Genomic DNA, 53,260 nt, shown 5'->3' with positions numbered 1-53,260 from the left:
TGACCCCCCACCCCTGTATATGTCATACAGGGGGTGGGGGGTCACATGGGGTTCTGATTGATTTATTTTTTCAATTTTATTCTGTAAATTCTTTAATTTGGAAAGTACTCTGTGCTACATAAGTAAAATTAATATTATTATTACAGCACTTCATTTCACCCGGTGTGCAAGACATGACACACCTGCCAATTAAGTGGTGATTGGTGGAGTAAGTAGGCCTTCCTGTTCAGGGTTGCAAAGGAAATGCAAGGGTGTTTGAGGACTGGGTTGGCAATGCCCAACCATACAGTTTCAAAAATTTGTTTTTTTACTTTAAACACTATAGTGGTCTTTAAAATAGTATTACGTCTTTTAAAGCCCAACAGCTCTACTTCTGAAGTAGCTCACTCTTAAGATGGAGAATGGAAAGACAGATTTTGATCTACCCTTAGAAAATGTTTTACTTCAGTGCACTTTTAGCATGCCTTATAAACTAAAAATAAGTGAAGGCACTTATTTTACTTTATTTTGTTGTACCAGCAAAAGGTACAAGACTTGTTTTAGACCTGTTCAGCACTTTATACTTTTTCAAAGGTTGGTAAAAATAATATACTTACATGAAATCGGCTTAAATTATATGTTTATGTACTTCGTGTACTTGTAAGTACATTTTTAGTTTCCCAGAGTTAAAGAATATTAATGGTTCATGAAGATATGAGACAGAGAAAATAAAATGAGAGGGGAGCGATAGAGAGGAAACGCTTTCAATACTAGATTAGATTATAACACACTAAACCTATCACTAAAGACAATAAAACAATTTATTACACAGTTTCAGATAAATAACACATAACCTACTATTTTACAAATTCACCTTGTATTTAAATTCATGACATTTTTAAGTTGCCCATCTTTTTCCTTGTGGTAATCCTCAATTTAAATAATTTGGCCCTTTCAAAATCTTCAGATTCTGCACAACTGGACACGTCTCAGGCAGAGATGTGTGAGACATGTCCACTAGATGAAGTCTGATGCCAATCATATCTTAAGTCATAGGCATTTTGAATAAGGGCTGCATAAATATCCAACTTTTTCCTCAACTGTTGGAGCATGCATTTAAGACACTATGTTCAAGAACTGTTCCAATAATTTGTTCTTTGGTGGTATGCAACACCCAGTAGTCCCATGGAGTTGAATGACAAGTATTGCAGCATTTCCTTCCAGCACAGGAACGTGTACGTACATCAGTCAGATAAATCTACTATCAAAAGGCCCAGTCAGCTATGGCCATGTGGCAGGTTTGTATGTAACGTCTTTCCAGCCTCTCAGACCTTGACAGCTCCCCCTGGCATCCTCTGGTTCCTGGAGAACATGCTAAACCTAAGGTACAGTACACAGTCAGAAAAATAAAAAAGCCACAATTAAAACCAATTAAAGAGTCAAGTCGCAAACAACATCACACAGGATTAATATTGGTAGGATCTTTTATGGCAAGAATGTCACTGAATAAATATACTCAGCTAAAAAGTATACTCCATTATTGAAGGTACCAATGTCAAATTGGCCAACGCATAGTGCAGTTGTGCTATTTCTGTACTAGATATCAAAGAATTATTGAGCAAGTTGGATGTTGAAAGTTATTTGTCAGGAAATGAGCCCATGCAAGATCTTCGTGAGGCCAAACACTGTTTATATTTTGGTTAGATGTATAAAATGTAACAATAAGAACGGGAGACTTCATGCAAGTTCACAGGGATCTGAAATTTCATACATTATCCAGATAGCATTATAACCTTTCCTTATGACTACTGGAAAATAAAAGCTATCATTCGTCAAGATTTTGTATTTTGTTGACTGTGGCAACAGCACATATGTGAAAGTAAACTTTGCTAACAAAATGACAGACTAAAAAATTATACAGAACATTTTTTTAGAATTTGCACATGTGAACAATATATAGTATGAAACAAAAAGGCAAAAAATGAGAATGACAGGCAAAGAGAGAAGAACTTCAATTCACAGTCATACAAAGGAAATAAGTCTTCTGATTGGCAGCAATGTGGGGTCGTCTCGAATCAAACCAGCTGCCACCATCGGCATTATGGCAGTGAAAATCCTGCAGATGAACATGGAAATTGAAGGGGGTGAGAAGGGGAAGAGAGAAACAGTGAACACAGAACAGGAGGGAGATTAGCGGGTCAAGTTAGAGAATTAGGGTAAGCACAGAAATGCAAGGAACAGGTACCAGTTGTATTGATGTAAAAATCTTGTCATATGTGGTCCTCAGGGAGCCAAAATATGTCAGTTTCATTTCAACAACTTATCATCATCAAACGTTACTGAGGAGAAATAAGGTATGTAGTCTTATCAAGTTACTAATTCTATCGAACACCTCAAATCAGGCATCATGAAAACAAACAATGCTGTAATTTGTAATTGTTGCAATATTACTAACTATATGGTCAGCAAAGACTCCATCAATGAAAACTAGTGACTTTTCACAGATGTCATAGCTTTCACTGTTTCCGGTAATGTTTTTCAACGAGCCCATGAGACGAAAAAGCAGGTTAATTTTCTTAAGTCTTTATACTGCAGAGCTATACCTGCTAACGTAGACCTTGTAAAATAAGGGAACTACGAAAACACAACAGAACCACACACACACACACACACACACACACGGTCAAAGACCTTACAGTGATGTGTATGCACACTCGACTCAACTAAGTCACTAAGGGCAAAAGAAAACATGATGCCCCCAGTGAATAATTTAATACCTCTGGGGTATGGATGAAAAATAAATGAAAAAGTCTTGCAGGAAAACAAGAAATTCAGAGTGGTGGAAAATGTTGTTCATTAATCTGGGAGGCAAATTTACAGAACAATTATAGTGGAATAGGCTGTGTTAAAGTGGAGTGGTTATAAAAGTTGTTGATTCATATTTGACCTGTTAGCAGGGCGGCCCCTTGGCCCAGACCAGAGCACTTTGATTGTATTGGACTTTGATTACATTGCACCAATTGTTATATATCATTTTTATAAAGGGATTTCCAGACTTATAAAATCCAAGTAAATGAAGGTAACTCATTACATTATTATCTGATGGGCTTTATGGAATGGTGAAACACTCTCAGTCCAGCTGGTCTAACTTTTGTCCTCTTTCAACTTTTTGTCTTGACGCATGCTCAATAATCCAGGTAAGAAAATCAAAGAAAGTTGAATCAGTTCATCTGGATACAACGTTTATTGACAGATATGTTTCATCACTCAACTAAGTGACCTCCTCAGTCTAAACTGACTGCAGGTATCCCCAGCCTTATAAGCAATACAGTTGCATAACGATCGAAAACAATGACCAGTTTCATATGTAAACATTGGTGTGACCATTAACTAGAGTTTCAATGGTCATGTGTACTATTCACAGCAGATTTGGGAATGTTTGCAATCGCAGCATTGTAAGATGGTGACAGCAATAGGACCACCCTTAACACTGACCAAGTGTCTGCTCCTGAAGCTGTGTCTTCAGTCCACGTACTTCACATACAGGGGGCAGTACTATAGACAGATGCATGGGTGTGATATGGGTTCCCCAGTCTCAGCTGTAGTGGCCAACTTGTATATGAAGGAAGTGGAAAAGAGGGCTCTGATGTCCTATCCAGGGACACCACCTAGCCATTGGTTCAGATTTGTGGATGACACCTGGGTTAAAATTAAATCTCAGGACGTACCACATTTCACAGACCACATTAACTCTGTGGACAACCACATCAAGTTCACTAGGGAGGATGTAAAAAATGACAGGCTAGCCTTCTTAGACAGTGACATTACAATTGGTGATGGGGGACATTTGATTGTTGATGTTTACCATAAACCAGCAGTTACTGATCAGTACTTAAGGCTTGACTCTCATCATCCACTGGAGCACAAACTAGGAGTCATCAGGCTGCTGTACCATCGAGCTGACAACATCCCTACTGACATAGCGGCCAGGGAAGGGGAGAAATCCCACATTAAACGGGCCCTGGTTAAGTGTGTTTATCCTAACTGGGCATTTGTCAAAGCCAGGAAGATGCCCAAACAGTGCACCAGCCGATCAAAGAGAGAAGGACAACAGCTGCCTAAGCGTAAACCAGGGGTGGTTCCATGTGTGGCACATTTTCCAAACATCGTGTCTCAGTTGCTTTCAAACCCCAAAACACTCGAGGGACTTCTGGGTGACGGATGGAGTAGACGCGTGATCCTCAAGCTCCCGATACACTTTACACACTTCATTTCAAAACCTCATTTCTGCACTCAGCAACGTGAAATTCGTCAATTCCTTTGGTGACACCCATTTCTTGCTAAAAAAACAAAAACAAAAAAACAAACAAACAACCCCCAAACTTTCAAATGACATCGAGAACGACCAAAAAGAAAGACGACACCCCCGTCATCACCGAGAACATGGCTACCCTAACTAAGCTACTTGAGGAAAATAAAACAGCCCTCTCCACGGAATTTAAATCGACCATGGCACCACCCGAAGTGAAATTAGACTTTGTCCAGGCAACGGTCACAGACCACGGACATCGTTTGGTTTCGCTCGAGGCTAACGCAAACCAACTTAGTGACCAAATGGAAGCGATGGAGGCTAAATACACAGCTACGGAGGAGCGCTTCAACAAGCTAAAGGCTAAAACCATCGACCGCGAGTCGCGCAGCCGCCGCAACAACATACTGTAACGTACACGCATAAGTAGACACGTTAGCTCTTGGCTAACGGGTCGGACCCTTTAGTCGACTGGTTAATGTTGTCGCTTGCGGAGTGGGAGATACGGGTTCGCGGACTGCCCCCCGAATTCGCTACATTGGTGTCAGAAGTGGGATGGTGAGACCGTAAGGTCTATCGGAAGCGCGTGCGCCCAGAGGCGTGAGGGAGCTGATATGCTGAAGCGCGGGGACGCGCTTCCCGAAGGAGGGAGGTAGTGTAACGTGCATGGATAAGTAGACACATTGGCCGCTAGCTGACGGGTCGGACCCTTTAGTCGACTGGTTAACGTTGTCGCTTGCGGCGTGGTAGACTCGGGTTCGCGACCCGGCTGTGGTGACGGTCTCCCAGACTACCCCTCCGAATTAGCTACATTATTTTTATATGCAGATGACCTTCTGCTATGTTTCAGACCCAACAACCTCTCTACCAGCAGCACTCTCTCTGCTTAAACGGTTTGGATCATTATTGAGATACAAGACAAACATGCACAAAAGTGAACAACGACTTACCATTTCAAATTGAAGAGAGACAAATCACTTACCTGGGAGTAGTAGTCACACAGAAATTCAAAAATCTTTTTAAAGAAAATTTCATGACTCTACTAAATCAGGTTAAAACATAATTATTGCAGTGGTCCTCTCTTATATTGCCCCTTGCCGGGCGAATAAACTCTATAAAAATGAATATACTACCAAAATTTACATATTTATTTCAGTGTGTACCAATGTTCATCCCAAAATCACTTTTTGTTTCACTAGATTTGGTTATTTCTTCATATATATGGCAAAATAAAACGCCATGAATAAGCAGGATCTTACTTCAGAGGTTCAAAAGGGACAAGGGCATGGGGCTCCCTGATTTCCGTCACTATTCCTGGGCTGCTAACATTCATTGTCTTGCTTTCTGGACCCACTTTTATCTTCAGCCCAGATTGGACATTTCTGGAGTTGGGATCATGCCCGGATATTTCGCTTCCAGCACTCCTTGGCTCACCGCTCAACTACTCCCTAACAAAATCAACAGACAACCTGGTTGTATGTCATAGCCTTAAAGTGTGGGCCCAGTTCAGGAAGTCCTTTGGCTACAGAGATTTCTCTCTCCTGAGCCCTATTGCTTCTAATCATCTTTTCATTCCATCTCGACATGACTCAACTTTCCAGGATTGGCAGAGGAAAGGCATCAGATGGTTTAAAGACATGTTCAAAGATAGCCATTTTATCTCTTTCAGTCAACTGTCTGAGAAATACAACTTACTCAAAACACATTTCTTTCAATATTTACAGGTCAGACATTATGTGCATTATCTTACCTTGCTTCCCTGCAGAACCTGACACTAACCCAGCTGACACGTTTGTTTCCTTTAACCCACTATCCAGGGGTGCATTGTCAGCATTATATAGAAACATCTCCCTGCTGACATGTCCACCTCTTGGGAACACGATGTGGGACATATATCTGATGACCAATGGGATTCCATCCTCACATCAATACACAAATATTCTTTCTGTGCAAGACACTACCTAGTGCAATTTAAGGTGGTCCATAGGGCCCACATGTCCAAGGTTAAATGATCTAGCATCTACCCTGATATCTCCCCCACTTGCGACAAATGCAAAAACAGTGACTCTACCTTGATCCATATGTACTGGCTGTGCCCTCACTTACAAAAATTCTGGAAAGATATCTTTCATACCCTATCTAAAATTTAAAAACAAAAACTAGACCCAGACCCTCTTGACACGATCACTGGCCAACAGGTGACATTTCTCTTATCGGCTTGCAGTCAGCCAGTATGAGTGGCACCTGCGTACTGGTTGGCCTGTGATTGGGTGCACCTGTCATGGTCTGTGATCTGGGCTCTCCCATCTTGATTGGTGCTTTGGTTTGCCTGCGCCCAGTCTCCTTGATTGGCCTGTGATTAGGTGCACCTGTGCTGGGGACTATTTGACCAGGTGCTTTGCAGATATACGTTGTCGAGTCTTGGGAGAAGTTTCGCGTCAGTCTGTGGAAGCCCGTGTCTCCTGAACCCTCTTCTGCCTCCTCTCTGTGAGAGTGTTTCACTTGCCTCCTCTGTGTGAGAGAGTGTTTCCTTAGTTTAGTATTTTATGTCTATTATTGTTTACATTTTTGCCTGCTCTGTTTGGCAGTGATTTTTTGGTTATTGTGTGTTTGCTGAAGTCCAGTAAAGCGACTTAGTACTTACCAACTGCCTCTTCTCTGCACTTGGGTCCAAACACACTGCGTTTACACCTCTTATTGCTCTGTTTGGCATTACTGATGGAGATGACTCTCATCTGACATCTGCAGAGGGCCACATGGTGGCCTTTGCTTTGCTCTTGGCCAGACGCGCAATTTTGTTCAAATGGAAGAATGCTGCCCCGCTTAGTCAGTGGCTTCAAGACATAAATGTCCTGTCTCAACTTAGCAATGCTGTGATTCTCAGTCAGTGGCTCAGAGGAAAATTTTTTATAGATCTGTGAACCCTTTTTAACAAATTTTCGTAACACCCTAACAATATATGCACAATATTCATTTTAACTTGGCCCTGACATGAAAAACAATACCTGACTCCATGGAAATAGCTACATTATTTACTTCTTTTCTCCTAGTGCCTTAGAATTATTCCAGATAATCAGGGGGACGGGGGTGGGAGGGAAGGAGGGCTGTTTCACTATATCACTGTTACCACTGTTACTGCCACAGGGTTTTGTTTGTTTTTGCTTGTTCTGTACATTGATGTGTAGCATTGTGAAATATATGTGCCCAACCCTGTTCATTTTTGGTAAAAATATTTTGAAAAGAAAAGAAACCCTAAAACACACTGCGCCAGAAATTGGTCCACCCCAAGGATCGGGTCCCCCAGCAAAAACATAGCAATATAGTGTATGCTGTTAAGTGCCAGGAAGATTGCCGGAACTTGTACATTAGGGAAACCAAACAGATGCTGGCCAAGAGAATGGCACAACACAGGAGAGCTAACACATCAGGCCAGGACTCCGCAGTCTACACCCATCTACAGGCCAGTGGCCACTCTTTCAAGGATGAGGATGTGCACATCCTTGATAGGGAGGAACGCTGGTATGAATGGGGAGTCAAAGAGGCCATCTATGTGAAGAGGGAACAACCATCCCTGAACCGAGAGGAGGAGCCTAAGCGTACATCTGTCACCATCTTACAATGCTGTGATCTCAAAGATTCCCAAATCCTCTGTGAAAGTAAAGATGACCACTGAAACTCTAGTTAATGGTCACATCCATATTTGCATATGAAACTGGTCTTTGGTTTCAGTCGTTATACAACTGTATTGTTTATAAGGGTGGGGATACCTACAGTCAGTTTTGACTGAAGAGGTCACTTAGATGAATGATTAAACGTATTTGTCAATAAACGTTGTATCCAGATGAACAGATTCAACCTTCTTTGTCTTTCAACTATTGTACCTTTGAACTCAGTTTGAAAGCTATTTAGCCTTAAAAACCAATTATGAGGATTCTGCAATGATATCCAAAGGAGTTGAATCAAGTGCAGCTGGACTTGGTATATATCTGTGAAGACGTTTTGCCCCTCATCCAAGAGGCTTCCTCAGTTCGTGCCTTTCTGACTAGACAAAGCTAGTCTGACTGGCTGGTGATGAGACTCAGAATTTATCCTCTTTGGAGTCGTTGTCAGAGCTATAGATGTCCATGGCTCTTTGCGTCCCGATGTTTACCAAAGCCCATCGCTAACAAAGCCATAGATATGAGTGGCTCTTTTGTGTACCGATGTTTGGCCGCGCCCATCGTTATCGGAGCTATTGATACCATGACTATTGCTAACCATGACCTGGATGAATGAGAACATTCACAGACATGCAATGAAAATGGGCAGTCCCTCTTGTCCCCACTCACACCTAAAACCAGCTTCAAGTTGCTTCAAACAACAGATGTACTTTTATAAAGGTATATCAAAAATACGTCTACTTTAATGATGATAATAGTAGTAAACTCTTTTTGTAGCTCTGTTCATTAAGTTTAAAAGGGCTTCACAAAACTACTATTACGCCACAATACATCTGGTGAGGTACATCACTGATCAAACATGTCATCTTAATTGGACTTGTCGTGAGGGAGACATTGTGCGTGACAGAAAAATAAACCAAAGAACAATTGATAAAGCACCACCCCTCTTACAAACACATATGCACACACACGAACACACACACACACACACACACACACACACACACACACACACACACACACACACACACTCCTCTCTTGGGACAACCAGTGTAATTCAAAGGATGGCTGAAAGCATTGTGAAGTTGTGTTACTCTAAACAACATTTTAGTGGTGTCTGGGATATCAGACATGATAGATAGACTAAAAATTGATGTCTTGATGCATGCTCAATAATCCAGGTAAGGAAATCCCAGAAAGTTGAATCAGTTCACCTGGACACAATGTTTAGTGGGAGAAACATTTCATCACTCATCTAAGTGACTTCGTCAGTCTCAGCTTACTACAGGTACCCCCATCCTGATAAACCTTATATCCCCAACCTAATAACAACCGAAACCGGCACACTTGCGTCACAACCAAAAACAGCTATTGGTTTGATATGCAAATTGCCGTGACCATTAATTAGAGTTACAATGGCCATGTGTACTATTCCCAGAGGATTGACTGGGCATTTGTCAAAGCCAGGAAGACGCCCAAACAATGCACCAGCTGATCGAAGAGAGAAGGAGGACAACAGCTGCCTAAGCGTAAACCAGTGGTGATTCCATATGTGGCGGAGTGTCAGAAAAGTTCAAACGTGTATTTTCCAAACACCGCATCTCAGTTGCTTTCAAACCCCCAAACACACTTCGGCAGAAGTTGGTCCACCCCAAGGATCAGGTCACCTGGCACAAACAGAGCAATATAGTGTCCGCGGTTAAGTGCCAGGAGGATTGCCGTGACTTGTACATCAGGGAAAGCAAACAGACGCTGGCCAAAAGGATGGCATAACATAGAAGAGTTAACAAGTCAGGCCAAGAAGTCTACATCCATCTACAGGCCAGTGGCCACTCTTTCAAGGATGAGGATGTGCACATCCTTGATTGGGAGGAATGTTGTTTGAACAAGGAGTCAAAGAGGCCATCTATGTTAAGAGGGAACGACCATCCCTGAACTGAGGGGGGGGGGGGGCGCTAAGAGAACATCTGTCACCATCTTGCAATGCTGTGATTGCAACCATTCCCAAATCCTCAGTGAATAATACATATAGCCATTGAAACTCTAGTTAATGCTCACGGCAATTTGAAACTGATCATTGGTTTCGGTTGTGACACAACTGTGCCGGTTTTGGTCGTTATGCCACTGTATTGTTTACTGTATTGTCAGTTGAGACTGAAGAGGTCACTTAGATGAGTGATAAAACGTTTCTCCCACTAAACGTTGTGTTCAAATGAAATGATTCAACTCTGGGACTAAAAATGGATGTTGTTGCCGCCCTTTTAGTACCGACTGGCATAATTACAAAGACTTCAGAATACAGCAGTGAGATGTAGCCGTCATAGAAATTTCACTGAAATCCAATAAACCGTCTGAGATGAACAGACCAACAAACAGTCCAATGGACCAAGACCAATGTGTAGTTCCGCAATGATAAGACTTGCTTAGAAATATAGATTAATAAGTGAAAGGGTGCTAAAAGGGTGGCAAGGAAGAATGACTAAAAAAAAATTAAAAAAATAAGGGCAATAACCTGGATAAACAGCACTGCTGATGGCTATAGTAGACAGGGTGACACTGGCTAATATTGCATTGTAAAGGTGTTACCCTGGTGGTTAAAGTAGCCTGTTTAAGGGGAAGTGTTGTGTCAGGTGCTGTCAGTTTCATTACTCACAAGCGTCTGATTCCTGACTCAGGCTGATCAGCAGTAGCGGCACGTGGCGGAGAGACTGGAACAAGAGCATCTGAGCTATCCTCGTCCTCCAGATCCTCACTGAGGGATATGCAAAGTGGAATGAGCAACATGTAGCTAGGTCAAGTCAGGTCAGGTAATTTATATGACATGTTTAAAAACAACCAACGCTGATCAAAATGCTGTGCAGTTTAAAAAAAAAGACTAAAGGCTGCTCAAAAGTTTGGGGGCTGCAACTGCAAAAACACTAGATGCTTAGGAGCCTCGGTGTGGACCGAGGGACATGAAGGAGCGAGAGGGCCCCATTCTTTCAAAAAGATACTAGATGCACTATTTCTGAATCTAGACCAACTGAAAATGTTGTCAGACATAATTTAGAATCAGGCCGATTATACACATTTTTGAAAAAGGAGATAGATATATCATTGTTTTGTAGGCTCAAGTCATTTCCTCATGTGAGTGTGTTGAAACCCAGTAGATTCAGCAACGTGGTACATTTCTCAATACTGAAGTGACTTTTAGTCTGTATGATTCTAAATGAGACCCAAAAACATTTCAACGGGGTATAGATAAAAAAACAAAAAAACAAACCCAAACCTCTCCCTTAAAACAAACAGAATTAATTCTGAGGCACAATGAGACTGAGGGGAGGGAGCTGAGTGGAGTGACATGGTCCCTGCAGGTTCCTGCTGGTGTTGCAGGATGACTGGCAACAAAAGGCTTGAAGATTGGAATGAGAGAAAGATGATGTTTTGACTCTAGAAATAATAATAAGGCTGGGCAAGAGTTCAATATGATCATTCATTGTCTCTCAATGCAATTGTTTCGGGGTGCAATTTGGATATTGTTATATTGTCATATACAGAGTTTTGTTTTATACATTAATACATTGATGATAACCAGACTCTATCACCTAAAATTTCACACAAAGTGAAATCTGAAATATTTAAGGGAGTATTATTTGAAAACTAGTTTTGGTTTGATATTGTAGTTTAAAGTACCAAACAGTTCATGTGATGAATTTCAAAATGGATTGATTCTTAAACTTTTTTTTTTTTGCATATGTATGAGGATGTCATGATGTCTATTAATACGGTGTAAAATTCCTTATGATTATCTTGATGATAATACTTTTCATATTTATTGCCCAGGAAAATGTGTTTTCAATTTTTTTTCTCTCATGGCTATATCTACTTGATTGTGGAATGTAAGAGCTGAACCAATGTGTTTGTCAAGGTTTTGGACATGGGACTTAAGGGAGTCCGGATGGCCGAGGAAGACTTCACACTTGTTCATGGTGAAGGTTAAGAAAGTGAATTAACACAGAGATGGGGAGAGAGACTGACTCAGATAGAATTTGATCTTTGTTCAATTATTACTGGTGTGTGTTCAAACCATTATTGGGTTTCAGTGGTAGACAGATGGGTATCACCAACTAGAAAATGAAAGGAAATATTGTAACTCTGAATAATACTGCCAAGGGAAGCCAATATATGAAAAAAGGTGGAAAAAAATCCTCAAATTGAACCATGAAGGACTCCACAAGAAATGAAATGGAATGAAATGACATAAATGTTCCTGATTCCTGAAGAGAAGTCACAAAGACATCAGACTTTGAGTTTGATAGTGGAAGAGAAAAGTCGAACACAACCGTCTGATCAGAGAAGCTGACATGGTCTATAGCAACAATATTAATCTGCAAGATTTTTATTTTGTATTATGTATCCATTTAATATCTATTTTATACACCCCATTTCTTTTCTTTCTTCTGGCCTGTAGGTGTTTCAACTGCTGTACTCTTCAATAGTTGTCTGATATGTCATATAGTCATAATACTGTGGTGTTGTTTTTCTTTTTTTTAATCAACACATACTTTATTTTTTATTTCTATTTTAATTTTTTGGCTTTCCCCCCCCTTTTCGCCCCAATTGTATCCAATTACCCCATTCTTCTGAGCCGTCCCGGTCGCTGCTCCACCCCCACTGCCGATCTGGGGAGGGCTGCAGACTTCCATATGCCTCCTTCGATACATGTGGAGTTACCAGCCGCTTCTTTTCACCTGACAGTGAGGCGTTTCACCAGGGGGACGTAGCACATGGGAGGATCACAGTATTCCCCCCCCCCCCAACAGGTGCCTCGACTGACCAGAGGAGGCGCTAATAGCGACCAGGACACATACCCACATCTGGCTTCCCACCCGCAGACACAGCCAATTGTGTCTGTAGGGACGCCCGACCAAGCTGGAGGTAACATGGGGATTCGATCTGGTGAGCCCCTCAAAATGTGTTTTGATTGCCAAGTAAGTTTCACGGGGATCCCCGTGTTGGTAGGCAATGGAATAGACCGCTACGCTACCCGGACGCCCTGTGTTGTTGTTTTTTCGCCATTTTAGTATTGGAAAAGACAAAAACTAGCTTCTTTGTCCTAGTGGGGGTTATATTCAATTCTACTTTGCAATGAAAATATGTATTAAAAAAATCTGCAAGCTAGAGCAAAATTCAAGACCAAGTGTGGTATTCTGGTGATAACCTGAGTGAAAGTGAAAGGTTCAGAAAGAAGAGTCGTGGAGACATGTAGAAAATCTGCAAGCAGCCAAGTCCATTCAAAACAAGCTGTTAAACTTCTACGCAAATCATCAGGGTGTGAAAACATCTTTTTAGGCCTACTATAGCTTGAACTATGTTCAGTACCATTTTCTTTAAAATTCTTATTTTAATCGTCTGTGCATTCATCCTTTTACTTATTCATTTATTGGCCATGAATTAACTGATCGGTGATGTGCCATGTTACTCCGCTCTGATGCTCTCTGAATGAAGCTGATTGTCATCACCAAATATCAGTTTCACATGTAGCACCCCACCTTTTGTAATATGCTAACTCCTCCAGTAGCATGAAGACCTGTGCCTTGAGTTCATTCCGCTCCTGCAGGACGTCTCGCAGTTCCTGGAGAGTAAAGCGAGGTCTGTCTGACTCTTCCTCTGGTTCTTCTTCACTTACCGCCCCCTGGAGTCAAAATGAATACCACTATTCTTGTAATTATATGTTTTCTTGTTGAACAGTGCTGGCTTTGTGGCATAGACAATGATGAAATAACCCCCAACTCTTCCATTGAAAGTAAACTGATTAGCATTTAGTGTGCATACATATTCTAAATATGATCATTAGGATGATAATTAGGAAAAAAGGTGACGTACTGGCCCAGCAAATTCTCTAACCAATATCTTCTCATGTAAATTCAAAGTATCCAGTATGTGAAACTTTAAACTTTGTAAGGGAACCAACTTCAGGAGGTGCCAGAATGGCCAAGAGATAATGCCCTCTATTTTCTGTAAACAGCCAGCTTGCGGGCTTTGGTTATGACCACGGTAAGCCTGTGTATAGGAAAAAATGTAAGCAGGTGTTACCAACAAAAGTGCTGGCTTTTCTTCGTCTTCACTGCAATCTTCATTGCTCTCTTTCCTGTTTGTTGAACTTGCGAGTAGTGGAAGATTTTTCTCTGACTCAAAGCAATTAGGCAAGAAGCCAGAGTCTCCTCCACATTCCTCCCAAACTGAATTTTGCTTGATGGAGTCAGCTGCTGCTTCTACCAGGGACTGCATTGGGACACATTAGAGCCAGTTCAGGCACTACAACAGCTATGTTTCCAGGTGCAAATGTTTTAAAAAAAGAAAAGGAAAAAAAAAGAAAGAAAGAAAAGAAAAAAGAAGGCCTCCATGACCTACATAAATAAGCCAACCTCCTACAGAACTCCGTGCCATATCAAATCTCCAACGTTATTCTTGGTCTATAAATATAATGCTGTTTAAACAGGTGAACTTTTTTCTACTTACTATTGCCTTTGCAGATTTAGGTGTTGAAATCCCAGACATGGTGGGAAAGGACTCATCTTTCTCTGCAAACTCTCTCTCTTGCTCCCACCCATGGTGCTCCTTTCGTAGCCGAGTCACCTCCAGTTGCAAAGCCCTGAGCTCTTGTTGACGCGCCTGAGCCGCAGCTTCCAGCTCAGCCCTCAGTTGGATCAAGGCTTTACCCTGGGCCTCCATTGTCCCGATCCTGTGGCGAAGGTCCTGGTTGATCCTCATCAGTCGATGCTGTTGCATCTGGAGCTGGAGGGGAGAGAGTACATCCTGATGTCTCTTAACAGATTCAGGGATCTGTCTTTAATGGGCTAATCTATTTCTCTGGTGTGAGTCCTCACCGCTTCCACATCTTCATTCCTCAGTGACAGTTCATGGTCTTTAGCCCGTATCTCATCCCTCTGTTTATCTACCATGTCCTTCAGTTTTTTCATCACCTGTTGCTCTTTCTCAGACATCCCTGTAGGTATTATATACAAGACATTCGAAATGATGACATACACAGAGACTGACAACCTAACAAGTGGCAACACAACACTGCGCTATATAAGATGAATATGTGTTCTCACTCAGAGAATTGCAGTGTAATGCATAAGGTCGCCAGACTGTCCACCAGCTATTACGGTATCTGTTTCATCACAAGCGTAATATGCTGAATACATGTATTAGTTGTATTTTGATATTTCTAGAGTTATTTATGTATGGTTTTGTCATGAAAGTAAATATAGCTGTAGCCAAAGTAAGTGTCACACAAGGTTGTATTTTTGCGGTTCAAAAATAGTCAGTCCACCAGACCCCTATTCCTGTCTTCATGCCATCCCTTCTTTGTGTCAGCATGCAACCATGCAGCATATTTTGTCACATGCCAGTACATAGCTAAAACAAACTGAACGTACAGTAGTCAAATGATTAATGCAACACAAAGCTACAAAATTCATAGTCTACAAGAAAACAAAAATCAGACTGGCTTGGGATCATACATAAAAATGTATGATCCGGACTGCAGGTGGTTCTTTATAAAGCGAACACCATTCTGCTACTGTGATATTAAAAAAGGTGACACAATCAGCACTAATTTAATATTCAAAGCACTCACTAGATATTGCACAGTGAGGTTAGCATTGAGGAAAAAATAAGTGTGTATGCTGTGTAATTGTAAAAGGGAAGTCCTTACCCAAAGCCATACTAACCATGCAATCTGAGACTGTATATTTATGGCTTACAGCTTCTATCAACAGCTGATTTGTGGCAGTGTGAAATAGTAAGAATGTAATTACATTTAATATCATGCTATTAATATCACTATCTTTACCTCCCTGGATAGTAAATGTAACAACAAACCACTCGATCTGTATCAGGAACACAAAAAGAAGATGGCCTCTTGACGCACTTGTCAAACATAGTGGCAGCGACCTCCTCTCACTTTTATGATAGTAGTAAAGAATCTGACACAAAATAAATATTATTTAATAGATTTCATGAAAAATAAAAGGGTAAAAGAGTATTGATTCATATCAAATAGAATCTGATCCCACTTAATATAATATTTATGGATATTTAATATTATTGTATATTTCCCTTCATGTGCAAGCACAACCCAATCACTATTCCCATCCTATGTCAAACATTTCATGTCGGCAACCATTTTGCATGAGAATGCATAACTTTTTTTTTTTGTTTTTTTTTTAAACAGTGCATATTTTGTTTTGGCTCAGTCTTTGAATTCATATCGTGTTGCGAAGTTTGTCGTGACATGTTCCTTGTAGCATGCAGTATCCTAAGCTTTAGGGGCTTTTTGTTTTTTTTCCTTGGGTTTTTTTTTTTATCAGTTGTGTAATACAGCGCACTGTGTCCTGTGCACCAACCCTCATGTTTCTGCAGCTCCTCCCCTGTAATGGGCGAGTCTTGGAGGGAGAGCCTCACTAGGAGCCTCTGGTTCTCTGCCTGCAGCTGAGCGATCTGTGAGAGCAGATCCTGGGCCTCGCCCCTCCAGGCATCCTCCACCAACTCAAGCTCCTAAGGATCGGAATGGTACAAGGACAAATCAATATAAAAAGAAAATAAATGCGAGAAATGTACACGAATTTCGTTTGTTATGGTTATTAGCTATGTACGAAAGTAAACAATAGCAGTCTACTAAATGTCACCGAATCACCCAGAGACACTGGAAAGTCGCCACCCTCAAGTGTTGTCATCCGTGTCAAAAAGAAAGTGCATGTGCACGTGTCAGAAACGCTCCCGGTTCCAGTTACTCCAGCCCTACGCCTCCTGTCTAGCTAGCCCTGTTCTGACAACACTATCCCACTCCTGAGTCCTGTTCAGTTTCCCTCGGTTATCAATTTGTCCAAAGGCTATTGTTGATTTTTCAATCATGTTTCTGTGTATTTAAGTTCGGCTGTTTAATTTGTTGGTTGTCAGAGCATACCATCACGTGTGATCCTGATACCCTCATATCTCCTACAATTAAACCTTGTTTCACCTGCTACCGCGCCTGTCTACATTTGGTCCTCAGTTCCAGCAGCCGCCTGCGACAACATGCCAGTGCATATGTATATTGGTACCCTGTCTTTCCATTTATGTTATAGTAGACTGTTTTTGTTGTTTATTCTAGCTTTGTGTCTGTCTGCTGCTGCCTACCTTGGCCAGGGCACTCTTGCAAGACAGTTTTAATCTCAATGAGTTTCTTCCATGGTTAAGTAATATTTTTCTAAAAATCATTTGTTTTGGAAGGCGAGTGTTCATGTATGTATCCTATTTCCCTATCCTATCCAGTTTACATAGATAATTAAAATGCTACGATCGTGTAATCCACTACAAAGTGCAGGAGAAAAAGAGTACAGTCAGTCACATGGTGCTGTTGGGTCAAATTTTGTATCCCCAAAAGAATTTGTTTGTATGCATGCAACGTTATCACGGGAACGCGACACCGCGGACATATGGGAAACGATCTTTTTTCTCCCCACTTATTTTAGATTATCAACAACGGCTTTTACATAAGAGGTGAAATTTGCAATTAACCCATTATGCTAATTTTATCCGATAATCTAGAAAGTTTTTTTTTAAATTTCCTTGCGTGAAACGGAAAACGTAACGACGACCGCTTTAAGTGAATGCACGCGCGCTCCCGCGATGTCAAATATTTATGGGATACGCATTATTCTGTGGATGCAAAAGTTGGTGTCACCGTGAGCTGTCGGGACAAACGCACATTAAGTTTAAGATTGTGTGCTGGTTCAACAACAGACCTGTTGGTGTATCTTTTCCTTTTCGTATCTGTCGTTTCGTTCGCGCCGCAGTCTGTCCAGCTCCCGCCGCAGCTCCTCGGTCTCTGGGTTGGCGGCGCTGCGGCTGACGAGCACCTCCAGGAGCTCCAGGACCCGCACCACTTTAGGCATCAGCCGCAACAGCGCGTCGCACCCGTATCGATCAATGATCCGCTCAAACTCATGACCAATGACCGCTGCGACATCGTAAACATCCACCACAGTCAGCTCCGTGGCGTTTTTCTCCAGTGCGGTTCCATAGTTTTCCATTTCTGATTTCTGCAACACCAAGCCTTCAAAACTCCAAGATTAACATTGCTTTCTTCTTCTTTTGCTTCTTCTTCCCCTCAACTTTTCGCTAGTCTTTCATTAGTTACAGAACCAGAACTCTCAAATAAGCCGACTGAGTGTTTCGCATTGTTTATTGTTTAAACGTTGACTTGTCCTGCACTGTCTGTCACAAAACCTGCCCCGTCCATATTGATACGTCCCCAGTGCGCATGTCAGGACCGGTGTTTAACCAAAGTCTGCGACTGTCGAAAATTGTGACCGTGGTTGCTTTCAACACAAGAAAGAAGTGCCATCTCCAGTTATGGACGGCCGCCGTCCCATATGGTTACCCGGACTTTAACCACGCCTGACCCACACTGGACCAGAAAACTAACCAGTGTCCCGCCCGAGAATTCATCGCAGAACCATCTTGGACTGATCCCCCAGTTTATGCATACCGGTCACGGTCACAATTTTAAACGGTCGCAGGTTTTGACAAAACACCGTCTGTGTCTTTCTTTGCGTCGAGGAGTTTCTATACGACATTCCACTAATTTTAAAGTCAAGTCTTACATGTATCCGTGTCCAAAATATGATTAAAGCCCATTTATTCCTTGTTCGGTTCACTAATTTATGAGTGGACATATTGCCCATTTCTTTGCTGTGATATCTAATGCATTTTTTAATTTCATTTTTGTTCCATGTTTTGTGAATAAGGGCGCTGCTGTTCCTGCTGGGGAAAATTAACGTGATTTAAATATACTCACATCCACACAATTCAGTCTAACAGTAAACTTGGGTCACTGAACAAAATATTTTGAAACTACTGGACGCATTACGATGGCAAGACATCCAGGCTAACCAGCAACATCAAAATTGCCATAATACATTTTAGTTGATTTCACGATTAAAATGATACAATTGTAATAGAACGACACACCTTTAATATTTCAGATTTTGGGTCAGGCCTGATCAGGAACAAAGAGTGTGAGGCACCAAGATTTTGGTTGCTAATCCTAATGTCCGATTGTTTCCAAATTTTAGGCCAATTTCCCACAAAACCAGAGGAAGCTACAGTAAAGGCAAGTTAACATGGGTCAGTTGCAGTACATGTACTTTGATAAATAAAGCTCTGTACAAACCTATATCTATCTAGAAAAACTAGTAATATCTCAAGGTTTTAAACCCATTGGAAAAAAAATTAGACATTAAATCCTGAACATTTATTGTTTATTCATTTGACATTTACACTTCTCACAAGGAGAAACCCACCATTATCTTTACTAAAATATATTAATAGATTTGAGCGTATAAAGACATTTCATAAAGAGAAAAGGACAGAACCACAAAAGATGCATTAAGACCCTTTAAGAAAACAACTCCATATTGTGTTGCACATACAGGAAAGCCTACTTCTGATTCCATCCTAAAAGCAGCACTTGATAAATAACAAGCAGGCCTACCTCCATAATTTGTGTCAGCATTAAATCTATCAACGCATATGTACATCCAGTTTTACTTCATTCAAAATATGACATTCAAGAGATGATTGTAGTAGTAGTAGTAGTAGTAGTAGTACAAATTACAACTGGTGTGAGTTGCACACACCTATACAGACTGCATGGTCTTGTAAAAAATATTGACTTCAGTACATTTCAAGGCCGAAGGGAAAACCTTGCACTGTAGAAATAAAGAATGCTCACCGTCCTTCATGTAGTCAAAGCCAGAGGCATATAAAACCTTTGCAGTAACATGGACTTTAATTATGTGCTTCCCTAGTTTCCTCTCCCACCCACCATAAGATGAATAGCACACTGTGTATATAAAAAATAAAAACTGGACACTCAATAATGTTCCTCCTAAACTGTGTGTACCAATAGGTGATCTAATTAATGTGATCTAATTCAGTAACTAACATTTAACTTCAAGATATGCCACTGTTTGTGATTATTATCATTTGCCTTATCCTATAAGCAGTAGCTTCTAGTATTCTAACATTTTAGTGATATAGTGGCGTTGGTGTAGTAAAAATACTTCGGCATAACTGAAAAAAAATATTTACCCTTCTTTTGTTCTTAATATCATACACAAAAGGGGGGGGGATACTGCCTTACTAGCAAAAATGACATCAAGGGGCACAGACAACATGTCTCTCACAGGCATCATAGGTCCCAATCAGGCAGGAGTTCCATTTTGGCAAAAAGGAAAAATAAGGTTGAAGTGAGAGCAGTAAGAGTCAGGATGAGACAGAGGACATTCAGCATGCAGCTTTAAATGGACCCAAAGTTCACACAAAGGCAGTCTTGGCTCAGGTCAATCCACCTGTCCACTGGTGAAGCATTCTCCTCTTCTTTTCAGGCATTTACTTAAACTGCAACGGAAAGCAAAGAGAAAGAGAACAATCATATCTTATAGCCCTCAAATAAAACATCTATTTTCGGAAAACGTTGCACTGCCCTCTCACTTCACAGGCCTTACTGTATTTTTGGGTGGTATGTTGGGTTTCTGGGCCAAAGCAGGTTTCCTCATGATGGTAGGCTTTGAGGGTTTAGGTGATGAAGGGGAAGCATGGGCCGGTACGGAGGTCAGTCCGTTTCCCTCGGCAATCTGCTCCACGGGAACACCAGCTATCTCGTAATGCTTCTTCCTCAGCTCACCCAGACGTAGACGCTCATTCTCCAACTGAGTTTCCAATTCTAGCACCTTTACCTGTGGAGGAAATGCCCCAAAGTAGCAGTAAATCATTGTGTGGCTATCCAAGTCATTAACTGCTTTCCTGGGTCTGTTTTCGTTGTTTTAGCAATGAGATAGGGGAAGAGTCAAAGAGGCCACTGGTGGTCACCTGCTGAAATTCCATGTTCACTTAGTACTCTACACTGTGTTCAGCTATCTATCCATCCAGTCATCCATTATCCAAACTGCTTATCCTGCTCTCAGGGTCACGGGATGCTGGAGCTTATCCCAGCAGCTCCATCATGCAAATTATTTGTGGTTTAAAATTTTAACTTCCAATCATCTGTCCCTAATTTTAGATAACCTCAGAGAAATTTGCAATGTAGGAAGCCTTCTCACAGTAAAACCTACCCTAATGTAAAAACAGGTAAAATCATAGAAACACTATCACAGTTGTTGTTGCTAATGATCTCTGAGATCATTGCCCACTAAGACTTTGTAGAAATGTCATTATCTTAACAGTCTATATTTGGTAACATTAATTAATGTTATACTTTTCTCTATGTTTTGGTCTTTACATGATATATGAGGAATGCTGGTATAAAGTTCATACTTGAGTGAAATTTTTTTTTGCAATATCATTATTTTCTTTATGTCTATACAAACTGATCCAGCGCACACACTCCCATTAAACCCACAACCACAACTTGCCTGTGACTCCATTTCTTCTTTCCTCAACTTGATAAGGGACAAGCCAGAGAAGTCCATGGTATCTATACCAAAAAAAGGTACTTTTAAATCACACAACGTTGTTTTAATGGTGGATGTGCAGGCCAAAAACACAAATCAGTCACTCATCAAAGGCTATGGCCATGTGCTACACCGATATTGTTACACTAACCCTTATCCTCTAAATGCTCCTGGCCTGTCTTGGTAGAGGCCACTACATTGGCTGCCATCTGATTCACATGACGGGATGCCTGTTGGAGAATAGTCAATTTCTTGCTGTTGCGATCTGCCTTTACCTGAGGGCAAACGAGGAAGTGACAAGTGAAACCATATGAGATGTACCAGACAGTAAAGAGACAGAAAAACAGGTGATCAAAATGCAGTGATACGGACGTTTATGTGTAGCAGACAGGTGAAGGAGAAAAAAAAATGAGATGCTCATCCCAGCAGGAGACACATTCAACATTCAGTTACCAACTCATTGAAAGTAATATGTGGGATTAAACTCAATGGTAATATTGTTAGAGAAAAAAATAAAAAGGGGAGAATGATGTTTTTTCACAATTTGATGACTGAACATGACAGAATGCTATTAATGTCCACAGTTATAACAGAATTTCTCTAAAATATGTTCAGATTGATGTAGGTGATTTATAAGGTCTGATTTCTCATTACTTGAAAATAATATGTGAGGAGGCTCTGCCTTTGGTCCAGCTCCTTACCTTTGAGGCAGCAACCAGCTGTGCCGTGCTGGCAGCTATCTCATGGGAGCAGACGATCAGTTCTTCATACTTGCCGGTGTGCAGCACCACTTTGTCAGCAGACTCCCTGTGTGAGAGCAGGCAGAGATAATGCTCCTTCATTCTTTCTGTTTTTAAACATAATTGTGCTGCTTCGCCAACCTTGGTGCCATTGGTTCCTTAAACACAGTGGTTGCACATTGAATTACTCCCAACAGATCAGAACTTACACCATCTCTGTGGCTCCCCATCCCACCGCCTTGGAGGCAGAGATGAGTCCCTCAGTCCAACGAGAATTCCTGGCGTAGAACTCTTTAATGGTGGCTGCCCCCTTGAGGAGAGAGAGGTGAGAAATATAAGTCTGACCTTGGTTCTACATGGAACAGAGAAACTTAATGAAGAACTTGCTAGGAAGAGATTTGGTCCAGTTTCAAGAGCAAGGAGCAGCCAATATTGGAATCAAGTGGACAACATTACTCACCCTCCCACCCTCAACAATCTCCTTCTGCAAATCTGTAGATGCCAGGACCAGCATGCGAATGGCCTAAAGTAAAAAGTAAGCCAAAAACGATAAAGCACATTCATTAGTATGTTGATTAAGAAAATATGAAAATATAGTGTGGAAACTATGTGAGTGAAAAAAAGTCTCAGTTCAGATGCAGTAACTTACTTTCATCAGGTCTGTGCAGCTGTTGAGGATTCTACAGGATAGGAAAGATGAAGAGTCAAACAAAAACTGGAGAAGTCAAATAAGGGAATTGTGTCACTTATTGTATTCTTTCATTTTATTTTAAAAGCAAATGAGCTGGGAGGGAGATGGCGCAAGTGGGAAATATCTGGTGAGATTCAGCTCTTGGCGCCAGTGGAGTACATATGTATGCAATTGGTGTGTGTGTCCATCCATTATCCAAACCGCTTATCCTGCTCTCAGGATTGTGGGATGCTGGAGCCTATCCCAGCAGTCACTGGGCGGCAGGCAGGGAGACACCCTGGACAGACCGCCAGGCCATCACAGTGTATGTGTATTTTATTCCACCCCCCACCCCTCCCATTGGATGATATACATGTGATGACCGTTATTGGATGTGGTATTTTTTTGTTTTGTCTGTCCGCTCTTTTGGCTGTGCTGCGGACCCACTCCGCTAGATGACGTATGTAAAGTACCTCATTGGATGTTATTTTATTTTGTTATATTTATATGTTATACACTTACATGTTGGCATCTCGGTGGGAAGAGTGGCAGGAAATTTTGACCGCTTACAATATAGATTTTTTTCACCACAGATAAACAAGACGAGGTAATTAACAACTTCTATAAAATATTGGCTAATGTGGTATTGAGCTGTTATTTGTTTCGCCTTGTGTTTTTAGACAACACAGGCCATTGAGTTTATGTATGTGAGCAAGCTGCCCCGCCACTACGCAAGAAAAAGTGACACGTGGATATGGCCGCAGTGTAATCAGTAAATTCGGGAGAAATATCCATTCGTATTGTTAAGATTAATACTCATCTCACATCTTTTGTTACTAGAAAATCAAGCAAAGTAAAGTCACATGATGTTAAATATCATGTTAGGCCAACGGTAACGTTTATGGTAGCAAGTGCTGGTTGACAACACTGCTGCAATAGTGGCTCAATAGTCAGCAACGTCATCCATTCGTCAGTCTATTTGACTTGTTGAGTGACAACCGATTTTATGCATGTGGTTAGCCTGGCATGCGCTGAAATGATTAAATCTATTCGAACAGTTAACTTGGAGACCCATTCGGCCGTGTTAATGTCCAAAGCCTGTGTGCTGTTCAGAGGCTCTTATTCATTCCCATGTGGTAATAATGGAAATGGCAATGTTAGGTGCAGGAAAATAACTTTGTAGTTTCTGGTGACCATTCCACTGCTGTCGACAATCCACTGCATACTGACTAAGGTCTGTCACTGGTCTGCTTAGTTAATGTCAATAGTCTCAAACGGCCCATGTCAAATCTTTTTGTAATACACGTGTGAATAAGTTAATCGTTGTAAATCACATTTTGGTGGCCTTACGCATACGAAATAGGTAGCGATTGTACAGAAAACAGCTTGTGTTCTATTGTAACAGATGTCTGAAATTCAGATTTGACCAGAAATGTAAAGCGCTTTGAGTGGCTGTTGCAGCTAGAAAAGCACTATATTAAATGCAACTTGATTGATTGATTGATTATATTTTAAAAGTATGCTATTCCAACAGTGCCCCGGCCCTTTAAGCCCTTACTTTTTAAATCGAGCCCCAGCCCCTCCCTCATTGGTTGTAATGTCCCTGATGTTACTTTTCAAATGTTTCCTGCCCTCCCATTGGTTGTGGTGCACCATAACTAAGGGCGTGGTGTGAGGCAATATAGCATTTATTTGCTGGGTTTTTTTCTTTGTGGTATAGCCAACTTGGCAGCTGATGAGTGCGCAACGCATGAAACAGGCTTGTACTGCTATGAATTAAAGTTTTTTTCCTACATCTATCTTAATATATATATATATATATATATATATATATATATATATATATATATATATATATATATATATATATATATATATATATATATATATATATATATATAATAAATCAAACTTATATAGTGATTTTCTAACACTCAAAGTCGCTTCACAATAAACGGGGTGAAACAAGACAACAGATAAACATAGCACAAACATACAGGGGTGGATGGGAAGGGGGGCTACGAGAGGGAGAAGCGGCAGCCACACACGACGCCAGCAGTACTCTCCCACTTAAACAGATACAAAAGGGCAAGAAAAACAAAAAACAACAGCACTGTAGATGTCGATTTTCTGTAGGGGTTTACTCCCGTAGCCTGTTCCTCTCCCGAGGTATCCACTAGGTAGTGGCACTAGTTAACCCATACAGCATAGTGACAACAACAACAAGGAAACTAGGGACAAACACCATCATTCAAATACTTATTAAACATTTCAAACAAACTTCTGAAAGTTCCTAAAAATTCAAATAACTCAGTTCTGTTAAAGAAAAACAAAAACAGAAGGGTTAAAAAAAACAAAAACTGCTTATAATTACTCTTCCTCACATGGCATCTTTACTGACATGCTAACATTTCCACTTCCTACCGGAAGAAAAAAAAAACTGTTTCCATTCACCCTACATCTTCAAAATTTGCATAGCTTGATGGAAACACAGTCACTGAAGACAATAAGCACCACAGACGAACAGTGAGATCCTGAAAGCAATGAAACCCTGATTAGAGAAGTGTTTCTGTCTGCAGAGCTGGTGAGCTCCCATAAACAAATTCTTCATTTAAAGATACTCATGTCAAGTAAAGTGGAGATTCACAAACTTTTTCACATCAAGGACTCCCAAGTAGATAGGTTTGAGGCAACAATCCCTGACTGATGAAATGTCTTCTTTACTTGATATTTTCTTTACTAGAATTATCAAAAGACTTGGTAAACGATTATCAAACGATTACTGAATCATTATAAAAATGTCTGTACTGTAGACCATGAGAGTGATTTTTAGGTAGCAAGAGTAGCTAGATTAGACCCCTGGGCAAGAACCGTCGATCCTTCTCTCATCTGTCTTACGCCACTTAGTAAACACTGCCATAAAGAACTGACCTTTCATTGACCTCCAGTTTATCTCCGGATGTATCCTTTCGTGCCTGATTCATCATTTCCTGTACACAGAAAACATAAAAGGTATCATCAGTTTCACAGAACACAGCATCCATCTGTAGCGTTCATATACAAAGCATTGGACAAAGAGCTGAAAATAACTTGTACTGAGATGTTAGCTCTCTGGCACTTACGTCAATTCTGCGGACTGCCTCCTCAATAGCTGCTGATGTCGCAGCCATCTCCTTATCCACTAGGTCTCCCAACTCATCCTGCCGAACGTCCATCCCTTTGGGTCGAAGTTCCTGGATATGCAAAAGGAGAAGAGGTGAAAATAAAAAATAAAAGTAAAGAAAATAAAAGCTTATTAAAACTGAAGCTAAATTTTGAGTTGCCAGGATTATTCCATTACCTTTTAAATCCAGATTTTTGTTTTACATGGCCCCAACTCATTACATTTCCCAAACTTAGCCCAAGTCTCTCACCTGGCCCAAGTTGAGAATCTTTTGGACAATTATGCGAATGGAGGCTGGGTCTGCTGTCTGGAGGGTAGCCTTGGCCTTTAGATCCTTCAAGAAATGCAGACTCTGAGAGGCACAGCCTCTGCAATTCTCTGTTAGTCCTACAGGGGGTAAATGAACAGTGATCAGCCATCATCTGAATCCAAGACAATTTATTTTATTTTGGGGGGATCCCCCCCCCCCTTTTCACCCCAATTGTATCTGGCCAATTACCCCACTCTTCCGAGTCGTCCCGGTTGCTGCTCCACTCCATCTGCCGATCCAGGGAGGGCTGCAGACTACCACATGCCTCCTCTGATACATGTGGAGTTGCCAGCCACTTCTTTTCACCTGACAGTGAGGAGTGTTGCCAGGGGGATGTAGTATGTGGGAGGATCACGCTATTCCCCCAAGTTCCCCCTCCCTCCCAAACGGGCACCCCGACCAACCAGAGGAGGCACTAGTGCAGTGACCAGAACACATACCAAAAACCAGCTTCCCACCCGCAGAAATGGCCAATTGTGTCTGTAGGGACGCCTGACCAAGCTCGAAGGCAACACGGGGATTCGAACCAGAGATCCCCATGTTGATATACAATGGAACAGACCTCTATGCTACCCAGGCACCCCCAACAATAATTTTTTGCTACATCATAGTGTACTGTGCTGCTTAAAGCCATTGCCATTTTGGAAAGTCATTTCAAAGGACACCAAAATAAAAAACTTCAGCATAAATGTATACAATCTACTACTACTACTACTACTACTACTATTTTTGGCTGCTCCCGTTAGGGGTCGCCACAGTGGATCATCCGTTTCCATCTAAATGTATACAATAATAAATCACATTAATATCAGGAATACATAATATGATCATTGGGAAGATTCTGAGAGATATTCCTTACGGTCCGCATGGTCAGTGGGTGCCATGTGTGCCATGGCGCTGCCATTGATGATTGTATCAGCAGCCAGGTGGGAGAACTGGGTCAGAGCCCTCAGCAGCCCTCCAGCATCTGGTTATGGAAACAGAAGAGAAAGGTAGAATAGAATACGCTGTATTTGTCATTTGTACATATGTACATACAATGAAATTCACTCTCTACGTTTAACCTACATACAATGAAAATCACTCTGCGTTTAATTCTATTCTATTATGAAAACAGAAGAGAAAGGTATTATTTCACATTCATAACCAAAAAGCCAGGCTCTGTCCTAAGGACTGTAATACTGTGTGTGGGTACTAGAAAGAAAGCAACTTACCTCCCATGTTCTTCAGAAAGTTTGCATGGCCCTGTTTCACTTTGTCAATGGAGCCTAGCGTAGCCTCTGCTCGACTTATGAGGTAATCTTAATTTAAAGAAAAGACAGTCACTTACACATGATGAAATGGAAAATGCAATAGGCTTCAAGTCCTCTGCACTGATAGACCAACAATATTGTGTGTCTGCTTTATTCCCCTGGGGGTTCAATGTAGGTGGAGTTGTCCTTGCCTGGAATGGTTTTTTTAGGCTTACTATTTATGTGATTGGAGGTTTACTATCCAAGCCCTTGTGTTTTGTGACACACTGCTTGAGAAACAAAGGCGGGTGTCACCTTTTAAATCACTTCTTAAACTTTTACACACATTTTGTACTTTCTATTAACTTTGATTCCTTTTGTTATGTATGACCGAATTACTCAGTTTATTACCATTATGTATTACAAACAAATCTAATTAGGTTTCTGACCTGGTGAACTGGTGCAGCGAATATGGAGGGGGTCGTCTATTTTAGCCACTGCATCTTGGATGATGTTCTCAGCCTCTGTGACTGTACCCTGCAGCAGAGCAAACTGCTCTTCCAGAAGCTTTTGCTTCATCTGGTCCTCACGACTTGCCTACACAGATGCATGTACAAATACACACAATGACAGAGGACACAACCACAAAGGATATAAGTGCATAAAGTGGGGACATCTGCACTTCAATTACATTTGTCAGTAGCCATAAAAAGTGAATCCACTTTTTATGGAGAATGCAAGTACATTGCAGGACATCATCTATCGTGTGCCCTTACCATAGTAATATCGCTTTAAACAGAATAGATCACAGCCTATCATCCTTATATCCTTGAAAATATTTTCTGTACCCCAACTAATATACATCATCTATGCCGAAACTACAATGTTTGAGAGAATGTAGCCAATTGATAGCTGAGAAATTGACAAATAAATGCACTTTTTAACTTAATTTTTATTTAGTTTTAAACAATATTACAATATATTTTCATACGACACTTTTCCTTTTCCAGCTGTATCTATACATTCTTCACAATGACTTCTAAACATTACGTAGACGAACAACGAATAAGATCCACTCCAAAGTAAAGTAATAGCCACATAAACAAGGGATATGCTATAAACCAGAGAAACAACAAATGAAAGTGGAAAGTGAGAGAAGAGAATAAAAAAGAAAAGAGAAAAAAAAACCTCACTGTATTAGTAGATCCATGACAGGGCCCCATCGCTTAGTAAATATACATTTTTGGAGCCTTAATAAATATGTTACTTGCTCCGTATGGTAGACATCCCACACCTTTTGTATCCATAAGTTATATGTGTGTGTGTGTGTGTGTGGTGTGGGGGTGGGGTGGGGTGGGGAGGGTGTGGTTTCAGCCATTTAATTGTAATACACTTCAGGGCTGCTGTAAGTAGTATTCCTAGGAGATATTTCTTAGACCTCCCCTCTAAACCATCAGGTATTACTCCCAGTAGTGCCGCCATAGGATCTTGTGGGATATGCTGCTGGAACACTTCTTTAAGAGCATCAAATACCTCTGTCCAAATGACATGTAACTTGGGGCATAACTAAAATATGTGAATATAATTTCCAATTTGTGCTCCACAGTTTCTCCAACATGAACTAGCGTATGTTGGACCCATTTTTGACACTATCTCTGGCATTCAAAAATATCTAGTGATTACTTTCCATTTAAATTCCCTCCATGTGTTTGAGTTTGTCACTAGGTTTGCTTCTGTGCGCATTTCCTTCCAGGTATCCTGTGTTATACCCATGTTTAATTCTGATTCCTATCTCTGCTCTATATTTAAAGAGCTATCTTGGTTCATAGACAAAAAGATTTGATATAGTTTACAAATTATTCTCCTCTCTCCATCTCCCATTTGCAATTCAGTGAGATAATTTTCTATTGGGGTAGATTTTATGAGTTTTCCCCCCATTCTTTGTGTGGAGTAAGGAAATGTCTTAGTTGCAAATATCTGAAGTCTGCTCTAGGGAGATTGAATTCATTTTTTAACTGTTCAAATGTCTTATGATTGTCCTTGTTCAATATCTGATGCAATTTAATTAAGCCCCCAGCTATGGGTTAAATAGTGCCACTGCCTAGTGGATACCTCGAGAGAGGAATAGGCTACGGGAGTAAACCCCTACAGAAAAATCAATGTCTACAGTGCTGTTGTTTTTAGTTTTTCTTGCCCTTTTCTATCTGTTTAAGTCGGAGAGTACTGCTGGCGTTGTGTGTGGCTTCTGCTTCTCCCTCTCGAAGCCCCCCCTTCCCATCCACCCCTGTATGCCAGGTGTGACTGTAATTGAGGGTATAGCTTACCGGTCGCAATCAAAGAATGAGAAACCCCATCAACTAATTCTGAAACACATTGTGGACCAATTGTGCTCTTGCACTGTAGGGTAAGTTAAATATTTCAGCTATTATTGGTATATTTTTAATAATCCATTGTCAACATCACCGTATTATAGTGTTGATTTTGGCCAAGGTTCCCCATGGCATTCTTTTATCCAGGCGTTTTCGGGGGTTCTGTATGGGCTCCTGGGGGTCGCGGGGCAGCCCGGGACATGCCCCGGGGTTGGGGGAACCGCCCCATGATTTTTTTTTACCTTCAGACCAGAATCGGTATTTTCAACAAAATAAGGTAAATGAGATGCCTCCGCAGGCGGGATGACTTTTCCGAATGGCCAGTCCCCACCTGGAGCTCACAGAGGGGGAGAAACGTTTAAAATAGGCCGGATATGGGGAGGTCAGACTGGCCAGAGAGCATCCCGGCCGACCCTCCCCGCGGGCAGGGCTCGAAATTAACTTTTTTCCTCAGTGTCCCACAACTGTCCCAAATTCTACTTTGTATTGTCCCGGATATAACCAACAGTGTCCCAAATTTCAATTCTTGTCGTCGCCCCTCCAATTATGCAGAATAAATATAATCTGATCCTTTTTTGTCACTTAATCATCACACCATGGACTCTGGTCCACCATATAAGTTTAAAATACTTATTCTTTGTCACGGCCAGAGCGTCCACGGGGTAAGGCATTCATTAGGCAACCCTTACCCGAGGGATAGTGGGTGTAGATCGGTGTAGTGTTCGGGGACTCGTCGTTCTCCAGCGACCACTCTGGCCCACCTGGGCGCCTGCTGCCAAGCAACTGAAAGCATTCTCCCTACGTCTCCTTCGCGGCTTGAAAGTCATGCGAGGCTTCAGCGTGTAAAATAGTGAGAGCAGCCCACACGAGTTTGAAGGAAGCTGGTGTTACGCCTATCTCCTTCCTGTGGAAACGTGAGCCAGGGGAGTTATTCAACAAGAGTTCTGGCCGTATGCCATTGGGGTAATCGGGTGGGATAAGGGGAAAAACTAGAAATAAATTTAAAAAATACTTACTCTTTTATTAAACATATGAATATTAGTTTCGGGAGTCGGCAGTCGTTTCGGGAGTCGGCAGTATTGAGGCTTGCATCAGGGGGCTGTTTATTCAACCACCTCAGCATTTCTTTCTTCTTCTTCTTTTAACTGTCGTTGATGATGGTCTATCGCTCTGGCTCTATGAATGTTGCATTGGCGCGAGTCAAGCAGCAGCCACTGGCAGAGTGGATGACGTAGAATGCATTCTATGATTTGCACGAACAGGCGATTGACTGCCCTATCGTGAGGTGCCGCAAGAACGTAACGTAACGTTTCGCCGTTCACACATTTTTATTAAATTATTCAGACGACAAAGTAACGTCTAGATACTCATAATTAATGACTTTGCAAATAACACCTATTTCGAAGTTTACTTTGACATTTTTTTTCACTGTCCCGGAATTGTCCCAGACAAAAAATATTTGTGTCCCAGTAGGATTTTTTATGGTCCCCGGGACATCGGGACATCATTAATTTCGAGCCCTACCCGCGGGTCTTTATGCTCTGAAATGAAAGGTGGAACCTGGCTAACCTGTGACTAGAATAACAAAGTTATGTTAGTAGGCTAGCTGTCATTAGCTATCATTAAATTAGGTATCCCTGGCCACAGACTAAGCTGGTTATATCCATCAGGTACATTAATAATGTTATTTTGTTAGTCAGTAATACGTTGATATGTTGATAATGGTAATAATCATTGTGTGGGTAAAAGTAACAGTAATAATATGTTTGCTATATTAGCTATCAATAATAGCTAGTAGCAAGCTTAGCTTGGAGCAGACAGGTATTTTTGTTGATTTTGGATGGATTAAGCTGGCCTTGGGGTCTGCTATACTGCCAAATCCATTGCTGACATTGCACTTTTTGCATTCCAGGTTTTGAGAAGGGAAAGAAAATTACACCCCCTCCAAACTTTTCAGATATCTAGTATCCAATTTGCAGATCCCATAGGCACACTGTTTCAGCATTTTGCTGTCTGTTTGAAAGCTTGACGGACCTCCCTCACATAGAAACCGTTGCTAAGGTAGGATTGGACAAGCACCGTTCTGGGGCGGTACTTTGCGAAAGGTCAATTCACTTTTTAGGGCATTAAAGTCTTCAGCTAATGCAGTCTTCAATTCTTCCCTTATTAATTTAGATATATCTTCCCTCAGGGATGACAGGATATCTGACTTGATCGCTTCAGTGGTCATACCTGTAGCTTCAGTCCGTGCGGGCGAGGCTTGATTTGGGCTGCTTGAAGTACTGTGCATTGGAGGGGTTGCAGGCCTCGCCGGGTTATATTTATATCTATGGAGGTTTGTCGGCATTCAGTCGGTATTCCTGACTTAATTTAGGTTTTAGTATCGTTAAGGTTGTTTTGAGTGAGATGTTGTATTGGTTTTGAAATGAACAAAGCTGTTTAAATATCAAGTTCTGCAGGAGCTCCGAAAAAGACATCTTACTCCATATCTTGCTCACTAGCACCCACGTAAATGCACTTTAAATAAATTAATGCATTCATATATATATATGCACTACCGTTCAAAAGTTTGGGATCACATTGAAATGTCCATATTTTTGAAGGAAAAGCACTGTACTTTTCAATGAAGATAACTTTAAACTAGTCTTAACTTTAAAGAAATACACTCTATACATTGCTAATGTGGTAAATGACTATTCTAGCTGCAAATGTCTGGTTTTTGGTGCAATATCTACATAGGTGTATAGAGGCCCATTTCAAGCAACTATCACTCCAGTGTTCTAATGGTACAATGTGTTTGCTCATTGGCTCAGAAGGCTAATTGATGATTAGAAAACCCTTGTGCAATCATGTTCACACATCTGAAAACAGTTTAGCTCGTTACAGAAGCTACAAAACTGACCTTCCTTTGAGCAGATTGAGTTTCTGGAGCATCACATTTGTGGGGTCAATTAAACGCTCAAAATGGCCAGAAAAAGAGAACTTTCATCTGAAACTCGACAGTCTATTCTTGTTCTTAGAAATGAAGGCTATTCCATGCGAGAAATTGCTAAGAAATTGAAGATTTCCTACACCGGTGTGTACTACTCCCTTCAGAGGACAGCACAAACAGGCTCTAACCAGAGTAGAAAAAGAAGTGGGAGGCCGCGTTGCACAACTGAGCAAGAAGATAAGTACATTAGAGTCTCTAGTTTGAGAAACAGACGCCTCACAGGTCCCCAACTGGCATCTTCATTAAATAGTACCCGCAAAACACCAGTGTCAACATCTACAGTGAAGAGGCGGCTGCGGGATTCTGGGCTTCAGGGCAGAGTGGCAAAGAAAAAGCCATATCTGAGACTGACCAATAAAAGAAAAAGATTAAGATGGGCAAAAGAACACAGACATTGGACAGAGGAAGACTGGAAAAAAGTGTTGTAGACGGATGAATCCAAGTTTGAGGTGTTTGGATCACAAAGAAGAACGTTTGTGAGACGCAGAACAAATGAAAAGATGCTGGAAGAATGCCTGATGCCATCTGTTAAGCATGGTGGAGGTAATGTGATGGTCTGGGGTTGCTTTGGTGCTGGTAAGGTGGGAGATTTGTACAGGGTAAAAGGGATTCTGAATAAGGAAGGCTATCACTCCATTTTGCAACGCCATGCCATACCCAGTGGACAGCGCTTGATTGGAGCCAATTTCATCCTACAACAGGACAATGACCCTAAACACACCTCCAAATTGTGCAAGAACTATTTAGAGCAGAAGCAGGCAGCTGGTATTCTATCGGTAATGGAGTGGCCAGCGCAGTCACCAGATCTGAACCCCATCGAGCTGTTGTGGGAGCAGCTTGACCGTATGGTACGCAAGAAGTGCCCATCCAACCAATCCAACTTGTGGGAGCTGCTTCTGGAAGCGTGGGGTGCAATTTCTCCAGATTACCTCAACAAATTAACAGCTAGAATGCCAAAGGTCTGCAATGCTGTAATTGCTGCAAATGGAGGATTCTTTGACGAAAGCAAAGTTGATGTAAAAAAAATCTTATTTCAAATACAAATCATTATTTCTAACCTTGTCAATGTCTTGACTCTATTTTCTATTCATTTCACAACATATGGTGGTGAATAAGTGTGACTTTTCATGGAAAACACAAAATTGTTTGGGTGATCCCAAACTTTTGAACGGTAGTGTATATATATATATATATATATATATATATATATATATATATATATATATATATATATATATATATATACATACATACATACATACATACATACATATATATATTATTATTTTTTTAAATCTTTTTCAGGAACAACCTGCTTCCCATACATACAATGATGTACAATCACACCTACAAGCTGCCCATTACAACAACTGGTCTTCAACATCATCACTAAGCAGCTACACTAAAGTTGGAATGGCTTCAACTCCCTCCATTTAGTGAATTAATGAATACAATTCAAAGCGTGGCAAAAGGAAGACGGGAGCTGTCATAGACACTGCTGAGCTGGGTCCTGTTGTCCCGACTGACCTTCTCCTGCAGTTTGCCCTGCAGCTCTCCCAGCTCCCTGCTGTTCCTCTCACGCTCCTGCTGAAGTGACGACTGCTGCATCTGCGCAGCGTGGCGCAGTGAGGACAGCTCTGCCTCCTTTTCGCTGACAGATCGCATCAGACGCTCCTTCTCTGCCTGCAGAGCCGTCACTGAGCTGTTTAAATGCTCCCCCGTCTTGGAAATGGAGAAGGCGATTAGAAAGCAGAAAAAAATGATAAAACCAAAGGGATGGCAGCAGGTATCTCAGTGGATTTGTTCGCTTCTGAGCCAAACTTCACCAAAAAATATTTTTTATGCCACAGGCCTTCAAAAATATTGAATGAAATTAGCCAATTGAAGCAATTTCACCCAGGAGAAATGTTTCACATGTTTAGAGTGCTATTTTTTTTTTATCCCTATGATTTCAAATACTGAATTAAATGCATATCATCTCTAGGAACCCTTTTCACCCCGGCCTTTTTTCTTGCAATACCAAACATATTACACACACTCACTTTCTCTGTGCTTTGCAGCGTTGACTTGATGCGAGTCATTTCCGCCATCTTCTCCTCTAGCTCTCGCCTCAGCTTTTCCATCTCAAACTTCTGCTCTTCCAACTGTAATCAAGACACAATGAATATAGTTATCGCACATTCACATTGCATCGTTACTTTCAAGGGAGAGAGATTCTCAAAGCAGGTGCAAAGTTGAATTTCAAGCCCAAGTTTCACATGTAACCACAAACTACGCAGCACCAACCTTCATATCGGCTTCCTGTTTGATTCGATCCACCTCAAATGACAGCTGGTGTTTGGTCCTCTCAACTTCCTCCTGAGTCTGCTGAGTGGCTGACAGCATCTTTACCGTGTCTGCACTCTGTCAGCAAATAGGCACACTCGTCATTACCCCACACACAATACAACAGCTGGGTACAGACATCTCATTTAAAATTTAAAAAAAAACAACAATTTTTAGCGCCTTTTTCTCCCCAATTGTACTTGGCCAATTACCCCACTTTTCCGAGCCGTCCCGGTTGCTGTTCCACCCCCTCTGCCGATCTGGGAAGGGCTGCAGACCACCACATACCTCCTCCGATACACGTGGAGTCGCCAGCCGCTTCTTATCACCTGACAGTGAGGAGTTTCGCCAGGTGGACATAGCATGTAGGAGGATCACGCTATTCCCCCCAGTTCCCCCTCCTCCCTGAACAGGCGCCCTCGACCGACCAGAGGAGGTGCTAATAGTGACCAGGACACATACCCACATCCAGCTTCCCACCCGCAGACACGGCCAATTGTGTCTGTAGGGACGCCCGACCAAGCTGGAGGTAACACAAGGATTTGAACTGGTGATCCCTATGTTGGTAGGCAACGGAATAGACCACCATGCTACCCGGATGCCCACAGACATCTAATTTAAAACGTGCCGGGCTGGATTGGTCAGTAGTCAGGCTGTACCTTCCTGAGTAGTTCAGCATGGCTGGCCACCAGCTCAGTGTGCTTCTCCTTAAGCTTATTGTAGCGCTGCTCTGTAGCCTGGGCTCTCTCTGTAAGAATACGAAAGAGATGTTAGTGTTTGGAGCATTTTGGGTGTGTGTGATGTGAGACAATGAGAGAGTCTTAAATCCATTTCTTACTCTCTGCCTCGCTAAAGGTGGTTTGTAAGCTCTCATGTTCCGCATTACGACGACGCGTGGCCTCCAGCTCCATGCGCAGTTGTTCATTTTCCACAAGGGCACGCTGCTTCTGTGCTCGCTGTTCCTCCAGCTCAGCCTCCAAACTGTTGATCTGGGACTTGAGCTGAGTGATGTAGCGCTGAGCCTAAGGAGGAGATGAGGGAGATCAACAGACTTTACACTGACAAGCCACTTGGAATAAAAAAAATGTAAAAAATCCCCAAAAAACGTGTCCTCCACCTCGTCTTCCTAGTGGCCAGTAACGGTAGCATTTGACCACTCACAAAATAATGATTGACAGGCAAATCACCAATCAGTGCTCATTAAATTGTCTCCATTTTAATCAGAAATCCAACACTCCACTAAGCAGCTTATATGCAAAGTACAATAGATAATGCTATGTCAGCCAGAAAGCACATAGCTAAAGGAAAGGGAAATGGTAGAAAATTGTTAGGGAAACTAAAACAGATTTACATTATCCGGGACAATTGAAGGGCAACGTATTTTCTATTCTTTTCCCAAAACACAAGTCGGACTTTCATAAGTATCTTCTATGAATTAAAATTTTGTTAAAGACCACACTATCACCTTAAAGAAACCATTAACAGGCACACTTACATCTGCTGAAAGGGGTAAATTGGTTTAGCCAATGTACTGTGTAAATGTGACTGATGTTACAATAGCAGAGCTCTTGAAATGTCATCAAACATTGTAAAACCTAACAAAACCCACCTCCCTTAGCTCATTAGAGATAGAAGACAGAAGGGAACTTGATGTATAATGCAAAAGTATGTCTTTAAACATCTAATGGTGCATTGAATTTTATTGGCCTGAATAATATGACCCAGGCAGTTCTGAGTTAATGGGTCATGCAGACACTTATTAGTTTTATTCACATACCATTTTAGCCAGTGAGCATTGATTATCCATATTGTTTAATGTGGACACATGGAAGATCAATTTTAAAGCCTCTCTCTTATTCACTTAATCATTTATATTTTTTATATGTGTTTAACCCTGATTTTTAGGCCAATGTCTTGGTTATGATATATTAGAGTATATTAGCCATTTGTTTCATTAACTTCATTAACTTTAACAATGGAAACGTCTCTGCTCACCCGAATGCCCTCCAAACATCCAATTGCAAACATACGGTTGGAGAGATAAGGCACATCTAGATTTATCCTTCTCTCTCTACTGACTCTTGCAGACCATCATAACAAACAACTATATTTGGAGGACCAACCAATAACTATGAATATAATTTATTCTTTTAAGCAGCAGCATCTGCTATAGAGAAAAGCATCGCTGGCCATGAACAATTACATGAGAACTCTACATGTTGTTGACCCACCACATGTATCCAGTCCATGTATTTTGAAATCCTCAGTCATCTTCTTATTCTTCAGACATAGCTCCCCATCTTTATTTGCTTTTTTTTTTTAAGCTGGACCGACAGGTTCTGCTTTTGTACTTGGGGAATTTTTTTCCTGGTAAATGATCTCATAGGGCATGCAAAAGATGTGTCCTCCATGTGTGCCTTTTCAAAGGCATCTAATGTCCAGATGGGTCCTTGTTCACTGCACAATGTGCATGCACAAGCCATCTTGTTATGGACTGCATAACACTTGGTTTGCCTCAGCACTTCCACTGTTGGGAATTGCATATATCTGGCATACATCATGCTAAAAAACTAAGTGTATGCCAGCAGTCCCGTCAAGTTAGCCTATATGGTATTCATAATCATAATATAAAAACCCATTATTGTTGAAACAGTGGGGATGTAGAGATGGAAAACCCAGGAGAAAAATCTCTGGTGGGATTTGAATCTACTCTTGTAGTTCCACAGTTGAGAAACTAACTACTAGACAACCACTGGGTTTCTCCCCGCATCTCCTGTGGTAGTGAACAGTAGAGATTGAAAGCAAATATGGTGGAGATGATATGCAGAAAAGGTTGTTCGCTGCATAGTGAACCCATGATAATGTCGGAAGCATACCAGGCTGGCCCCGTCACCTTCCATTTTGAGGCTACTTACTAAATTCCACATGTAAAGGTCAGTATTTGCATCCACCCAACATTTTACCCAGTCATTCCCACATAATTAATGTTCCTTCACTGTCATGTCTCTGTTGTACACAAAACACAAGTCTGACTCCCAACATCCACAAAGCTGGTTGCTTACAATCAGGTCTAGCTCCATACCTCCGCTTTAACTCTCTCAAGCTCTGCTCGCAACAACTCCAAGTCCCGTTTTAGGCTCTCGATCTGGAGATCCCTGCAGGACCAGGCAACCCACAGTCATAGACAGCAAAGCATTTCACAAACAAAAATCTGACAGAATAGTTCCAATATGGCACACAAATAACCTCTAAAGGGTTATTGTCATTTTGGGGGTCTAAGACGAAATTTGGATCCATTTATTTTTCGCCTATGGCAAAAATGGTCTCATTTTCCAATCATTCTGCTTTTAAAATATTTCCAATCATTTTGCAGATGTTACATCACCGGACTACGAGAGCACGCTTTTGCCAAATCTGCCACTTGTTCGGAGCAAATACAACTCGTGCTTGACTAACAAATGCTAGTGATTTCATAATGCAGCTTCAAAACTGATCAAAATCTACCCCAACCAATCTAGAAATCCATTAACAGAGCAATCTTCAAAAGCAAAAAGAGTCAATATCCACACTGGACACTCTTTTAAAAAGCCATTATTTTACTTCCCTATACATTTTTACATTGGACTGAAAAAGGGTTAGAGCTTGAGTACCTTATTTAAGGATGACATTTATATCACATTTTAGAGGTCTATGCAGAACATGCTGGCTTACCTGTCATCGAAGCCTCCATTGGGAGGACCAAAGGTCTGATCAAATATGTCAAATTGCTGAAAGAAAATGACAAAAAGAAAGATGTATGCTCTTTCAGTCAAAAATTGTACATGTGTGTGAGTTACATGTGTGTCTGTGAGTCTGTATGCAGGCATCTGCGACATGTTAGCCATACCTGGGGCTGTGCCTGCATGCTGGATGTGGACACCTCGCTGACTTCAATCAGCGGCTCAGGGTCATCGTCGTCATCATCCTGTTGCTCAGGTTCATCCTCATTTGGAATGACCACCACTGGTTTCACATGCTTGGCCAGTGAGGCTGCATGCAGGAAGTTTGGAGGGGACTGGGAAGGAAAAAGGGACCAAGGTCATATACAGATGGTTGGAAACAGTAGAGCCTATTGTTGATTTCAATTGAAAACCTTGCTACAGCAATTATGGACATTTCATGTTTTTAGTGGGGATGAAAGAACACATGGTCCTCCATGAAAGAGAATGTATGATACTCTCTGTCACAAAGAACTTTTCCAAATCAGTACAAAATTCCTCATTTTGGAGAAACGAGATTTGTTGTTTGAGCTTGCAATTCCTACAATGAGGCTTTCTCCAGCACTGGAGTCATCCCACCTCTCCCAAACTCTCTATGCTCTTACATCAGGCAGTTTGGGGATCTGGATGAGTCTCTTGAAGTATAGCATGTCTCTGGCTTTATTGAAGAAAGTCTTAAGGCTGTGGGACAAGGGGAAAAGAATACAATTTTTAAGTATATGTTGTGGATTCATACAATATAATATTTTCAATGTAGAATTTGAAACATTAATATGGAAATAGTAACCTTTCCCAGAGATACTTTATAGATGTTAAATTCCACAGTAAAATGTGCCAATTTGTAGCACAATTTACTACTGCAAAACACATAAATTTCACCTGTGTTTAATTATTAACACTAGTCATTTAATATACTAGCTGAGATATAATGTAAACTAGCTTAAGATATGAAAGTCACGCTTTTTCTGTGTTCATCGCAGGACAGAATTTTAAGTGTCAACAGCTCCCTCTTCCCTGCAGACTCATATCTCTGCTCCAAAGTAAGGAACTGTATGCCAGACAGTGACACCCAGTGACACACTACTAGGGTGGGGGATGGGTGCTAGTCATGGGAATATTTGCATCAGTTGCGAGTGATGGAGTTCAGGGTAGGGAAGGGTTACGTTGCAGCCTTCATTTGGTATGATGGCCATTTTTCCTTTGACAGCCTTGCCTCTATTCACTTGTAGCCTAAGGCCTTGGAAAATTTACCTGTGGAACTGGTCATGGAAACGATCACGGTGTCCTTGTAAAGTGTCAGCAGGGAGACCTGAAATCCAAAACATGGCACTAAATTACTATTGTGTAACAATGCAATGAATTCAGACCCTTATCTAATCAGTATATCGCCACACATTTAAGAAGCAAGGATATAAATAACCCCACTGTTACATGTATTACTTGAATGTTGTGTCAGACTTTTTTCTCGTTTATGGTGTATAAAATACTCCATCTGAGCAATAACTTATCTTACAGGCATGGAGCTTGAAGAGCAGCTTGACAGTGAAGTGATAGAGGTGACTGCAGTCTTGGATGACCTGGATAAGTGGGGAAAGGCGACACTGGCCTGATGTGAGGGTGGAGATGGCGATGGATGTGTTGAGCTGCCGGAGGACTGAAAAAGATACCACACAGACATTAAATGTATATTTCAGCATACCCAGAGCAAATTGCCACATGCCAACTACTGTCTAAGCTGGTTAAGATTAATTTGGCTTGGTGAAACTCTGTGGCTCAAAATTATAAAATTGAAACAATGGTATGTGGGACCATAAATCATTCACTTTAAAGTGTTTAGTAAACAGAACTACTGTAGCACAAGAGTGTACATCATGTGTGAACACACAAGGAAATCTACTTCCAAAGTACAAGATATCTCGTCTGAGAGCAGAGCTGGCAGACTTTGTTTACAGTACAGACAGAATGCTTTGTTTGTGCTTCTTCATAATGTGATCCTGTGCCAACATCCTCCAGAACAGGGAGGGGCATACCACCACCGTCAAATCAGAGGAAATCAACTTAATGTCCTCTAATTGCAGGCATCAGGCATTTCCTTTTTGGTGAAAACAAATCTAGGCCAAAAAAGGAGAACAATGGTCAAGATTGAGTAAGAGGGGTGAATTTTCTTTTTTAAAGAATTGACCACTGGAAGGGGAAGCAAGAGATAATTACAAAACTTCTTTGACTAGCCATTGGCCTTGGTACAAAATTAGATAATGTCAGTGGCTAACAGTTCTGTAGTGTAGCTCAGGTTACTCATCCTAGGATAGGTTAGGTGGGGGATGAATAAAGTTAAGAGTAGGGCCTTTTCACCTGTCTCTGCCAGCCTCAGCTCCATGTCCATGTAATCAAACACCTCCACTGTGAGCTGGAACCTGCAGAGGAGAAGTTGATACCCTTGTTAGTGAGAAAAAGGCTCCCCTCAGACACAATGGGAATGGGTGCCTGCTAAATGAAAAAGAGCAGTAGGGCTTGTAGGCTTTCCTGTTTATTTTATGAACAGTCAACTGGGGAAAGATGGGATTACATGGAATGGGATAGTACTTATAATACTGACTTCTTTTTAAACAGTATTCAAGGTTGTTGCAGTAACTGATAAGAATGCAGGAATCAAATAAAAAGAATATCCTTTGGAGTTGAAGAAAGTCATTTTCAAGATTTACCCATAACTTGAAAAAAAAAAGGTTTGACGGCAGAGCTAGATAATGGTATTTAACTTAAATGGCAGTCTGTAAATTGTAATTAGTTATTAGATTAAGTCTAGCTGTGATAGGAATACAGAGTTCTGAAAAGCTAACCAGGGAAAGTAACTGAAAATGATCAAATTACAGTGAAAGAATAATCCATTGTATTATGTATAGTATCATTTAAAAGGCGTTACCCAACTCATAGGGTACTATGCAATTCCATACCAGATTATATTTAAAAAGTAACCTTCTTTATCCTGCTTCTGAATGGTTGCAAAAGCACATAATCTAGAAGAGAGTAGAGAGAGGGCAGAGAGAAGAGAAAGGGACTAGAGAGGGACTCACACATTATTGATGTCTGTTCCTGCTGTGCGCTCTAGGACCTCATCTGTAGCCTCCAAGTTGGGCCGGATTTCAGAATGCTGCATCAAGGTATATTTTTGGTGTATTAGTGTGGATTGCCATTCACAAGAGCTCTTTTTTTTTTATATCGATAGGGATAAATCAGCCTTTTGATACCATCTTACTCCTACTGCAGAGGGTGCTCTTACCTTCACGTGGAACTCCATCTTTGTACAGAGCAGCTTAGTGTATAGAGCTGCCAGCTGTCCGTATCGGTCGTGGAGGTTGCCCTGGAAACCAGCGGCAGGAAAGAGGAAGCAGTAAGTTGAGCTTTATCTCAACAGCAGGGAAAAAATCTCATCCGTCCCTCTAAAAATTCCCATCTAGCCTCTCTTATCTCTCTCAGTGGAGTGAGATTATCTAAGACCACACACGGGAACACAGTTGAAAACTCAGACACTAAAATGTCTGTTTTAATTATGTTATCCCATTTTCTACAGCTGCAATAGAAGCCGGAAAAAAAATTATCCGAAGCATATTATTTGGCAAATGCAATTTTTTGTAGAACGCCAAAAATACAAAACCTGACTCACCCATAGTGCCCCCACTTCAACAAGCGTACTGTGATGTCTCATGCAGTCCTGTAGACTCTGTGAGGAGTAATGAAAAAAGCCATGTTAATTTAAATACGAAAAAAAAACTTGTCATAACACTTCCAATTCTATAACCCCAACTTGGCTCTATGTCTAAAAAAAGGCTGTCCCTCAAGTAAATATATCTGACTGAAATAACTGACTCCAGGTGGATGGGGTAAGAGAGGGGCTGGATGCTTACATTTTGGTGGCCGTCCCGCAGCACTTTGTGCAACACGTGGCAAAATTTCCAGCTGAGGATAGAGCTGCTAGCCAGAGGTAGGCCCAGGGCATAGGACCAGAAGGTGTATGCACCCTTCTCCCTGTGAGTGCCCAAAATGATCCCTGTTGTCTTTGATAAGGAAACGCAAAGCCAACATGAAGGACAGATCAAAAAAAAAGTTGTATTATACATGCCTATGAAGTTTGTGTCACTCCATAACTGTGCCATTTAACTTTGTTGGCAATCATTTGTTCATAATATAAAACCATGGGAAAAAAATGTGCATGGAATTCACTATGGTATAAAGAATTGGGTATAACAACAGCTAACCATCCATCCATCCATTATCCGAACTGCTTATCCTGCTCTCAGGGTCGCGGGGATGCTGGAGCCTATCCCAGCAGTCATTGGGCGGCAGGCGGGGGGACCCGCCAAGCTATCACACAGGGCCGACACACACACGCACATTCATACCTAGGGGCAATTTAGTATGGCCGATTCACCTGACCTAAAAGGACAACTTGACCCAAGCTAATGAACTGAATTGAAAGGATACGTCGTGCATGTTTCTCCTTCACCGGTGTCTCAGTGGAGTTGATGGCTTTGCTGATGCTGCTTAGCTGGAGAGAGAAAGAGAGAGAACTGTTTAAAAATCCCATACTGGGGGAGGAAAATAAAACGCCAAAAGAGATTTTTAGTCCAGATACTTTGCTACTTTAAGAAAAAACAACAAAACAGTAGTGCAGAATTATGTAGCCATAAATCATCGTGTTATTGTCTATATCTGCAACACATTCATTGTTTAGTTAACAATCACATAATTACAGCTATTTTTAGCAGGGTAACGCCTCTGTTTGACCTAGTTTGGACACACTTTTATCACGGTACATTTGGTTACATGACCCTGGAGGATGGGAGGAATAAGGCGTTCACTCAAATAAGCGATGAGGATCTGCCCCTGCATGATCAGCTGTGGTGCTGAGAGTACACACAGCAACACCTGGACTCACTTTTAGCCTCGACAGCAGCAGTACAGCAGTCATGAGTAAACCACACTTACAGAACAAAAGAAACGTAAAGTCTTCCTGACGACAACTGGTTGCAATGAAAAATAGGAATCACCAAAAAAAAAGAAAAAAAAGAAAAGAAAAGACTGTTTTAAGTCTCACTTTATGATTAGCCTGCTTTTCTTTTTTCTTTTTGAGAAGACCACCCTCAAGTCTAAGAGTAATGTAGGATGACCTAACGGTTGGACTTCTGTTTATTCGATTGGGCGTGATCCTTACTTTGGAGAGATGAGGCATGTTTACCACATACCAAACATAGTCTTGTACAGAGATAATGGCAACTACAGCAACAAGAAAAGAGCAAAGGAATTACAAAAGGTGTTGATAACATTGTCTATGCTCATCAATGCCAAGAAAAGACATAAGGGTGTTTTTTATTTAAGTAATTCCGTGTTGTGAATTTACATTCTTACAGTCTGCTTAAAATACAAAACAAACAACTATAATGTGTAGAGCATTCCACTTTGTCATCTATTAGAGCCCAGGTCAAAGACTGTTAACTGGGCATCATTAGCTTGCATCCTTCCTCATTATCCAGCTGATAATGAGACCAAGAGAGAGTTAGGAAATGTCACCAGTACCATGGGACATGCAGCTCCGGAGTTTGCCCCACTGCAACCTGGTCTAGCAGGTAAAACAAGTATATATACATGGCAGTAGGAAAGCAGCGAGAAAGGTAACAGACAGGCTGGATAACAAAATTGTGAGTCTGAGTCCAGCAGCGATATATCATTATTTTCAATTTTCTTTTTTGGTGAATGAGAATATTTACTAAATAAATATAGCACAACCACAGTGCAACCTCTGCTACAGGAGCTACTTAGTTTGGTCATGTTACTTTGCAGTGTTAGCCATCTCCATAGTCACCCCTGGTCCATAAATTGTCATCTGTGATGTTGAAAACAAATACAACAGGCTCACACATAAGTCCAAGCATCATAACAGGAACAATATAATCCACACATTTGATGATGATAAATCCCAGTAAACCTCTTGTTCATCAATTCCTATCATGAATAACATGTTGGGCCAACAAACTGAGATCCATGTTTGGCGTTAGATGTTAGTTAGTGTGAAATTGCTTTGCAGTTCTTTATTTATTTTTCTTCCGCCCATTTTTTTTGACACTTTGTAGCTCCTTCATACTTTTAGCTACTTAAACCATTCAACTATCAAAATGTTCAACTCATTAAGGACATCATTGCTCCCCTTTCAGATTTTTCATACCTTATCTCCTCCTTCATTTTTTGAGCTAGAAACCCCATTTAAAGCTTAAACAGTTCAGGACATTCAGCTCTTTCAGAATCCTATTCAGATTTTAAAAATAGTTTATAGTTTTTGAACAATTCAGATCTAAAGTTTAGCAATTCTGCCATACAATTTGCCTGTTAGAATGTTCAGTCCTATTGTGACATCACATATCAATTTGAAACTCAACTGCCAGCCTAATTACTGTCAACTCTCAACACCTGGTAGATTTGATCAGCTTCTGCCACTTCTTAACTGCAGCTCAGCATTCACACGCTTTTTCTGTGGAAAAGCATTTTTCTAGTTAATGTTTCGAGTCTGTTAAACTCGGTGCATTTTCACACGTGGTAAACCCAACCCTTCACAGAGTAAACAAACCATGGCTGGCATTTGCAAATACCATTTATGTGTTGCGTCATTTTAAACCTATTCTGTGTTGGTTCATAGCATCTGTATTGTACCATCTATACTGTCCAATCAATGCTAGCATGCCAGCTCCACCATTTAATTTTAGATTATTACATAAGAGAGTAATCCAGCATATACAGTGGCATGAGTGAGCAATAACAGCTCAAGCTTTTACGCAGCAGTTTGTCTTACACCATTTCAGCCTCTCTTCTAGTTTCAGCTAAATAACTTGTGAATTAAAATTGTCCCTTTTTGGTGTATATAAATGTAACTGTGCACAACCCCTGTAGCCTGCAAATTTAAAATGTCAACAGAATTCCCACAAACCCTCTCTCACCAGTCTCATCCTCAAGTATGAGCTGAAACACCCACATCGCATCTTTTTAACACATAACCAGACATCAGTAGCGAAAGGCACCACTTGACAGAAACCAGTGAAAGATCTTATGTAAAACCCAGGAATCAAAAAGTCCACAAGCTGATAACTCGGCCCAGAACTACCGCCGCCATCAAAACATACACGCCCATGAAACAAAGCACAACGGGCCTACTGTGGGTGAAAACTGGCCTTAGGAGTGAGTGAAGGGAGAAGGGTGACCTGGTTAAATTGACTCCCCCTCCTACTGAAGCAAATGAACTGGTAGTCCCTGGTTTACACAGGGCAAGTGCAATGGACTAGGATGGAGGGATATGTGACAATGAGGGACTTGTTGGGGGAGGAAGGCCGACAGCTGGGGTAGAAGCCTAGGCTGGATGGGGGCCGTGCTCTGGCACACAGAGCCTGTCACTGAGGCCTTAACAGATGGCAAATGAACAGCATGGCTACAGGGAAACTTTCATAATACATTCAAAATGCCTATCAGTTGAGGCATGGCGAGAGAGAGAGGAAAAGGAGATAGGCATAGCGGGGAGAGAGAGAGAGAGCGAGAGAGAGATGAGGCATGGTGACAAAAGAGGAAATGGATATGGGCATAGCGGAGAGAGAGAGAGAGAGAGAGAGAGAGAGAGAGAGAGAGAGAGAGAGAGAGAGAGAGAGAGAGAGAGAGAGAGATTTACAGAGAGAACAAGTGACAAGTGAGAGACATCAAATGTTAAGTGGGAAGCAGGTAATGGCCAACCATTACATACATGTCACGATAAAAAGGGAAAAATTGCATTTTAATATGCTATAAATACAGTATACATGATTTTCTACAAGGACAGGTACAACCACAAGCTGCATAGGGCTGGCCATTTTGTTAGATTTTCAATAATCCTCATTGGAACAAACTAGTATACTGCATATTCAAAAGTGGTTTAAATGTTCTCACTCTGTCAGTATCAGGCACACTAGAGGGATCATAGCAGCAGCATTTTGATTATCCCAAAACCAACTTACTAACACATGTGGGCACTTGTACATAAAGAAACATGAAGACTTCATTGTTACGAGCGTAGACATAGTTTCTAAAGCTCTACCACAGCAAACTTAACAAATCAGCATTATCAAGCCTCATATCAACTTATGCTCCACCAGCACTCACGCAGATATCAAAAAACAAACAGACAAAACCTAAACGTTTTACTGACAACATAACTTGCTCCAGTTGCTCTGGACGGGATGACGCGGTGAACTGTGTGCGACCTAGCAAGTTAGCATTGGATCCACACATGAGCCTAAATCTCCTGACAGAGAGACAAATGAGTAAAGAGAGGGAGGGGAAGCCTGTGTTAATCCCCGAGGCCTGCCATAAGGTTTATTGCCAGCAAGCATTACTGTACACATTCACTCATGCAACAGTCCACAAACGTTCAACACAGATACTACACGCTCCATAACACCCTCTAACCTTGAGGCATCTTTGCTTACCTTGTCATCTCTGCCTTTCAGCAATGTGTCCATGTGCTTGGACATGCCTGCTGGGAGAATGCAGGCAGCGAGCTAAATCCAAGCAACACCACCACACCTGCACTACTTCACACTGGACATAATGCCCCACAGCAAGAGCACTTATTGCAGGTCCTTATCAGCTTAATTCAACAAACTGCCTCTGTGGCTCTTGCTGACAAGGTCACACACAGACTTGACCATGACCGACACCCTTCCGCAAGGGTACTACAGGAGTGATACTGGTTAACAAACCTGCCAGTGAGCCATCATCTGGTTACCTGGATGAGTTACTTTACTTTAGGGTTTAATTTCTAAGAGAAGCCCTGGCCCAATTTGGAGACCATTGACATCATCAAAATATTAAGAGCAACGGAAAGTATCACAGGAACATCAAAAGCAAAATGCAAATTTTTTGTTTAAACAACCTTATCGACACTTATTTTAATGAACACTCAGCTTCAAAGGTTGTCTTGAAAATCCACAAAAAAAAATAGCATTGAGATTTTTTTTCCTTCATAATTTTTCAAATAACACTCACTAAAAACAAATACTTTTATACATTTTTGTGCTTTTCTACTGTAACTTTCTCACTGTTGGCTTCTGGGTTTTGATTTTCCAGTTCAGAAAAAGAATACTCTTCCCAAAATCAATATACAATATCAGCAATAACCCAAAACTACATTTCACATTCTCCTGCCAACTGCTTGTTTGTCCCAACAGAAAGTAAAGTAACTGCATTGTGACAATCACAATAGAAACATTGATGCACACTACAAAAAAAAAAAAGCTATGGAATGGACCGGAGTAGTAGATAATAGATTAGACAAACTAAGGTCAACATTTTCTAAACCCCCATCCCCCTGGAAAAAAAAAACCAGCTCATCCCAAACACTTTCATGCCAAACTTGCTAATTGTCAGCAGTTTTCAAGTTGTTGCTGTCGGGATCCATTACTCCCAAATCCTTTCACAGTGTGCTCTGAGCATGTTCCTATGAACGCTGCACACCATGTCATAAAATTGACCAGGCTGAGGCTCAAACAATTTACTGTAGGCCTGAATATTTGGTTTCTGTGTAGACCACGGGGATTTGAACAACGACAACAAGACTTGCGAAACATAGTGTCAGCTAGCATGCACACACACATGGGTGAGACATGTAAGGTACAAATTTAATCATGAGAGACTAGTCAGTTTCGAAAGAAAGCCTCGATGGAAAATAGGGCAATACATGTGTTAGGGAACAGCATAATAAAGACAAGGTGAAACCCCAGCATTTCGAAGCAAAGGTCAATGAAGCAAAAAAACAACTACGCAGGAAGAGATTTCCTCCCCTTTGTGGTGTAAAACCTGAGTAAACAACATGTTTAAAGGATATTTACTAGAATGAATAAACAAACAAAAGAATATAAAATAAAGGGTTTTCAAAATTAATCAAACTCAGCAACCAGTGGACCATCTTCCCAGGGGGTCAGCCCTATGTTCCCTCAGCTCTGTGGGTTAGCTATTGAATAGGTTAGCTATCGGATAGGTTAGCTAAAGAATAGGTTACCAATAGAATATGTTAGCTATCAAATAGGTTAGCTATCAATAAGTTAGCTATAGAATAGGTTAGCTATCGGTTAAGCATTGGGTTAAGGTTAGGGTTAGGTAGATGTTGAGGTTAAATCAGGTTAAGGTAGTTTAGGTTAAGTTTAGCTAAATTCCATGAAATAGGGCTGAGGGAACCTGTACCCACTCCCCTTCCCAGAGGAAACCTTGGTAAAATGACCAAAGCAAACATTCTGGGGAAACCCCATTCAATCACACGATTTTGTACTGCTGCCAGTTACAAACAAAACTATGCATAATATTTACAACAGTTTATGATTAGGCCTTTTCCCATTTGTTTGTTTTCTATCAAAATAAATACAGACTTCATGAAGACATGCTTTTTTAATGTTGGCCAACAATGACTTGCGCACATCATAAACAAGTAATGATTTCCAAGTAACTGAGAACTAGATCACCCCCACTTACATAGGGAACAGCAAAGTAAGAGAATGAATGAGGATCTTTGAAAGAAGTTGAATCTTAAGCAGTCGGCCAATCGGTGGCCAGTACATGTTTTAAGTAGGCTGTAGTAGACTTGTCTACTATGCTGCAGCTTTTCAAGCTTCATGCCGCTTTTTGTTTTTCCATCCTTTTATAAACTCAGACATCTCACACACAATCATCTTATTTAATTTTTGATATGTAGAATAAGTTTTAGATGATCTTCATTAAAAAAATGCAGTGTGTAAGCGCTGGTGCTACCATCCCCCCTCACTCCCTCCCTAGGTGCTCACTCAGGCAACTGGGAGTGAGAGAAAGCAAACACACCAAACACACAACAGGCACAGTGTGGGACATTTAACCTTGGTTCTGAGGTCGACAAAGAGAGGAGAGACTGCAAAAAGAGAACGAAAGAGAAAGGAGAGCGTGAGCACAAAAAGAGAAAGTGAGGAAAGGTGAGAGAGGGATTGAGCAAGACAAGTGTGGCAAAGCTTCAGTTTACTGGGTGAATCAGCAGTATTGCATTGGTCAATGACAAGAGCAGTGGAAGTCTAATGGAAGAATATAAACACTTCCCCTTACGTGTGGGCATCCTTTTAAGTTATCCAAAGTACCCTGGCTTTAGCCTCTCCAGAGCCAAAGCAAATCAATCAAACTAATACACTAAGTCTTCCACTGTATTGGAGGTCAAATAAAAACTTGTCTGATGATATAGGGAAGGGGCAGTATGTTGCAAACATATGCTTGGGTTGACACAAAATGCATTGGCCTACAGAAAATAAGCAAGTCAATTTGGCTACATTTAATTGCTACCTGACATGATCTAAACTTTACCCTTGATCTTCATTTTCTCTATATTTGAATATAATTTGTGTGTACGCTTATTGAGCACCTTACGAACATCAGTGACTTGGTTAAGAACATTTTGGATAAGACATTTGAGGGAAATTGACATTCACTTTGGTAAAAGTTAAGTAAGGCCTGTGTCTTGCTGATCACTTACAGGAACTAAGAAACTGGGGCTGGTGTTTAGCCCCCTGAACAAAAGACAGGTTGTTAGGCACAGAGAAAGAAACTGTGCACGAGTATCACCTAACAACCCAGTAACGCCATCTAAAGAAGGATGCTTTTGCCCTTGAGAGTTTCATAAGAAAGTCAAAACGCTATTTGTTTAGCATCCACAAAACTGAACCAAACATTAGTTTGGTAGAAATTCAGTCAGCCAACTTAGCAAGTCCTATCAAGGTATGACTGAAGTAAAAGGCAGAGGGTCTTTGAACATACAAACCGATGAATATACACTAAATGTAGGTCTTCCTCGAAGACATGGAGACATACGATTACAATGGCTCATAAATTTAAGTTCTATGAAAACTCACGAGGTTTCTTTATCAACTCAACCTTGTGTGAATGTCATTCTTCTGTCTCACTGAACAGGCTATATACTAAAAACATATCAACTCTGAAATTACATCTACGGTGGCAAAAGGAGCACGTTTCTCTTTCCATGTAGGGTATTTTAAGCTAGTATGACTTTGTCTAAAGCTGGCAAACTAGTTTAAAAGTCACAGGACCCCCCTCCCCTGTTCATTATCCAAGGACACACACACACACACACACACACACACACACACACACACACACACACACACACACACACACAGTTTGATATCTGTTTCGCTCTCCCAGTTATGGTTCATGGGTGTGTGTCATGACTGCCACATTCTACATTAAGGCTTTGTAAAAGACATGGATGTAAAGGTGGACAAACGGGAAGGACTAGATCAACAATGAACTGATAGACAAACTTCCAAAATCTGAACATCGGTATGAGGATACATTACAGCTTTCAACTGCTTGAAAAGCAGATGATCCATAGTCACCTCACCTCACAGTATGAATCTACATATATAGTGACATGCTAGGCAATAATAAAATGCTTTAACAAAGCATTAGAAGAAAAAAATGCCCGGGCATGTATGCTTGTTCACTCAAAGATCAGTTTGGTGTAAATTATTTAAAATGTTATCCTTAATTTGAAAAAAAAATATTTTCATTGCTACTTTAGACTCTGGTGAAGAAAGGCCTTCAGGTTGATGCTCAGCCACAACAGGGAAATGAACACGTATCAAAACTGACTTCGTTACGCATGTTTGGATTTCGTCACTGTTACCTCGCAATTCACCACCGTCCATCATATCAAACGACTCTATCCAAACTCACAGAACAAATGTTTGCTTTTCGACAAACCGAATAGTTATTTTTAATGATTAATTTTGGGTTCCTAAACTGAAACAAACGCTCTTAATCATAGTGGGATTATCCAGTAAAAGAGAAAGTGCAGAAAACGTGGCTTGTCATGCTAATGTTAAAATGGACAAAATAGAAACCTACACCGGTTAACGATGGGGGGGGGTAAAGCTGCAGCGTACCTGACAATATTTGCCCGTGTTAGTGTTACCAAACAACTCATCATCATCCGCCAGCATCCCGGTGATATTTACCTGCTGTTTGTCAAAATGTTCCCTTTCTGCGCCCAAATTGGTCTCGGTCCTTTTGCTCTTCACCCTCGAAGGCACCTGCCTTATGGAATTCATCCTCGAGTGTGATATCGCAAAGGCAGGCGACGGATTTTGGTAGAAATGTCTCGCCCCCCCACCCCCAAAAAAACTAAAACAAAAAAAATTCTTCTGTTAAATGTCAAGTGCTTCTTCGCGGGAGGAGACGTGAGACGTAGACAACCGGTCCCAGTCGTTGTATGACTGCCAGTGTCATTTCGGAGCAGAGGCTGGATTCATTATTAATGATGAGACGCCGCGTTCAGTGGAGGAAAAGGCGAAATGAGCAAGCAAGTCGAGCGGGTCTAGTGACGTCACATATCCTCCTCCTCTCAAGGTAGAATAGGCGATCCCTGTTCCTGCCGTAACCACGCTGCCTATTTTTTGACATATTTCCCCCCCACCACCACCGCCACCACCCCCCCCTCCTCCAGAGTTTTCCCCACGAATAGTAAGCCTACTATTACGAACGTTACTGGCACAAAGATGACAAACAAATAAAAATGTGGTGTTTAACGGCCCCTATTACCGCCCTTAATTTCCCCTTGGCATCCCTTGGGGATGGATGTCACCACATGAGGGGTGTCTTAACTTTCAGCAAAAATTAAAAACGAGGCCACAACTGCTTTGAGGATACAAGGTTAACTAGCCGTTGAACAACTGTATCGTAAACGCGACCCAAACCTACCCCCCCATCCCACCATGACCCGCGCATGCGCAATAGCACCCGATAGGACGCAATTGTCAGAACAGAAACCAGGAGATGATGCTGGGATATGAAAGAGGACGCGCAAATGGCAGGGCGACAATTTTCAAAGCATACATTTCTTTGATACAAAAAAATTGAAGGAAACAGAAGTACCAGGTAAAGAACTGCAATAAAAAGTTAACAGCAGGTCTGAATGGGTGAGGGCCAAGACTCGTAACGGGCGACCTGAGGCATGTGGAAGAACCAGATTTGGACAGTGCTTCCCCCCTCACCCAGTTATTTGAAGGTTTCATGGAAAACCCCCAGAATCAAATCACACCCACGTGTACCTAACATGTTGTGTACTGCCACCTGAAATTGAACAATTTTATGTCTTTATGTCAGACAGATTGTACCGAATGTAATCTGTGTTTGTTTACATTCTAAATTTGTTTCCTGAGTCAGTCACCCACTAC

The 53,260-nt window shown here is 41.2% G+C and overlaps 2 protein-coding genes across 4 annotated transcripts; both read right to left on the bottom strand.

Annotated features, from left to right (window-relative positions):
- Positions 1-735: 735 nt before the first annotated feature.
- On the bottom strand, positions 736-18,203 carry LOC130121120 (RILP-like protein 1). Of its 2 annotated transcripts, none has more exons than XM_056289980.1 (8): positions 17,721-18,203; positions 16,341-16,491; positions 14,817-14,935; positions 14,449-14,724; positions 14,023-14,211; positions 13,479-13,621; positions 10,601-10,699; positions 736-1,359 (listed from the first exon to the last, which is right to left on the bottom strand). In XM_056289980.1, exons 1-8 carry the CDS (start codon positions 18,006-18,008, stop codon positions 1,305-1,307), a joined length of 1,320 nt encoding a protein of 439 aa, XP_056145955.1. In that variant the 5' UTR covers positions 18,009-18,203; the 3' UTR covers positions 736-1,304. The 2 variants fall into 2 exon arrangements, with proteins under 2 accessions (XP_056145955.1, XP_056145949.1); XM_056289974.1 differs by lacking the exon at positions 736-1,359 and adding an exon at positions 1,367-2,095.
- A 1,827-nt stretch (positions 18,204-20,030) lies between these two features.
- Positions 20,031-52,385, bottom strand: hip1rb (huntingtin interacting protein 1 related b). Of its 2 annotated transcripts, XM_056284142.1 has the most exons (32): positions 52,043-52,385; positions 43,470-43,533; positions 42,893-43,035; positions 42,652-42,708; positions 42,268-42,348; positions 42,062-42,138; positions 41,343-41,404; positions 40,504-40,644; positions 40,242-40,299; positions 39,596-39,671; positions 39,119-39,286; positions 38,944-38,999; positions 38,315-38,387; positions 36,071-36,254; positions 35,892-35,980; positions 35,194-35,310; positions 34,950-35,051; positions 34,435-34,629; positions 27,996-28,143; positions 27,529-27,615; positions 27,174-27,281; positions 26,255-26,391; positions 25,964-26,074; positions 25,773-25,831; positions 22,821-22,851; positions 22,632-22,694; positions 22,381-22,481; positions 22,133-22,238; positions 21,583-21,706; positions 21,393-21,454; positions 20,487-20,717; positions 20,031-20,379 (listed from the first exon to the last, which is right to left on the bottom strand). In XM_056284142.1, exons 1-32 carry the CDS (start codon positions 52,133-52,135, stop codon positions 20,371-20,373), a joined length of 3,213 nt encoding a protein of 1,070 aa, XP_056140117.1. In that variant the 5' UTR covers positions 52,136-52,385; the 3' UTR covers positions 20,031-20,370. The 2 variants fall into 2 exon arrangements, 1 of the variants encoding a protein (XP_056140117.1); XR_008810578.1 differs by lacking the exons at positions 20,031-20,379; positions 20,487-20,717; positions 21,393-21,454; ... (4 more) ...; positions 22,821-22,851; positions 25,773-25,831 and having other exon boundaries at positions 26,005-26,074; positions 26,182-26,391.
- Between the last annotated feature and the right edge of the window lie 875 nt (positions 52,386-53,260).

This window comes from Lampris incognitus, chromosome 1 (assembly GCF_029633865.1).
Source record: "Lampris incognitus isolate fLamInc1 chromosome 1, fLamInc1.hap2, whole genome shotgun sequence".
Lineage (NCBI taxonomy): Eukaryota > Metazoa > Chordata > Actinopteri > Lampriformes > Lampridae > Lampris > Lampris incognitus.
The sequence above is the reverse complement of the archived record's forward strand: the minus strand, read 5'-3'. Positions and strand labels throughout refer to the sequence as shown.

Excerpts from the sequence above, each read along its gene's own strand:
- LOC130121120 (XM_056289974.1), bottom strand. The coding sequence starts at position 18,008 with ATGGAAAACTATGGAACCGCACTGGAGAAAAACGCCACGGAGCTGACT. Across the intron at positions 14,725-14,816 it reads GGAATGAAGATGTGGAAGCG|CTCCAGATGCAACAGCATCG; the intron begins GTGAGGACTCAC and ends TCTCCCCTCCAG. Across the intron at positions 2,096-10,600 it reads GAGTCAGGAATCAGACGCTT|GATTTTCACTGCCATAATGC; the intron begins GTGAGTAATGAA and ends GTTCATCTGCAG.
- hip1rb (XM_056284142.1), bottom strand. The coding sequence starts at position 52,135 with ATGAATTCCATAAGGCAGGTGCCTTCGAGGGTGAAGAGCAAAAGGACC. Across the intron at positions 40,645-41,342 it reads GCTGAGGCTGGCAGAGACAG|TCCTCCGGCAGCTCAACACA; the intron begins GTGAAAAGGCCC and ends TATCTTTTTCAG. Across the intron at positions 38,388-38,943 it reads AATGGAGGCTTCGATGACAG|GGATCTCCAGATCGAGAGCC; the intron begins GTAAGCCAGCAT and ends CTGGTCCTGCAG.